Source organism: Pinus tabuliformis, chromosome 5_2 (genome assembly GCF_031772625.1).
Source record: "Pinus tabuliformis cultivar Carrire ecotype Pingquan chromosome 5_2, CPIR1, whole genome shotgun sequence".
NCBI lineage: Eukaryota > Viridiplantae > Streptophyta > Pinopsida > Pinales > Pinaceae > Pinus > Pinus tabuliformis.
In genome coordinates this window covers 262,887,010-262,959,098 of record NC_142306.1, presented here as the reverse complement: position 1 = coordinate 262,959,098, position 72,089 = coordinate 262,887,010, and the positions used below count along the sequence as shown (strand labels likewise).

The 72,089-nt window shown below is 35.3% G+C and overlaps 1 long non-coding RNA gene and 1 pseudogene across 1 annotated transcript; one reads left to right on the top strand and one right to left on the bottom strand.

The window, feature by feature from the left end:
- The first annotated feature begins 11,616 nt into the window (after positions 1 to 11,616).
- On the top strand, positions 11,617 to 11,830 carry LOC149158515 (uncharacterized). The gene is made up of 2 exons (XR_016261684.1): positions 11,617 to 11,662; positions 11,716 to 11,830. It is a non-coding gene; the product is annotated as an uncharacterized LOC149158515 (long non-coding RNA).
- A 7,541-nt stretch (positions 11,831 to 19,371) lies between these two features.
- Positions 19,372 to 47,930, bottom strand: LOC149158514 (protein H2A.7 pseudogene; annotated as a pseudogene).
- Positions 47,931 to 72,089: the final 24,159 nt, after the last annotated feature.

The window sequence follows — 72,089 nt, the reverse complement described above, 5'->3', positions numbered from 1 at the left end:
TCAAAATCAGGCAAAGTTGAAACTAGTTTTTCTATAATTTTCTTCTTCAGCAACTTAAAATTTCGATCTACTGCTTCTGTCTGCTTAAATGCCTGATTAGTCTTTTTGATTGTTTCAATAATTGGTGCACAAATCTGACTAAAACTTCTGATAAATTTTCTATAAAAACTTGCAAGATCATGTATGCTTCTTACCACAAATATTTTTCTTGGAGTTGGGCAATTCCAAATTACTTGGACTTTTTCTGGATCCATTTTAAGACCTTCTTTAGAAACTGCAAACCCCAAATAGATTAACTCTTCTTTCATAAAACTGCATTTATTCAGATTTATTAGCAGTTTCTCTTTCTGCAAAGTTCACATAACCAACTTAAGGTGCTCGAGATATTCCTCATTCCTTCGACTGAAAAATAGAATATCATCAAGGTAAAAAATCACAAACTTTCATGCATATTCCTTCAAGACTTCATTCATAAATATCATCAATGTGTTGGGTGCATTAGTGAGTTCAAAAGGCATCACTAACCACTCATACAACCCACTATTTGTTTTAAATGCAGACTTCCATTCATCTCCTTCTCTAATCCTTATTTGATGAAATCCACTCTTCAGAGCTATTTTAGTAAAATACTTTGACCCACTTAAACAATCCATCAAATCATCCATGTGTGGTAAAGGAAATCTATACCTCATAGTAATCTTGTTTATGGCTCCGAAATTAGTACACATGCATCACCCATCACCTTTCTTTGGACTGAGTAGTGTTGGTAAAGCACATGGACTAAGGTTCTCTCTGATTAATCCCTTATCCATCAGTTCTTGCACTTGTCTCCCAACGTCTACATTTTCTTGAGGATTTAACCTATATGTTGCTTTATTTGGAAAATTTTCTCCAAGTATTAGATCAATGTGGTGACTAATACTTCTGATTGGTGGTAATGCATTTGGTAACTCCTCCACAAGAATATCAGCAACATCATTCAACAGATTTCTAATTTCCTCAGATAAATCTTCTAAGTTTGTGGAAGTCAAAATTACCTTAGATCTTGCTTCGACAACAAAATCTATCTTTTCATCCTTCTTGACTTCTTGCACCAGTTCTTTCCCACTTATCAGCATAACACTATTTGCAGGTGCTTATTTCCCTACTTCATCCTTCAATGGTAGCAGTGTGTGTGTATTTCCATCCTTCTCTAGAGTGTAAGTGTTTCTTCTCCCATCATGCATAGCTTTCTAATCAAACTACCATGGTCTTCCTAGCAATATATGACATACATCCATCGACATTACATCACATAATATCACATCCTTATATGTACCAATACGGATCTCTACCTTACATTGTTCTATCACAATAAGTTGATGTCCTTTTTGTAGCCAGGATACTTTGTAAGGAGTAGGGTGTATTGTTTTCACTAATCCCAACTTGTCCACCATTTCTGTAGAAACAATGTTATCAGTGCTTCCACTGTCAATTATCACTTTACAACATTTTCTTTTGGACTTGCATGTAGTTCTAAATAGATTCTTTCTCTGAGTTGGCTCTCCTGTCTCTTTTTCTACTTTAAGCAATACCCTTTTCAATAAGAAGGATTCTCCTACTTCGGGTGGTTCTTCTTTACTTGCAATTTGAGGATTTTCTTCCTTTGCCTCAACCACATTCACATTCCACTGATTTGCTGCTTTATTATGAGGACAATCCCATGATCCATATCCCCATTCCTCACATGTGTAACACCAAATTTCTCTTCCTCAACCTCTTCCTCTGAGTGCAAATATTCCTTTACCAAAGTCTCTTGTCTGTGGCAATCTACTACTCGAACTTCCTGCTTCACCCTAAAAGTGCTGGAATCTTGATCTGGTAGTTTATCTACCTCTTTCTGGACTTTTTCCTCTATTCCTATGATTTTTCTTCCTCAACATCTTGTCCTCCCCCTTCAAAGCTACTTGATAGGCATCTTCAATTGTCTTCATACTCAACAAACTAATTTCATCCTGTATGTCATATCTCAAGCCATTGGTGTATCTAGCTACCTTTTCTACATCATCCTCTGCATTTCCTGCTCTAATGCTCAGCTTATAAAACTATTTCATGTATTCTTTGACAGTCATTCCTTTTTTCTTCAAATTTTGTAACTGTCTGAAAAGATTTAGCTGATAATATTTTGGCGTGAATTTACCTTTCAATTTACTCACCATTTTATCCCTCTGCTTGATCTTGGGCTTCCCCTTTCTCTCTCTGGATGTTTGTAGTTCATCCCACCAAATAATTGCATGGCCCTTCAATATGGTAACTGTAAATTTCACCTTCTTTTTATCATCAACATCCTCATAGTCGAAATACTTGTCTAATGAATTGATCCACTCCATCAAATCTACTACATTGAGGTTCCTGTCATACAAAGGTATTTCCACCTATGGTCTTCCACTTGCTTTGGCCAACATTTTGAGAACTTTGATATCTTTTCTTTCATTCTCTTCTTCTTCCTTAGAAGATTCCTCTCCAGCACTAACATCTCCTTCCTCAAGTGCTCTCCTTTGAGCAGTTTCCATTTTCTCCATCCTTGTACACAGGTTTCGAATCTCTTCTAGAAAAACTGCATTGGCTACAGGTATTCCCCGACCTATTCCAACTGCTCTTCTAGGTGGCATGTTTTCTGTAGCAGAACTTAATCCTTGAGCTCTGATACCAAATGATGTAAAAAACCGCACCAAAAATAGTTTTTGACTGTAAAACTAATTAATCACATGTTAATCAGATTATAAGCGTGGATTTCGTACTGAAGGTCCCACTTACTTTTCTACTCCCCAAGTGCTTCAATCTTCACCATTGATCTCGTTTACCCAAATCCAATAGATGTCGCGAGATATCTAGCACGATAGATAACAGGTCGACAGAGCGCGAGATAAGTGGTTTGTCCATGCTATGTGTCGCCACCTTAGGTTAATCGCACGTTTTAGAAAAATACCATTTACCATTTTAATACCCCACGATATACCATTTACTGTTTTGGAATACTGCCCATGGTTCCTCATGGAACTTTGAAGGAAATACTTTTATAATGAAAAAGGGTTTAGTGCTTAGTCTACAGACTTGAAATAAATCCCTTAATGCTATTTAACTGATATTTTCAATAACATGCATAAATGGAAGAGTAATACCCGGTTAGGGTCTAGAACACGAATATGCAAATTACAAAGGAATTTATGCACCAGGAACAGTACGTACACACCACACTTAGATCAATTATTTAAGTACATAGGAATTACAGAGTCTTTGCCCTCTTAGCTCGATTACATCAATTTGTCTAACCTCCATTTCTTTTTTCTCTCAAACCCTCTTTCTCTCTCCTTTCTATCATTACATTTTTTTCCTCTTTAATGGATCAAATCCTATTCTAACTGCATTGACAACTCAATCTCTATTTTTATCAGTTCAACAATTAAATCCCTATTCTCAATCTTTGATACACACCTATCCTAACAACTTATCGCTTGTTCTAAAAATAATACAATGTTCTAATTATTACAATAATTGAAATAAAAATAAATTCGAGAGATCCAACCCTCTCTACTAAAAATTGATTTGACCACTTAGGTCAATGAAATTCATTTCATGTTAGCCACAACATGTGAACATACAATCACATTACTGGCTAAGTCTAGATGCTCCTGCATCACAATGTTTGTTGAGCCTTAACGCCTAGGAAAATGTGTGTGTTCCTAGCAATGTGCACATGTTTTTGTGGATGCACATTCCTTAAGACACCCCATTGCCACTTTTAGGGCCATCATTACCATGCGAAAGCCCTTCCTTTAACATCGTCATTTTATCTATTGAATTTCATACTCAATTAGGTTTACAAATGTCCAATTTTCCAAAAAACAATGTACTTCTAATAAGAGATATACAAAAATATGACATAAACCAAAAATTTCTCTAAAATATTAAAAATATTCTAAGATATAAGAAAATGAATATTAAAAAGTTAATAACTTTTCTTATTTACATAATTTTTACACATAAGTATATAAAATAGAATTAATATAAATTATTTAAATTAAAAACATCATATTTATAAATAATAATAATAAAATATGTTTTCTCCTTAAGATCCATTTTATTTTTTCTATTCTTTAATTTGCATCATAAATAAAAATTTAACCATATTAATGTAAATTCCTAAAATCTAGTGAATTCCTAAATTATTCCAATTTATAATTGCAAATTCAACCATATTAATGTTAATTTCTAATAATTTTCAACTAATATCACTATTAAAAATGTCAACTATATCAATAGCAATTCTTAATCCTTTTATCTTATATATTGTTGAAAATGTCAACCATATTTATCTTATTTCTTGATCATATCAATGCCCATCCCTAATTATTTTCAACTTATTATCATTATTAAAAATACTAGCTATGCCACTCTCAATGCTTATTCTTTTCAACTTGTTCCATGTCTAAAATTATAATTTCAACTTGTACTATTGCTAAAATTGTAAATTATATGACTTCCAATTCCCTTTTCTAAAACTTACTTTCAATTTATATAATCTAGATATATAAAACTATATCAATAACTTTATTCTTAATTCCTTATTTTCTCAACTTGTACCAAGGAAAACTTCATCAGTTGCACGTTACAATGTTATAATTAATAAGCTAATGACAACTAAATCATGGAAACGCGAGCAAAAACTTACAATCATAATGACCTCATGAATTATTTCATAAATCATAATAATAAATGAAAGTAAACCTTCATATTAATATTTAAAGAAATTTTTTTCTAGATCTCTCCTCGCATATTTTACAAATTTTTTAATCCAATAATAGCTAATAAAATAAACATTATTTTTTTATCGCTCTGCAGCCTGCACGTGTCCGCTGAGGGTTTTTCTACTGGTCATGGCCACCTTGCCCTGGCTGGGGCTTCCAAGCTAGCTCGTCATGGAGGCACTGACTCCCCCTCAAGGGCCTCCCTCTCCTCCTCCGCCTTCTGTCGCTGAGGCTTTCAAATCCTTGTTAGCCTCTCTGCCCAAGAAGAAGAACATGGAAGCTGCAAAGTTTGTGAAGAAACTAGATGACATCCCTAAGATCACCCTTCCACCAGAAGGACCGATTCAAGTCGCCCTGTCTCTGGTAGATAGTGCCCTTGTTGGCCAGTTCACAGGACTCTGGCCTTCCCTGAAGTCCATAGAGAACTAGGTCACCAAGAACTGGGCACCTTCGATAAAATACAAGGTAACCTCATACTTCCTTAGGAGAGGCTACTTTTTGTTTAAGTTCACCGCAAAAGAGGAAAAAGATCTCATTTTCTGGAATGGCCCTTACTTCATGGGCCCTCAAGGTTTGTATTTGAGTAAATGGATGCCAGACTTCGATCCGGCAGTGAATGTTCCTACAGCGGTCCCGGTGTGGGTGAGACTCCCCAACCTTCCAGTGCACTATTGGAATTGGGATTCTCTGAAGCACATAGGCAATACCCTTGGAAAATTTATAGAGAAGGCTAACAACAAAGATCAGTATGACTCGCCAGAATTTGTGTGGAGGTAGATCTAGAGATCAGACTACCGGAAGCCATCAAAATAATCGTAGGCCCCTGGACTCATGTACATAAACCAGATTATGAGTAGCTATCGTTCAAATACCGGAAGTGCCATGTCTATGGACATTTTGCTAGAGACTGTCCGTCCAACGACGTGGAAGAAAAAGGGAAGAAAGAGGCTTAGAACCAGGAAAAGCCCTCCAAAGCCTCTGACAAGAAGAACGCAAGCGTAAATGCTAAAGCTCCAGAGACGGGTCCTGCTCAGAAACCATCCATTGAAAGTCAAGGGAATAAATTTGAGATTCTTGGATCTGAAATCATGATCTCGCAGGAGGCAGAGATCCCAAAGGAGGTTTCTCCATCTGAAGCCTCCCTCTCCATCAAAATTGCAACAGAGAGATCCAAAGGGAAGATTTCAGAATAGGAGGAGGAAACCCAAGAATCCAAGGAATCAGAGAAAGAAGGAGAAATAGGAGACTCTCAGTCTTCTCCTAGAAGATCCACAAGAGGACGCAACTCTGCAAAGGAAAAAAGAGAACAAGAAACTTACAAGGACAAGCTTCAGGGTAGCCAGCCAACGCTAGAGAAGCTACTGGAAAAATCCCCGAAGATGATGAGGAATCAATCTCAGGGCTCCAAGGGAGCTCACCACAACAAAAATAAATGATGAAGATAGTCTCCCGGAATTGTAGGGGAATGGGCACCACAGCCAAGGAAGAAGCAATGAATAGTTTAATAAGACTAGAAGTCCCGGACATCCTCCTCAACCAGGAGACTAAATTGGAGGACACAAATTTCCTCCAATCAAGTAAAAAATTTTGGAATAAAAGCGCAGCGCATGCAATTTCTGCCCGTGGAGCTTCGGGAGGGCTTTGGTCACTCTAGAATCCTAATAAGTTCTCATTAATCTCTGAGTCCCTGAATACCCATTGGAATTTTTTTTTAAATGCAGCATTTAGAAACTAAGGAAGTTATTTTTCTATTCAATGTGTATGCTCCTAATAATGCAGGTGAGAAAACAAATTGCTGGGAATCCATAAAAATCCTAGCAGATCTAGAGAACCTGGAAAATATAATCATAGCGAGAGATCTCAACCTCACCTTCCTCTCGTCAGAAGAAAGAGGAGGTAGCATCGTTAAGGATCCGGCAAGAGAATGGGCGGAAGAACTCATGCAGGACTGGGACCTACTAGACATCAAGCCGGTTACTAGTAAGTTTACTTGGTCAAATAAGAGAGCTGGTCCGGGACACATAGCGGCAAGACTTGATAGATTTTTTGTTCAAAGTTCCTTCCTGCTTCTTGGGCTAGAGGTTAGAATGTGCATTCTTCATAGCAGTGTATCAGATCACAAGCCCATTAGTCTAGAGCTGCTGACTCCCAAGGATCTGGGGCCTATCCCTTTCAGATTCAGTTCACTATGGACTAAAGAGGCAGACTTCATGCAAAAGGTCAGAGATTGCTGGAAAGATCTAGTCAAGGGTTCCCCTTTTCTTGTTTTGGAAGAAAAACTTAGAAGAGTAAAAGCTATGCTAAAAAATTGGGTTACGACCTTGCTCAATCCTGTTGTTGAAAGAAAAAAATCCAAAGTGCTCTAGAGAAGCAGCATCTCCATCTAGAAGCAGCTAAAATCACCAAAGAAGAGCTGGACAAGGAGTTTCAGCTATAGGATAAATTTCACGAGGCGTGTCTAGCAGAAGAAGAATTTTGGAGGCTCATTTCCAGGAGTCTATGGCTCAAGGTAGGCAATAGAAACTCCTCTTTTTTCCATAAGCAAGCTCAAGCCAGGAAATGCCATAACTCCATCTCTGAAATCAAAGAAGATAACTGCACCTTAAAGGATTTTTCCAGCATCAAAAAGGAAGCTTAAGAACATTTTGAGAAGATGTATAGGGAAGACATGGAGGCTGGCCAAAACTCAAATCTGATGGACGTTGTTCCCAACCTTATCACTTCTATAATGAATCAGGTTCTTGAAGGCAAATAAAAAAAAATGAAGTCAGGGATGCCCTCTTTGCAATGGATCCTGACAAAGCCCCAAGACAAGACAGATTTACACCTATATTTCTCCATACCTATTGGTAGATTATTGAGAAGGAGTTATTTAAAATGATTCAGAAGTCCCAAGAGTGTCAGAAAATTGGAGGTTGCACAAATTCAGCTTTTCTTACCCTCATCCCTAAAGAAAAAGGTGCAAACTCTTTCAATAGATTTCGCCCAATCTCCTTATGTAACATTGGGTACAAAGTGATAACCAAGGTGATAGCAAACAGGTTGAGGAAAATTCTCCCCAAAATCATCCCAGAGAATCCAGGTGGATTTATCCACGACAGACAACTAGTGGATAACTTCGTCCTGGTCCAAGAGGCAATTCATTCCAGTCTTCGACGAAAAGAAAAAGGTATGGTTATTAAACTAGATCTACCAAATGCATTTGATCGTGTAAGACATAGTTTTTGTTTGATGTTCTGCACAAGTTGGGTTTTGGTCAAAATTTTATCAAGTGGATCAGAGCTTGTATATCGGAACCCTGGATTGCTCCCTTGGTGAACAATAGGGCTGTTGAATTCTTCAAAGCTTCTAGAGGGCTGAGGCATGGGTGTCCCCTGTCACCCCTCCTCTTTGTGCTGCAAGCTTCTATCCTCAGCTTTTATTTAGATAAGAAACAACAAGATCAAGATATAGTTAGAATGTGCATAGCAAGAGGGGTAAAGAACATTAATCACACCCTTTTCATGGACGATACCTTGCTACTAGGGGCTACAACTCCTCTTTCAGCAACCAAATTTAAAGAAGTGTTAGAAGACTATTGTAAAGTTTCGGGTAGTGAATTAAATAAGGGCAAATGCCATATCTACTGCTGGAATATCTCTGCTTCATCTGCAAACTCCATTACCAGATGTCTAGGGTTTGCAACCTCTTTATCTTGGACCTCTTTTAAATACCTTAAGTTGCCCATCTTTCATAAGAGGGCCTTCAGCAAAGACTGGTATCCTTAGATAGAAAAATTCAAAGCAAAAATGCAAGCCTGGGGATCCTCCTGGCTCAACATTGCGGGAAAATCAGTGCTCATCAAAGCCGTGCTTAGCAGCCTACCGTTATTCCAATTCTCTTTTCTCTTGGCTCCTGTGGGAATCATTAAGAAAATGGAGGAGCTAATCAGAAAATTTTTCTGGAAAGGAGGCAAGCAAAAGGAGAAGAGCTTTCCTCTAGTCAACTGGAAGATTGTCACTAGACTGCTTCAGGAGGGAGGGATAAATTTCAAAGGCCTCTATGCTCAAAACTTAGCCATGGGAGCCAAATTGATTTGGAAAATCATAGCTCCAAAACCAGGTTGGGTACACTTAGCACTGTGGAGAAAATATTTCAGAGGACAAAGACTTCGATGCCTGGAGCAGCCCAAAACACATCTCAGAACCCCATTCAGTAGGCTTAGCAACAAAACTGGCCCACTGATAAGAAATCACTCCTTTTGGATACTAGGAAATGGAAAATTCATCAATTTGTGGGACAATAGTATAATGAACAGGCCGCTGCTGGCAGATTCAGGCTCCATGACCGAGCTTAAGGGATGGATGGTTGAAGCAAACATCAAAACATTATGGGACTTTTCAAATTAGAGTGGTGACTATTGGACGAGTTGGAAACAACTCCCAGTTCCACCCGCATTGCAAACAGATTTTGCTGCGCTTTTAACAATGATGCATGGGCTGGCTCCATCACATGCACGAAGGAAAGATGTGAGAGGCTGGGGTCTGAAACAGGTTGGCTACACGGTGGCTCAGGGCTACACCAAATACATGGAACGGCCTTACGTACCTCCCAATCCTGCCCCCTGGGTTGGCATTTGGAATTTCCCTTCTATACCAAAATTCGATCACTTCTGCTGGCTGCTATGCCACCAAAAAATTCTAACAGATGACAGGTTACAGAAAAGGGGCATTTTCGGGCCATCAAGATGCACGCTATGCAAGGAAAGTTCAGAATCCACCCTTCATCTCATGCTAGAGTGAAAATACGCAGGTTTTATCTGGCACGAGCTTCTTGGATCATGGAATTTTATGTTCACCTTCCCCCACTCTATCCCAAACCTGTTTGCTAGATGGATGGCCAGATATCCAGGCCCAAATCCAAAAAGCAAAATCATCAAGGCAGCATGGACTGCTCTACCTAAACTCATCAACTGGCAAAGCTGGTTGGAGAGGAATAGAACGAAATTCAGAAACAAGGAACATGACTTCAGACTAGTTGCAAATACAGTGATATGTCAGTTAATTGATTGGATGAGAGACAAAAGTGATGATACAAACCTAAGTCAGCAAGATATTGAGTTTGGAGCAGCTCTCAATGTCAAATTTCAAAAATCGAAAATCTCACCTATATCCATAAAAGATTGGCAAATCAAGAAAAACGAAGAAGAATTTCAATCTTGGATGTCCAAGCAAACACTTCCTTCTCTCTTCTTTGATAGGGCAACCAAGGGAAATCCAAGAATTGCTGGCATAGGAGGGCTCATTATAGACCCAGAAGAAACTTCTATACACAGATTTGCTTGGGGACTGAGCCACTCCTCAAGCATACAAGCTGAAGCGATGGACCTTCTTCAAGGGATCAAACTTCTCAAAGAGCTGGGACACAAGGAGGAAAATGTCTTTGGTGATTCCCAGGTCATCATCAAAGCAGTGGCGACAAACACTAATCCAACAGATCTACGGCTTGCAAGGACAATTACAAGGATCAATGAAATGACAAAGCTCCTATATTTGAAATTCTTTCATGTCCTGAGAGAAAATAACAAAGAAGAAGACATAGAGGCAAACAAGGCAGTCCAGCTAGCTGCTAGAACTATTCTCAAAGATAATGAAACCTCTTGGGATCCAGTCCCCTAAATATCCATGTTTTACTGCATTTTATTGAAACAGTGTGTATGCATTCATAAGCTCGCGAAATTAGCAGCAAAAGTTCATATTATAAAATGTAAAAAAGGAAACTCATAAGCGTATGCACTATGTCCCTCTTGTTGTAGAGATGCTCAAAAACCAGCCTCACTATTTGTAACCGGAATTGTGGCTCCTTGCCAAACATTTAATGAAATCCCATAAACATTTTTGTATATATATATATATATATATATATATATATATATATTTAAAGAAAAAATAAATAAAGGTTGCAACAATAAGTCCAAACTAGTAAATTCCATAACATACATATAAAGATCTTATAGATTTATATTGATTCCATGACATGCATATAATTCTACTATAAATTTATATTTTAACAACTTATCCATTGAGACAATTTGCCATATATTATCATAATCCACATACTCTAATAATTAAAATTGAGACAAACAAAGTATAAGAAGAAAAATGAGTGGCTTTGAGGTGAGACTTGTTCCACTTGGACACTGTCATAGTTCACAACACACTCTATTCCATTCAACCAAACATACCTACATATATAACAATAGAGATTAGTTGGGAGGTATTAGTTGGGAAGTTTGAACAACTCCCTAAAAATAAGATTTAAATCCTAAATAGAACAACATAATTTTAACACAGTACAACAAACAACTAATAATAATATAATCTAGAATAACCTATTTTTCTTCCTTACTCCATGTCTCTCTCTTAATAAAGAAATTCATTGAAAATCATATTTATATCTCCCCCTTAATAGAAAAATTCATCCAAAATCATATTTCGTTTAGTGTGAAATAATGACTTGTCATAAACCTTGTGATATGATTTGTCCTTATAACTATAATTTGTCTTGATTTCTAATAATAAATAACACTCTAACTTATTACTTACCTAAAGACGGTGCGCGGAGCCTGAGGACATGCTGGGGCTGGCTATTTTTCGATTCTACAAAATTATTAGGGTTCATGCCTTTCTATATGGATATTAAAAATTTCTTTTGCCTTAAATTTCCTATGCCCCAACCGTCTATGCCTAGGATTCATGTTCAGAATGCAAAGGATGTTATTGCTGTTGCATAGTGTTTTAAAAATTATACAGGAATGATATGAATGCTGCATAGGGACTTGCTGCTGTGCAGGGATTCTAATGTTAAACCAGAAAGCAATTCTATTAATTGAACAGGTATGCAGTTAGCAGTTTACTGACCTGCAGATAATATGATGACAAATGCGCAGGGCTCTCTTTGTTGACAGTCACATATCCCGCATAATGAGCGAAATCCACTGGCGGCTGCCCAGGAAGATTAACAATTCTATCGGCTTCTGCTTGCGTGAGTCTGCCATTATCCCCCGCACACTGCCAGAACAGCAATGCCAGAGCTAAAATGCATACCCATTGACGGGAAGACGAATAAGAAACGACCAGCGCCATGACTGCACAACACACCATAGTGGACATTGGGTATGCATGCACCCCAGATTCGGAAGAAGGCATTTGATATGCATGTAGATTAGCGCTCTTCGCATGAGAGATACGTGGCTGTGTTGAGGCTTTTTTATAAAACACATGTATCAGTGACCGTTTCATGCATTGATACATCATTGTGATAGGCAATATGATAAAGTTTGCGTCGAGATAGTGTTCGAGTGGGCTTTCAAGACTTTGCTGAATGAGCAATAGCAGGTGGAGATTTGATTAATATTTGTTTTGTTCTATTATATCATATTTGGTGGTTATTTAAAATCAATTGCCTTTTGGATGTTGGTGTGTAATTTATATTTCTTGTGTTGCCTTTTGATGTTGGGATTTAGTTTTATTTTATTATATATTGGTTTGTTAAAATCTTTTTTGAGCCGTAGACTTCGCACTAAAAACAATGTCCATCAAGTAGAAGGATGCGACCATTGTCCCCCAGGGCACTGAGTTCAACACCCTTCATTTTGCACCCCTCTTTATGGTCCATAATTTGTTTCTTCACACTATGGTTTTAATAGACTAGCATTCTCACAAATGGTCACTTTAGATTGTAGAAATTACTTTTAAATGTGATCATTTATAGCGAAGGTTTTATCTTGTGTAGTACAGATCTGATAAATGGCTTCTTCAAATCAAGGTTTTATCTTTAAAAAATATTCAGTGCTCACCGATATCTATTTTCTTGCAACTTAAACACAAGTACACCTTATCAGTTTCGACTGCTTGGATCAGGAATTTTTAAACAGTTCTGAATGCAATTCTCTTTGTTGGGTTCGGATGTTCAATTAATGCAATGTAATTCTGCTTGAAGTTGGTAGCTTCAATATGGTGCTGTATGTATCGTGGTGTTTGAAGGTGCTTGTACATAGAATCACTCTCTAACATCTCAAGCTTGCAATGCTCATCCTGCACTCTTCTAGATGTGGCATTAATTTCTGTGTGGTTAAGGAATCTTATTAGAACATTTATTTAAAAGAATTAGAATTCCACGGATATAGTTTTATCAGTCGATACAGACTTTTCATCGGCCATGGCCAATAAGGGTGCCTAATAAGCATAAGCATAGCGTACAGTTCTGAATGAGCTGAATTTTTGAATGATATATTATTGTTCTTTATTTGTTTTGGGTGTTGCATTGATACGAGGTAAATTCTGCTTAAGTTTGTAGCATCAACTGTGTATGTATGATGAAGTTTGAAGGCGCTTGCATATAATGTTAATCTCTAAATATCTTACCTGTTGATTCTTTTATATTAGTGGCGTCAATATGTGTTTTGGATGTTCCAATGATTCAATGTAATTCTGCTTGAAGTTGGTAGCTTCAATATGGTGGTGTGTGTCATGAGGTTTGAAGGTGTTATGGTACTTATGCTACCTATCCCTTATGCTATGTAGCTGGCTGGCTTTCTAGCTTTCAGGTTATGGGTCTGGATCGAACAGCTACTAGAGAACCAGCAACAGATCCAGTGGGGTCTACAAACCCGCCTTCTTCACTCCTATATTCTTAATCTATACTTATCCTCGCTTTAGCTGATAGACAGTTTCTTTAGATACTTGAGTTCCAGTTCGTGACTACTTAATAATCCTTGAGTTCCAGTTCGTGACTACTTAATAATCGTTCAAGCATTAATGAATCAAACGCGCAGATGTTGTTCAAGATCCAAATACATAACCTGCGAAGGCAACGGTAGCAAAGACACAGGCAGATGCAGGAGAGGCATCACCTTATTGCCATTATTATATGAAGTCTTTGTTTCAGTAGCGGATTCAGTTGAAACTAAGTTGAAGCAAGCATCACCCGCACTAGCAGAAGCAATTTCAGTTATACCCGTTCAAAATCCTCTCGTCAATGATCGCAGGGAATCAGTCTTCTAACTCCACCTATCAGTCTTCTAACTCCACCTCTGTAAGTCTGAGCAGGGCTGGCCATCAGAAATAAACACATATCAGTTTATTCCGAATGAGCAGGGCTGGCCATCAGAAATAAACACATATCCGTTTATTCATAGTTAGTATATTAAAAAACCAAAAGGGTAAGTAAATATTGGTTATTTATGTGAATTCCATTGTTATACTCGTTGAAAATCAAATCAAATAATATTTTACATATAATGTATGTACTATGGTATAATCTATGGACTGGCTGCTTACAAGGTCGGCTGGGCAGCGGGTTTCATTGCCAAACGTACACTTTATTATATTTTATAAAGTTAATTAAAATCATGATAGAGCATAATCGAAGACACGGTTTATTACATGCCTACCAATAACAAGAGCTGAGAAGAATAAACAGCCAGGCACAGCAATAGGTTTTCACGGGCCGATGAAACTACGCTTCGCGTGAGGTGTAACTTTCACGACGAGGCGACATGCAGATAATTCATTGGGCGCATGTTTTTCCAGAGCATAACACCGTGCACATAAACCATTGGCTGCATGCATGGTTAATGTAACATGTCAAATTCGCTTTAACTCGGTCATCACTATGCCCAGGTATCGGCTTCAGCAAAACTAACGAGTTGTCTGTGGCATTGCCATTATCGCCTTCGCTGTAACCATTGTTATTATGGCCTTCGCTATAAGCAACCCAATCTGTAAGCATTGCCATTATCGCCTTCACTGTCAAATACTAGAGTTGTTGCAAAACGAGCTCTATCTGCTCAATGGCGAAGCCGTGGAATTCGAAGTTAACAAGATACCGAAGTACTTGCAAATCCTCGCCATTTAGATTTTGCATGTATTCAAAGTCACTTGCTTTGCAAAATTCAGTTATATTTCTGGAAATCAATGTTTTGAATGAGATATGGAAGAATGTGTTGCAGAGGTTGTTTTTAATAAGATATAGAAGAATGTGTTGCAGAGGTTGTTGAATTGAGCTTAAATTCGGTAATGGTTGTCGCTGCAATAAATTCGTGATGAACAACAGAGGTAAATTGTCTTTATTCGTTTTTAAAAGCTCTAACAGTAAAAAAATTTCTTCACTGCATACCGAGACAGACAAAGTAGAGGTCCCGAGTTCGATTCTCGGAATGCTATTTGTTTCATTCTCTTCCCTTTTTGACTGAATTTGTCAAAAATCCGTCCAACTATGCAACCATTGATTGATCCTTTGAAAGTTTGGAATTCAAGATTGGTTGTAGTCAAATAATTGTGCACATGTCCATTGCTTTCAATAGTCCAAATTTATCAAATAATACTTGGGATAATTCACAGAGATAATTTTGCATGGCTTCCACTATTAAGAGTCAGAATCCTTGACCGGAACCTCGTTGGTGATACTGCACGCTGTAACTGAAGCATATGCACAATTCGTACATTGTATTGAATGGAATACAAAACGTTGAAGCAATCTTCTGGTTTGTGCGCTGTATTGAAGGGAATGCAAAATGTTGAAGTTGAATTATATGGCATATGTTAGTTCGTGCTCACTAAATTATAAGGTTCGTGCACTTATGTTGAATAGTATGCAGTTAAAGCAATGTGTCAAGTAAATTGAGTAGTCAGTAGTTTATGCCTCTGCATTGTATTGGTTTATATATATGCTTTGTTATATGTCTGTCGTTCCATCCCTGGGTGTATCAAGGGCTTGCAATTGACAGGCCGTGTCAGGTGTCTTCTGCATTGGAGACCCCGTCCCTCTGGTGGACGAGTTGCTTTGTTCGCAAATGGCGGAAGGTGTGGGGAGGTCAACCGACACAGGGGAGTGGAGACCGTCGGATGAGAGGGAGGACAGGTGGACGGTGGATGTGCAGGAAGGGACAGGTGGAAGGATGGACGGGGGCACGTTTGTGCCGAGAAAGTTCGCAGGGATGTACGGCGGGGCACGTTGCTGTCCAGAAACTTCAAAATAAATAATACTTAAAATATGTTTTTTAGAAAACGATTGAAAATATTTAATCTGATTATATGCAATTGGGAAGGCACGATAGCACTGTATAGGCACCTTAAGGCATTGAGATCAATATGGGTTTATTCACAAAATTGTTCGTTCTAAATGCTTTTTCCTTCTGGTCTTGTAGATATTCAGCCCAGAAAATCGCACTGAAGACAATTTCAATTTCAGAATATTATCTCCAAGATCTATTAATACCGACTCCATCCGTGCAGTTTCCCAGCAGCCTTCTTATTCTCATGAACGAGCTCGGGAAAAAGATGGGAAGAACATTAGATTTATGGGTGATCAGCAGCTGCCTTCAAATAAGAGGAGATAAATCGCATGCGGTCGGATCAGTTTCAGAATGGGATGATTAATTGGTCGATGAAGGAGTCACAGAAAGAGAAACCTGATAAGGCTGTCAGCAATGGCTCCGGGGAGGAAACGGCCACGATGTCCAAAAGAATCGTATCCGTGCGGACAAGATCTGAGGCATCCCTGGTAATAATCGAATTCTTACTTCTTTTTGTGAATGTATAATTATGTGGGACTAGCACAAAACTGGGATTAAATGAGCCTGGACTATGCACCTACTTTACTTTTACATACACTTGCCAGCACTTTGCTGAACACTGTTTTATTCCCTGATTTTTCTGAGTTTATGTTCCCTAATTTTTTTTAATATGCCCAGTTATGAGCTTGCTGAATCTAGGAGGTGACTCTGCATTTTGGGTTTGTAGTAGATCTATTCCACTTGCAGACAATGATCACTACTTTGGCGAGTTTGTGTTCCCTGAGTTTTTCAATAAGCCAGGTTATGAGCTTCCTAAGTCGCAGAGTTTACTTTGCATTGTGGGTTGGTAGAAGGCCAATCACACTTGCTAGCAAGCACCAGTACTTTCCCAAGTTTATATTTCCTGATTTTTTAATAAGCAAAGTTATTAGGCTGCTGAGTCTCTGAATTCTGTAAATCGTATTATGAAGTCTTAATTAGAATTTTTTCATATATAAATCAGCTTCTGAAACAAAAAATATCATTTGGAATAGAAAGTAGCAGTAACGATATTTCTTCATAAATCGTATTATGAAGTCTTAATTAGAATTTTTTTCCATATATAAATCAGCGTCTGAAACAAAGAATATCATTTGAAATGAAGAATATCATGATCCAAAAAAAGGAAATATGAGTTTCTGATTTGGAAAAGGGCATACCTTGTTTACAGAACGAAAGATTTGGAAAAGGGCATACCTTGTTTACAGAACGAAAGCTCCAGACGCACAATGAGTTTCTGATTTGGAAAAGGGCATACCTTGTTTACAGAACGAAAGCTCCAGACGCACAAAAGAGCAGGTGGAAGACGAAAGAGGGGATGAAGAATACAAGCTCAGCATAGCTTCACAGAGGGGATGAAGAATACAAGCTCAGCATAGAAGCTACAATGAATATAAAGCAAAGCACAGCTGCGCAAACGAAGGAGGAACCTTTGTTAGTTCTGCATCATCCACCTGTAACACATGCAAACACACTTGTAATACACACTTGTAATTACCTGCGATTGCTAATGAACCTTTGTTAGTTCTGCATCATCCACCTGTAACACATGCAAACACACTTGTAATACACACTTGTAATTACCTGCGATTGCTAATGAACTTATGATATGTTACTTGTAACTACCTGCCAATCTCAAACATTTCATGTTTCAAACTAATGTTAACATTAGTTATGTAAGTTAAAAGCATTTTTAAAAAATGAACAGGCTAAAACCAAATTAACATATAGTCTAGCCTCTTCCGCCTCGGGAAGAGGCCAAATAAGAAGAAAAATAAATCCATGTTGAGAAACTTTGGAAAGCAAATCGGTAGTCGTCCGAAAACTTTGGTTATGGCGTGATTAGGCGGACTAATAAACAGCTGAATTAATGTTAACATCAGCACAACCGATTACTATAGTCCCTGGCCATTGCCAGATGGCAGGGACTAATAACACTCTAAAGGTTGTTGAAACATTTTTCTTCACATTACTTTTAGTGTCAAGCATTTGAGCATTGGATTCTTTCTATCTAAGAAGAGTTTTATCTATTTCCATGTGCTTTTTATTTGTCATTTCATGTGGGTTTATTTTCTTAATTGATAAAGATGTATAATAGGATCTATTTTGTTTTCGAGACATTACTTTGGAGCTTACCGATGAAAAAGCTTGAAATGATGACTGGCTTCAATAAGAATGGTTAGTTCCATTCGCATTCGCTTGAAATGATGACTGGCTTCAATAAGAATTGTTATTAGTTCCATTCGAGGCGCTTTGGTTTCCATATTATAGCATTTATTTCTATATTATCCGAAAAATATAGAGAATATTTTGGCCGTGATGTTTACATAACACATTATAAAACTCAGTGTTTGCATGTGAATTTTGTTGAGATTTTTGGAATTGCGTGGAGTGATGTCACAACTAAGATGAGATCCTTCCCCATAAGAAAATATTTCACTAGTGTGAAGAGGAAGGAATGGATAAACATGAACCCCACAAAGCATATCAACAATTCCTTCCTACACTAAGCAAATGGAATCTCAGTGAAGTAGTCAGTATTTGACGCAAATATAAAAAATAACACCTTACAAATTCCACCAACGAAGACGTTTTGAAATCGTATAGTTAGAGTAATTGAAGGAAGAAAAACACGGCGGACGATCTTCCCCCATGATCTAGACGAGCTTTCTAATCTGCTTGTGATATCCTGAATAGCAGGTAGAGAAACGGTTGAGACAAAGGTAAACTACTGAGCAGCTGTGAGACCATTAGTCTATATACAAAGTTGACTGGGCAAACCTAATTCATAAACTCTGGTCTCTTTGTCCACTAGTTTGGTCTGACTCACATATCGTTGTATTTATTGACATTCATGGGCAACGAAAGAGAATATTTATCCCTAACATCACGAAAGTTTGGGCAAATCAATCTACTTGGAGAGAACTTTATGAAAGTTTGGTCAAATCAATCTACTTGGAGAGACGTGATTTTGTAGGACAAATATTCCTCCTATCGAATTTTTATCCTATCAAATTTTTATATAGTCTTGAACATAGTTACCAAGTTCGAATTCGAATACGAATTTGAATTCGATTCGATATATTTGAATTTGATTTGATATACGACAAAAATTCCATAGTATACATGTTACAAATACTTAAATTTATTAATTTTTTTAATAGGAATTATCTATTTAAAATGAAAATTTATCATTTTATAATTTTGTGTAATATAGAAATTATAGTTTTTTATTATTTTAATAGAAAAATTACTAATTTACATTTAATTTACTATTTTATTAAAGGGAAAGTTATCCTTTTTATGTTTCCGTACATTACAATTTCTCATTTTATAAAAATTTTTAATATAGAAATTACTAATTTTTTATTATTTTTTCTTATAAAAATTTGCAAAAGAAAGTTTTTCAAATATAAAATTCGTTTTTTCTAATTAATTTTTCCCTATCAAAGACTCCCTAAAAACGCCATAAAATTATATTTGTGCATTTCAAACTGAAGCCTCGAGCTCACAGGCCCCTGCCTTACCATTATCGGTCTTTTTGGGTAGCAGAACATTGTGAATATTCAACAACACACCACCATTGGCTATGGTCGCCATGCTTAGAAGCTTGCTCAGCTCTTCATCATTTCTCGCTGCCAACAGAATGTGGTGTGGAACAATCCTCATCTTCTTATTATCTCTTGTAGCATTTCCAGACAACTTGAACACCTCAACGGCAAGATATTCAAGAATAGTAGCCAGTGAAACTGGAGCTCCTCCTTCCACACGCTCAACATACTTTCCTGCTTTGAGAAACCTGGCAATACGTCCAATAGGGAAGTGAAGACTGGTCTTCGAGCTCCCGGAACAAATTTCTTACCATCAGTTGATTTCCCTCTCGCTGGAAAAAAAATACTTCATGCACCGTACCGAATTTGATTTGGCCAAATTCTTAATCGTACCGAACCGAATCAGTGAATTTTCAGATTTTTTTAAACAATATGCCCAAATTTGGTAACTATGGTTTTGAATTCAAGATGAATTTATATTAATTTAATTTTTAAATAATTATGTTAATAATCTTATAAAAACATTTCATCATAGATCTAAATGTATAAGTTGAGATTAGAAGTAATGTATATATGACAGGTCGCTTTATAGTATTAGTGGTGGGAGGATGGTAATTTATCTCACTCGCCATATTCCCTACTCAATGTGGGGTGTTTGGAGGACAAAGCATTTAAAATTAATGTTTCATTAGAAAGAGGTACGAGGGTTAACTTTGTTGGGGGCTCTTCAATCAGCCATTTGTAGCGTTGAGAGAGTTGCGAAGTTGAGTTGTGATGTGAAGGGAAATTACGTTTAGTGGCCATGGTCCATGAATATAGCCAACCCAAGCAAAGAGGCAGACAAAGAGGTTGTCAGCGTCAGCCTCCATGGCATAGACCAAGAACTATTAGATTTGGCGATGACCTTAGGCTTTGTATTAAACTAATGGTTGTTGAGATGGAATCAGAAGAAATTGGGAATAGAAGCAATGGTCATTGGGCATTGTGAAATCTTCTTGGAAGGCATTTGAGAGACTAGGAATACATTCTGAGGGTGGCAGAGAACATCATCATTGACTTCGACTTCCACCTTGCCCAGGCAAGGTATTATCCACGTTTCTAGGTTGGAGCACTAGGAATCTAGTTTTCCCCACCTCCCTCGCCTCGTACAACTTCCACTTCTTCAAACAACTTGGGCTCTCCCTCTCTGTGTCCCCTGGACTTGGTTGTTCATGGTGCTTAACCTCCAAGTCCTAAGAAGTCACAACTAATAAGGAGAGGAGAGGACCACATAAAAATCACGATTATTAAACAATGATCGGAAGGAGCGAGCAACTAGCAGTAAGGCAATAGTTGTGGACATGCCAAGGGAAGACACACTGCAAGAGGTTGCAACCACTTACCTTGGAGGAACAAAAGTTGAATGGGAAAGACTAACATGGCTACAGAAAGGCTAGAAGAACCCCTTCAACTAACATCCAGCATGTACATGAGCGTCCTCAAGAACCAAGAAATATTTCCTTAGTTTCCTCAGGTTTCTTTTTTGCATATTAACTCTATTTTTTGTATTAAAATTTTGCTACAAAACTTTGAAGAGGACCATCTAGATTCTCAATCTTGAGCAAATAGCTATTCTAGTTTTAATTTAGACAAATTCTTCTATTTTTAAACATGTTTAATCCAAAAAAAAATCAGTAAACAAATTTACATGATTGTACACTCTATAAATAACCAATAATATAATGCATTATATATATATATAAATTTTATAATTTTAAATTTCCGTTTTCCAAATTATGAAAAAACTATTTATTTTGACATCTTAAAATAATATTCTCCCAAATATAAATATAATAATAATTATTGTATATATATTTTTAATATTATGTACTAATTATTATATATATTTTGAATATTACATAGTACATAATAGTCTCACATTCTTATAATTTTCAATCGTCACCTTTGGCATGTGACTTTTTGGGCCAGATAAATTTTAAATTTTATTTATTAATATTTATATTAAATTTTAAAATTAAATTAAATATTTCTCTTATGTTTTTTATTATCAATATTTTTTTTTTTTAATTTTAAAATTATTATTTAATATTATTTAAGAAATTTATTTTAAAATTTTATATTTAAATTTTTTTATAAATATATAAATAATTAATATTAAAAATATTAGGAAAAAAAATAATTAATTTAAAAAAAAATTACGTTCCAAAATACGTTATTATTTAACAAATTTATTTTAGGGAAAAAATTCCTTACAAATAAATGATAAGTTTTCGTGTCTTATAATTATAAAATGGTTTAATTTATAGAAATAAATATAATAAATTTTTATAAACTTAAAGTATAAGTACACAATTTGAAATATTAAAATAATAATAATATGAAATATAATCTTCATTTTATATTTTAATTTATATTGTTATTTTTTTTAATTTAATTATGTTTTTCTTGTTTGTTGAGGACAAAGTTTGAACCTAAAATTTTAATGAATATAGAACTTTATTATTAGAAGAATCACAATTAAACTACTTTTCTATGTTTTTTTATAGTAAATGTGAATTGGAAAATTATTTTGTTTTTTTTTATAATGAATGTTTTTTGTTTTTTGTTTGTTTTTGTTTGGGTATGGTTTATGGACATTTTCGGTCAGCGGGTGGTGCTACGTCTACGGGAAAAATCTTCAGCCCCTCAGCCTATAACAAGACCTGATCCCAAGAGCTTTCGAGAATTGACCCTGCAACCTCCCAAATGGCGAGGCCCCGACTTGACTAATTGAGCTAACTCTTGGGGCTTTTTTTATAATAAATGTTAACTGATATATTATTTTGTTTTCTATATAATAGATGTTAACCGGTATATTATTTTGTTTTATAATTATTTTAAGTAATTATATATATATATATATATATATATATATATATATATAGATATATATATTCATACGTTAATTTTATTTATATAATTATTTTAAAGTAAATATATCATGATGATTATTAATGTCTATTATTTTTTAGGGGGTAATTCAATCACTGATCTTCATGGTATGAAATCTTTGTAAATTTTGCAGGTTGAGGTTCAATTTCCCCCTATTGTATCATTGAGGTCGTGGGTAGGGGCGTAGATGGGTTCACTTAGAAGTTATAATGGTAATGGTCAGAATCAGTCCCTTGTAATGCGAGTACGAGTCTAACTTAGTTGTCGATTCCTCTAAACAAAATAAAAACGTTCACTAGGACATATGTGATCTACAACTTCAAGAATGCAAGATATTAATTAAAAAAAAATATTTATATCATAAAAAGGAATTAAGAGAAGCATTCCAAGATCACCATAATTTTTATAACTTAAAAGATCAAAATTTTGCTAGTGTGACAAATATTTTGAAAATTAGATTGAATGTGAGTACATGATGGACAATCTAAGAGAATATGTTTTCCAACTTCAACACTCCTAGGATCACGTGGGTGACAAACTCTTTCATCACATGGCATTTTAGGAATTGCCCAATGTCCACTTCCACTATGAAGCTCATGAGAATTAGTTCTTATCTTAGCAATGTTCATTTTATTTTTAATGCTAGTCAATATAGAAAGAAAATTTTGGTTTTCGAGATTACGATTAGTCACTCCATTATATTACTGCAATTTCTTTTTGCCCTCTAACTCTTTATTGCCCCACAATTTTTCCACAAATTTTGAAGTAATAATATTTGTAATATTGTCCGGATTCTGCAAGATGATCTCCTTTATTCCCGAGTGGTTCAAGCATCACTAGGCATCCTTATCCCACCATCACTTGAGCCGAAGGTGGGGGGTTTTCGTTAGATCTAGAAGCAATTGTAGGAAACCTCTTCGCATCCATGTTGCATAACTTCTTCTACATAAGGTACCTAGTCATAGTCATGATTTTAATGGTGGGAAGGCTTGCTTCAATCAAAAGGATAGGGTAGGGAGTATTTCCTTAACCTAAAAGTTGGAGGTTATAAATTATTTTTGGATTTGTTCAATATTCCTCCAAAAATCTCTAGATATACTACAATACCAAATCTTACATCAATATAAAATAAAATGAGTGAAGAAAACCTCAAAGAGGAGTAATTGTTTTTATCTTATAGCCAAATATTTTCTTACTTACAATTGTTTTCAAGCCCATAGTAATATTTTCAACCTTTAGTTATCATTTTCTCAATACTATAATTCCAAGTGAGCTAATGGATGTTAATTCCTAAATATTTGTACGAAGAAACTTCCTCCAAGGAGGATTTTTCATCAAAGAAGGTATCGTAGCTGATTGTTTTGGAATTAATTATCATGACTTTAGTTTTGTTGGTTTTAAAAATCATACCCTCATTGGAGCACAAAACTTAGATGATTTTGAGTTGATTCCTAAAACCATAATGGTTCATTTCCAAAGGAACAATATCTTTAGCATAAAGGAGAAGTGTTGTGACTGTACCAGTGAGTGTGGATCCAACACATCCTTCATCTCCCAAACACTCTTGTATCTTATCAATGTATATGCCAAAATGCGTAGGGGATAAGCGATGCCCTTGCTTGACTCCACTATTACATTTAATTTCTTCTTATCAACACTCAATAGTTCTAAGCTTAGAAATAACATTATCATGCAACCTTGACATAACAACCCTCAACTCGAGAGAAACCATTATCTCTTCTAGCGTCTTCCATAGCTTTATTCCAAAATTGGTGTCAAAAGTTATTCTAAAGTAAAAAAAACAATAGAAGAGATTAATTTTATTATTTTTTCATTCTTTTACAATTATCATAAGATACAAGATGGTCTACAGTTAAATGATATCTTATAAACCCAACATGGCCTTTAGTTCTTTACGATGTCTTTTAAGCCAAAGGTTAATCTTCTTTTCCAAAATAAGCCCATCCAACTTGGCTAAAATGTGGCTAATCATAACGGTTCTATAATTACATGGAATGTTTTTATCTCCACTCTTGAATATAGCCACAATCAGGCTTTGTGTCCAATACTTAATGAAGCCTTGCTTCACAAATTCTCCCATTTTAAAATTTTCATCTTGGTAGCCTTCATTCCTTCAATTTCCCATTAGTGAGCTTCTTAACCCCAAACTCAGTGCCTTCAACTAAAAGATATTATCTTCCATAGGGGTATTGAAAATGGTGTTCATGGCATTAGTGGATTCATAAAGGTTTTTAAGGTAAATATTCAAGTTCTTCAGGGGAATCAAATGATTTTCTTTAGTTTTATGAATTAGAATTTTCCTTCAAAACTTTCCATGATGGAACTTAGAGACTTGTACCGATGATGATAATGATAATGGTTAACATCCACATTTTCTCCTTAAATTGTAATTTAGAATTTTTTTTAATATTAACCTTATTTCATAGAATGATTTTTGTTTTTCTTTATTTCTTCATAATTTAGTTAATATTGGACATCGTTATGCCAACCCCCGTTGAATTGAAGGTAGTTTTGGATGGACTTTGAGGAGATTTGAATAAAAATCTTGTATTCCATGTTTTTTTAATTTGTTCATGATTGTGCTCTCAATGGGGTAAAGGCTTTCTTTTGTGAGGATAAGATAAATGATATTTCTTTTAATTTTGAGATTATAGGCCATAAAATAATTTTGGATATGCTTTATTTATATAAAATAATAGGAGTAGCAATTTGCAAATATTCTCAAACATATAATAAACGTTTCATCCAATAGTTATCATTTTTTCTATACTATGATTTTACTTGATCTTGTAATGAATATTGATTCCAAAATATTTATATGAAAACACTTCCTCCAAATTAACTTTATTATATACAAAAATATAATAAATTAATATTCATATTCATACTTATATTTAAATGTATTGGGAAGAAAAAAAACGCTTAAAAATTCCAACTTACACTTCATTATTTAAAATAATATCATTAAAATAAATTATTATTGTTATTGTTATTATATTAATTAGAATATTTAATTTAATTTGATTTAACAAAATTATTTTTAAAATTTAATATGTAATTATTAAAATAATATAATGATGAAAAACCAAATGATTTTAATGAGCATTCCTACATCATTTTCTGATGCACTTGTATCATTATTTGACTTACAACTTTTAAAGTGATAAAAATATCTAAAAATTCCATTCATTTTCAATTTATACCAAAATCGTAACTATTTAGTAACTTTTATATAATTAGCATGTTTCAATATTAATTTATATAGTATTCAAACATTTCAATTCTATTCAAGTTTTAAGTCAATAAAGTCGACAAATGAGTGAGGGCAATGTTGAAATTAGAAAAATTATCATTCCTTTGAACAGTTTCACAAAGAATGATGTAAGGTGTAAAACTGAAACCAATTTTGGAAACACTAATATATATAATACCCATCATTGCAAACATTGGCAAATGAGGTAGGGCCAGCTTACGATAAGCGACAACTTGACAGATTAGGAAGAAGTGATGGGTCAAAATTAGATAATTCATCGGGAAGGAAGTAAATCATCCATAAACAACTGTTGACATCAGTCAACTAACCTATATAGAGTAGATGATATATTAACTAGCCTAGATCTATCTTAACCTCAGCTCTATCAAAAGAGTGGGATCGAATCTCTTGAGGTGCAAACCACTTTTTTGAGTATAAAACAAGAGGAAAAGTTTTCACCTAGAGATATTTGATCTGAGGTTAAGATGGATCTAGGTTATTTTTATAATATATCTATATATATATATCTATATCTATATATATATATATATATATATATATATATATATATATATATATATATATTTGTATCTATGTGTCTCTTTCTTATTCCCTTTCTCCATCTCAAACCATAAACATACACAGTCTCTCTCCATATATATATATATATATATATATATATATATATATATATATATATATATATATATATATATATCTCCCTCCCTCTCCCTCTCCCTCTCTCTCTCTTCCCCTTCTCTCTCCCTCTCTCTCTCCTCTACCTTTTCCCTCCCGCTCTCCTCTCTTCCTCACTCTCTCTCCATCTCTCCCTTGTCATTCCCTCTCTCGCTCCACCTTTCTCCGTCTATGTCTTTCTTCTTTTCTCCATATCTCTCTCCCCTTCCAACTCCCTCTCTCTCCCCCCTCTCTCTTGAGTCCTGTCTCTCTCCCTCTCTCTCCTACTCTCTCCCACCTCCCTCTTCTTTTTCCCCGTATAACCTTTTGCCTCTCTCTTCCCTCCAAATTTGTCACTACCACCCTCTCTCATTCTCTCTCTCCCCTCCATCTATGTGTCTCCCTCTCTTTCTCTCCCACTTCTCTCCCTATCTCTCTCCTCTCCTCTTCTCTCACTTCCCTCCGCTCCTCTCTCCATCACTCCTTTTCCATCTCTCCCTTGACACTCCCTCAATCTCTCCACCTCTATCTCTCTATGTCTTTTCTCTTTCCTCCCACTCTCTCTCCCTCTAACTCCATATCTCTCTATCCTTCTCTCTCTCCCCTTGTCTCTCTCTCTCACCTCCCTCTCTCCTTCTCCCTCTCCCCTCCCCTCTCTCTCTCTTAAAGTTGATGCCATTGTATTGTGTTCAAGAAAGTATCTAAATAAAAAAACTCAATTGGTTGTAAAATATTGAACCTATATTTTGGATGAATCATGTCAAAGAAAATACAATAATGAAAAGCCTAAAATAATCATGCATTATTTTTCCTCTATTATTGGTAGTCACTTTGCTTGCTCTAATTGTTTGGATCCTTAGTTAATATGGATCTATGTTGGTTCTTAATAATATTATTTATAGTATATAAATTTCACATATTTATATATAAAAGTATTCTCATTTTTAATTTTATTGAAACCTTGATTTAATTTCAATGGGAATAAATTTTGCATCTTTATATGTAGAAGTATTCTCATTTTTAATTTTATTGAAACCTTGATTTAATTTCTATGAGAATATTTTTAGTAGTCTCGATGACAGAGGGTTTAGATATATCTCAAAAGTAATTATATTTTTATCTCTTTTATATTTAGTCAAAAAAGTGTTATAAAATTAAATTAAAATAAAATATTTATAAAATATTTTTATTGTGAAATAAGTTATGATTTTTGGGCATGGTATGGATAAGCTATGGTATTGGTCCATGGTATTGTAACAAATCATATTCACAAGTTAAGAATATCCATGGTAAAGTGAGTGAATATCTATGGTAAAGAATCTTGTCATATTGTTATAAATAATTTAATTGTGAAATAAGTTATGATTTTTTGGAATGTGGTATTGATAAGCCATGGTATTTGTCCATGGTATTGTAACAAATCCTATTCACAAGTTCATAATATTAATAACAAACTAGGGTAAATATCATGTCATATTGTTATAAAATATTTTGATTGTTAAATAAGTTCTTCTTTGACATGTGGTATAAATAAGTCATGTATTGGCCCATGGTATTGTAACAAAGCCTATTCACGAGTTAATAAAAAATAAAAATATAACAAATTGATTTTATTATTTTTATTACTTTAAATTTTTATTATTAATTGAGCCAACATTTAAATTTTTACACCCATCCCCATAATAGGGTTTATATTACTTTTAACTTTTTATTTATTACTTTTAACCTTTTATTTATTACATTTAACTTTTTATTAATCTAGCCAACATTTAAATGTTTACAATCATCCCCATATCACTTTTAATTTTTAATTATCCTTTCATTGAATCGACATTTAAATTTTTTTACATACTTACATTACACCTACACATCTACCTTAAATAACTAATGGTTCCATAATCATGCATACTCATCGTATAAGAAGTAAAATGACTACAAGTCAGCTAAGGTAATCAACTAGTGCATTAATTATTTCTTCTATATGCTCCAATACCAATTGAAATTCATGTTGATAACTAGTCTACTTCAATTGTACAATTGTCTACAGCTTAGATTATGATAGAGAAAACTATAAGCAATTGTTGATGCATGTGGAAAATGGAACCCAAATCTACCAGCAACTTACAAACAATCTTAGACCTTACTATTTTTACAATAATTTTGTAGGTATTAAACATCAAATGCATTTTTAGCAATATATTTAACCTAAGATCCTTTAGTTTTAGGTGAACCAAACTCCTAAATCTAAAAAATAAAATTTGTAGTGATCCAATAAATATTACAAATGAATTTTGTATGTGAAATTTATGGCCCTCAGAAGTTGATGTATCAAATAGGCTCCTCAAATCCCACATTCCTTTTGCTTCTCATTTCTTAGACCCATAGTTTTGGATCTTAGGTATTTTACCTCTTTGCCATTTTACTTCTTAGAGTTTTAGAATTTGTATCAAAAGGTATTTCTACCCTCTTGTGATAAAAAAAAATTGGAATGAGTGTGGTTAGAATCTCCGATATGTCACCAACATTCTAATTAATTTACAAGCTTTTCATATTGCAAGTTTTCACTATTACATTCATTAATAAAGTATAAATTAGTTGTAATTATGTTCTCTTCGCAACATATTTATGTAATTTTACATGATATTATTATACTCATTTTTTTCTCAACATAATTTGGACCTATGGTATCAATGCAATCAATTCTTTGTCATTTCTCCGTGTGTGTCACTAATAAGAGTAAGGCATAAGGAGTTGGAGCTTGAATTAACCAAAATGGTGAAGACTTCCCTTGTTAACACAAGTAGCCTCCCATTGTAGATGGAAATAAAGGAAATAGATTAGTTGATCATAATAATATGTTGCTTGAGTCATAAAGAAATAGAATGACGGATAAATTCACTAGAATCCTTTAACCAATCCTAATGGAAATGGAGGCACCTTGAAAAAGTAGTCATTTTGGAGGTATGAAAAACTTCAAGAATAAGTTAGCTTTGATGTTTCATTGTCCTAAAGGAAACATAACCAAGATGCTTTGGAGAAATGGTTGATTCTACTCAAGGGTTATTACTTGGTAAACTTCTCCAATGGTGAGAAGTCACGTTTATGCTCCTTAAGTCACTTCTCCATGTCAAATATTAAGGAGGAACTTACTATATATAACATCCTAAAGAACAATCTAAATATTTTAGGACAAAACCCACTTAGGTGGCTTTGATTGATGCCTTGAAGGAGGAACTTTACCATGCTATAACTATAATTCCCAATGGATGATGTGGATAGATTTGCACAAAAAGAATGACTTACCTATAAATTCTATATTTTACATTCAGATCTAAATACCAATAATTATGAATTGCACTTAATTCTAAAACACCATAATGTATATAATTCATTAAATACCAAATTAAAACTCATATATGGGACGTACTATTATATATATCTATTTTGTCTTCTTCTTTAACCCTAGAGTGAATGGAGAAAATTAAAATAAGTTTGTATTATACGTAACAATCCACAACATCAAGGAATCTCATAGATGCCTTGGTTGTGGAGAGAGTTGATAGTATCCTTGGTATATTTTAGGAGGCCTTCTAACTTATTTTAGGGTACAAGCAATATCTTAATCTCATTGTTCCTTATAACTCTAGTAATTTTATTGATGACATATTTAATGTAGAGAAAAAAAATCCATAAACTAATCTTAAAAATAGAGATGTTAGAGGGTGAGGATGAATTTTTTTTGGAAAATTGTTTACATTTACTAAAGTTTATAATCATTAATCCTAATGTTTATCTTTCAAGTGGTTCCTAAAAAATATGATGGTTCATGGTTCTAGTAATAAGTGTCTCCTTCGGATGAGGTGAAAGCCAAAGATTCGTTGAACAAGATATAAATGATAAAATTTGTTTATTATAATTTTAAAACATAAATGAGATTCCTCTGGGACGTCTTTTCAATGGTTAATAAATTTTATTATTGAAGAAAAAATAAAGCGTATTCGAAGCCAATTCTACCTAGAGTGGTAACGTCAAAAGGAAGATTAATCATGATGTTAAAAGGAAGATTAATCATGATGTTAATGACATCCTTCATGGATATTTTAATAAATAAGGACGTGAACAAAATGATTTTCAGAAGAAACTCATGTAAAAGATAGGTGGGGAATTGAGAAGGAGTAGGATGGGAATAAGATTCCTTTTAGTATTTTGTTGATATATAAGTTTCATTAATAATATCAGTAAATTTACAGAGAATAGAATCTATAGGTTCTTTGTTGAAGAAACAAGTTATAATAATATTAACAAAATTATATTAAGTAATGTGTTTGATATAGCCAAAAGCTTTATTTGTATTTACCATTGATAAATATATAATAATAAAAATTATTATTATTATTATTATTATAAAAATATTATTATTGTCATTAATTATAATAATTACTAATTTATATTAATTTTTATTTAATATTAAATGTTATTAATTATATTTAATTTAAAATTAAATAATATAAATTAATTATTCAATAATAATATGAATTAATTAATTAATCAATTCTTATAATTAATTAAGTAATAATTAGCAATATTAAATATATAATAATAAACGTAATATTGCCAAAAAAAATTACAAAATAATAATAATAATAATAATAATTAAACAATTATTATTAATATTAATATTATTGTTATTAATTAAAATCATTAAATGATTAATTAATAATTTAATTAAATATTGATTATAATTAATGAATAAGGAGTGGCATGAGGGGTAGGGATTCTCTTTAATACACATGGAATTATTTAGGAGATGTATGCATGGGGTCTGTGCATCAAGGCCAAAAATCAAGTGGAAGTTTACAACTTATATATGGGGCTCCTCCTGGCCATGAAGAAGGAAATAACAAGCATCATAATCTTTGGAGACTCCTATATGATCATTAGGAACCTTAGGAACTCCTCCCTTCCCCATGATAATCATATAAGAAAAAATTTTCTTCATGCTCAAAGCATCTTTTCCTCCTTTGAAACCTTTCAAGCTTGGCATATCCTCTGAAACCTTCACACTGAAGCTCATTTAATGGCCCTTAAAGCCTATCGTTTTTCAAAAGTAAATTTGGAGATAAATAGGGTCTTTAGCCCTTGCCCTATACCATAACCCCTTTATGTCCCCCAACCGAGTCACCCCCTTACCCTCTCCCCCATACATGGTATAACAAGAATGTATTAGTTGCATTTGTAATTTGGCGTCACTCCCCACTTCTTAGTGGCTTGATTATTCTTTGTCCTTCCCTGTGCATCTATGTGATGATACCTCTCCTCTCTCCCCTATCACGCGACCATGTATTTCCCCTCCACGTGATGTCGTTAAACCCAAATCTATAGGTAAGCATGAGACTTCTCACATCGATTTCATTATTCAAGATTCATTGTAGGTGCTCGAGGTTAGTTTCCATGCTAGGATTCTCTCTTTGTGTGCAACATTTACTCCCCATGGCCCAGAAGAGACAACCCATTTGCTTGATCTTCTATCTGCAAATCATGGTTGATCTCTCTCAACAAAGGGCAATAATGAGGTCGTATTGGGATCCTGTCAGATCGGGTTGGTTTCTACAGGGCCACGACTATAAATCTCAAATGAATTCTCTCCCCCCTCTCATCCTGTTTATGATTTCCACCCCTGGTTGGTCGAGGTTCTGCTTGTCGAGTGTTGAGAATTTGGTTGCTTTTCAGGGTTGTGAATTTTTAGTCTCTCTCTGCGACTAGACTTACACCCTCCCTTTTCGAAACTTCTCCAATTTACTTGAGTCAGCTTTGGAAAGATCATCTCAGGAGGGAATTTTCTCGCACACTACTCCTCGGCCCTATCATTTCATTCTGAAGATGAATTCATGTTCTTGGGGTGGCAAATGCCCTCACTCTAGCTAATTGTGAGGGAAGGAGGCATTATGCCATGCCTCAGATCGCTTCAACATTCTCCACCCCCCCCCCCCCCCCCCCTGCTCGACTCTGTCTTTATGCCTAACTATGTGCAAACGAACTGGACGAGATTAAGTGAAACTCTCTGACATAAAGGACCTGGTGAATCATCCAAGTGTGGTGGCTTATGAAAACTCAGAAAACATTGATGTGAAAGTGAAGTAGGTCGAAAAGCTTGATGATGAAGTAGTTGCACTGATAACCATGATCAAAGACATACAATTGTTGTTTTCAAAGACAGGGCCTCCGTAGGAAGAACAAAGCAAATATGAAGTCCATAATTCAGGTATTGATCTAAATTGTCTGGAAAACAATATCGACTAATTACTCATTGCTATGCATGATATCTTCTATATCATTTTGTTGTCTCAATTTTGCTGAATATATACCAGTAGGCTAAATAAGAGTATTGTGTCTATTATAAATTTTTGTAATGGTCAAGAACATTTGGGCCTTGTAAATCATGATGGAAATGACAATGTACAAGCCCAAGGGAAAATTCAAATGTAATTCACCTGTGTAACTTGCTGCGATAGGGCGCGAACTTAATATATCATGTACTCATTGTTGTATAATAATAATAATTTATTTATTTATTTATTTATATTAAATTAAAAATTATTAAACAATTAATTGATAATTTAATTAAACATTAATCATTTAATTAAATATTAATAATAATTAATGAATAATAATTTATTTATATATTTATATTAAAAATGAACATATTAATAAACCATAGGGATTAACACTAAAAACCCAAGGGATTAATATTAAACCCAAGGAATTAATATTATAAACCCTGGGTATATGAACCCTAAGATAAATACTATAAAGCCTAAAATAAACATTGTTGACCATGATTATAAACTGAAGGGATTTATATTAAACCCCAGGATTAATATTATAAAACTGATGAATAATATTATACCCTAGGAATATGAACCCTTAAATTAATAAACCCAACACATTGATATTATAAACTCGATGATTAATATTATTCCCTAGGAATATGAACCCTTAAATTAATAAACCCAACAAATTGATATTATAAACCGAAGGGATTAACTCTAAAATCCCAAGGTGTTATAAACCCAAGGAAATAATATTAAACACAAGGTTTTAATATTATAGAACCAAGGTATATAAACCCTAAGATAAATATTATAAACCTAAGGGATTAATACTAAAAACTAAAGGGATTATAAACCCAAGAGAATAATATTAAACCCAAGGGATAAATATTATAAACCCAAGGTATATAAACCCTTAGATAAATATTATAAACCCTAGAATAAAAATGCTTAACCATGGTTGATTTTCATATTGACATAATCTTTGTCACAATGCGATGTTGGACTATGGTTGACCATGATTGATTTTCATATTGAGATAGCCTTTGTCACAATGCGATAGTGGACAACCATTGACCAAGTTTGACCATGGTAGATTCTCATATTGAGAAAATATTTGTCACAATGCGATAGACCATTGTTGAGCATGGATGAACATGGTTGTCACAATGTGAGGTTAAACCAAGAGACAATCTTTGTCACAATGTGACCATGGTTGACCATGATTGACTATGGTTCACCATGGTTGACTATTATATAGAGACAATCTTTGTCATAGTGTAATGTTGGAACATGGTTGACCATGGTTACAATTTCATATTAAGACAATCCTTGTCATAATGCGATATTTGACCATGGTTGACCATGATTGATTTTAATGTTGAGACAATCTTTGTTAGAATGTGACGTTGGACCATGGTTGATTTTCATATTGAGACAATATTTGTCACAATGCAACATTTGACCATGGTTGACCATGATTGATTTCATGTTGAGACAATCTTTGTCACAATGTGGCATTGGAGCATGGTTGACCATGAATGACCATGGTTCACGATGGTTGATGATGGTAAATTTTCATATTGAGACAATATTTATCAGAATGTGACATTGGACCATGGTTGACGATGACTATAAACTTAAGGAATTTATATTAAACCTCGGGATTAACATTAAAAACCTAATAAATAATATTATACGCTAGGAATATGAATATTTAGATTAATAAACCCAAGGAATTGATATTATAAACCCAAGGGAATGTGGCTGACCATGGTTGACCACGTGCAACCATGTCATAATGTGACATTGGACATTGTTTGTGCATGGTTGACCATGATTATAAACCCAATAGATTATATTCTAAAACGCCAAGGTATTACAAACCCAAGGAAATCATATTAAACCCAAGGGATTAATATTATAAACCTAAGATATATAAACCCTAAGATAAATATTATAAACCCAAAGGAATAATAAACCAAAGTGATTAATACTAAAAACCCAAGGGAATAATATTGAACCCAAGGGATAAATATTATAAACCTAAGGTCTATAAACCCTATGATAAATATTATAAACCCTAAAATAAACATGGTTAACCATTCTTGACCATGGTTCATTTTCATATTGACATAATTTTTGTCACAATGCAATGTTGGACTATGGTTGACCATGATTGATTTTCATATTGAGACAACCTTTGTCACAATGCGACCTTGGACAATAGTTAACCATGGTTGATTTTCATATTGAGATAATATTTGTCACAATGTGAGGTTGGACCATGGTTGCGCATGGTGGACCATGATTATAAGCCCAATGGATTTATATTAAACCATGGGATTAATATTATAAACCTTATGAATAATATTATACCCTAGGAATATGAACCCTTAGATTGATAAACCCAAGGGAATAAGCCACGCAGAGGTCAGCCGGGCTGATGTTGGGAGTGGGAAAAGTGCTGGAGAATTATTTCTCTTTGTGGGTAAGAAAGTTTGGCACCCTGTTGTACAGAAAAATTGTTGAATAATAAAATCATCCCTTGTTGCACCGTTTTCCCACATTGGATTTTTCCGAGGACTGTTGTCCAAAATATCTATGTCAATGTGTTAATACTTGTGCATATGTTTGTTTCTATATTATGGTGTAATATTTGTAGTAGTATATATTTTAAAGTTTATTGAGGTAGTTTCATAAATAACTTATTGTGGAATAAGTAGGAAAAATAAATCAGTTGCTGCAGTGATAGAATTTTCACATGGTATCAGAGGAAGTAATCTGAGACAAAGGAAAATCAGTTATGGGTCGAGACCATGATGAAGAGGCATCCACGTTAGGGGACTCACATAGATTTTCAGAATATTTCACAAGAGAAAGAAATTTTGATTTTTCTATGTTGGCTTCCAGACTAGAAGAAGAAGTGGCACGTATGACTAGTACTGCATCATCAGAAGTATGGTATATAGACAGTGGAGCATCGTTGCATATGATGGGAATTAGTGAGTGTTTCTCAGAATATCAAGAAGAGAAGATGAACTTTCATATCACCACGGGGAACAAGGCAAAGTGTACTCCAGTAGGGAATGGTACCATAGCTTTTCAAACAAAATCAGGAGAACGGTCCTGTGCTACAAATATACTACATGTACCATGATTGGGGATGAACTTACTTTCTGTATCGCAACTAGAAGGCAAGGGATATGGCATCTACTTCATCAAGGAGAAGGTATACATCAAACACCCAAGCTGGAAAAAGAATGTGTAGATCAGGATCAAAAGTAATTGGTTGTATAGATTGCAACTAGAATCACCAATGGAACTAATAGGCAGTCATGGAGACAAGGACTTGAAAAAACTATTGCATAGAAGAATGGGTCACGTGCACCATGGAGCTCTGGGAATTCTCAAGGGCACTGTAGTAGGAGTTCCAGATCTGAGTACGGAATGAGATGATGTATGCAGGGGATGTGTTCTAGGAAAGTATGCCAAGGTAGGATTTCCTAGGAGAAAACACAGGGCCAAGAGTGTATTAAGATTGATACACTCTGATATCTGTGGACTTATGTTCGTCAGAGCTCTTAGTGGTGCCAATTATTTCCTTACCTTCATTGATGACCACTCAAGGAAAACTTGGATTTATTTCTGAAAACCAAGGATGAGGTTTTATGTCGATTCAAGGCATTCAAAGCTCTAGTGAAGAACTTGATTGGGAAGAAAATAAAAGTTTTGCACTCAGATAATAGTGGATAATATTTCGATAAGGACTTCACTAATTTTTGCACTAAGGAGGGCATCAGAAGAGAGTGGACAACTCCATATCATCCGGAGTAGAATGGGGTAGTAGAAAGAAAGAACATGACTATTGTAGAAGCAGTTGGGGCCATGATGTATGATCAGGATCTGCCAAAATTCTTGTGGGCAGAAACATGCAACACAACAGTCTATGTTCAGAACAGGACTCTTCATCAGGCAATGGGCAAGATTACTCCAAAGAAAGTCTTCACAGGGAGGACACTTGAAGTTAGTCATTTCAGGATATTCAAGAGTCTCCCATATTGCCACATACTTGAAGAAAAGGGGAAGAAGTTGGATCAGACTGCGGAAAATGGATATCTGGTAGGATATAGAGAGAACGTTAAGGCACACAGAATCTATCTTCGACGGAGTAGGAAGGTAGTAGTACGACGAGATGTAAAGTTCATGGAGGAAAGGGCTTTTAGAAGATCTTGCGAGATGCCTTCCGAGGAGCAGTTGAAAGAGGATTCATTGGTTAAGCCTCTTCAACCAACAGAAGTAAAGAATTCTTCCTCAGGACAAGAAGATTCTTAGGATGAGGAGGAGGAGCGAACATAAGCACCTGCTGGCAGAGGAATAACTAGCAGGAAACTTCATTAGATTCTACAATATGCATAGGAATTCACTGGTGTGCCAAGAAACAATAAGAGGGAATGAAAATAGCCAAATAGATATCAAGCATTAATAGCTCAGGATGGAGAGCCTGCCAATTTCAAGGAGGCAGCTCAACATCAGGTTTGGCTAGATGGGATGGTAGAGGAATACAACTCCATAATAGTAAATGATGTCTGGGAGGTTGGGCCAAGAGCTCAAGATAGATCAATGGTAGGTTCGAGATGGATCTACAAGATGAAATATGTTACAAACAATGTTGACAAATACAAGGCCAGGTTTGTGGCTAAGGGGTATGCTAAAAAAGAATGGATTGACTATGAGGAGACCTTAACCTCAGTATCCAAGTATGCACCTATTAGGACCGTGATATCTCTTACAACCCAGATGGGGAATCCATCAGATTGATCTCAAAATGAAATTTCTGAATGGGGTAATAGAAGAGTAGGTATACATTGAACAAACAGAGGGCTTTGAAACTCATGACAAGAAGTCTCATGTATGAAGATTAACGAAATCCTTGTATGGGCTGAAACAGGCACTGAGAGCATAGTATGGTCGAATAGATGGCTACTTGCAGAAGATGGCTCGGTTTGTCAAGAGTGACTTAGATCTGAATCTCTACTATCCGGTTGTAGAGAATGAGTCATTAATCTTAGTGTTGTATGTGGATGATCTCTTTCTAATAGGATCATCCAGACTCATTAGGGACTACAAGAAGAATCTAGCCACAAAATTTGATATGAAGGATTTGGGACGAATTCACTACTTCCTAGGGTTGGAAGTTTGGCAGCAGAAGGGAGAAATATTCCTTGGGAAAGGGAGGTATGCTACTGAAATCCTAAAAAGATTCAGGATGGAGTGCTGTAGACCTATGGCTATGCCAATGAGCATCAATTGGAAGAATATTGATGCATCAAAAAACAAGGATGTCGATCCCACCCTATATAGGCAGCTCATAAGGTCTGTGATGTATTTGGTCAATACTAGGCTAGACATTTGCTACTTTGTCAACACCCTCAGTCATTTCATGGTGGAATCGAAGAGGGCACACTAAGTAGCAGCCAAAGATGTTCTCAGGTATTTACAGGGAACAGTTGATTATGGAATCTTGTACACCAAGAGTAAGGATATCATATTGAGTGGATTTACTGATGCAGATTAGGAAGGAAGTTCAATGGATCGGAAAATTACCTCTGGGTATTGTTTCAACATTGGATCAAGAATAACCTCCTAGTTCAGTAGGAAAAAAAAGTTCATGGCTCTGAGCACATTTGAGGCAAAATACATGGCAGAAAGCACAACTTCATGTGAGGCCATATGGCTTAGAAAACTGTTTGTGAACCTATTCAGAAGGAATATGGAGGCAACCAGGATTATGTGTGATAATCAGAGTTGTATCAAGCTCTCTAAGAATCCAATGTTTCATGATAAGTCGAAGCATATTTATATCTGATGTAACATTGTCAGGGACTGCGTCTAATGTGGAGTTGTACAGTTGAGCTACACTCCTACAAGAGAACAGGTGGAGACATCCTCACGAAGGCCCTTGCAAGGACTAAATTTGACTACTTCAAGGAAAAGATGGGGATGGTAAAGAACCCGTTTTAGTAGCAGAAATGGGAGTGATAACTACAAGGATGCAGAGGAAGTTGTAGTGTGGATGCAGTGTTGGGAGAAAGGACTTGAAGCAGCACAGATGCAGAGGGAGTTGTCATATAAATGCAGCAGTGGCAGTAGCAAAGCCATGGGTAGCAGTACAGGATATAACAATAAAGAGGATGTTGGGCAAGGAGGCTTAGAATTAGCACAGGGACCAATGCTGGATGATCAAGGTGATACTTAGTGAGGAGAATTACTAGAGCAAAATCCTCAATAATAGGGAGTGTTAATTTGGGGTAGCATCAGATGTGCTCTAGCCACAAAAATTGGTGGAGAGGCTAAGGTGCATGACATCTCCAATACCATGAAAGGGTTTGGGTAGATTCTAAACAGTTTGGAAGATATTAAAATAATCAATATTTTTAATGGAGTCCCTATGTCTAAACTTAGGGTAAATAAAATATTAATGTGTATTAATATAAAACTGTGTTAGAATGGTCCAAAATTCATGGATCAAGTCAAATATAATCTTATCCATTGATTAGTGACTTAATCTCAGTCGTTGAATTGCCAATGAGAAAAGTATAAGAGGAGGCTTAAGGGTCACTTGGAGAACATATTGAGGGAATATATTCAGTTGAATTTCTAGTGCGGGGTTAGCTGAGAAATTGAATCAGTGGTCTGGTGATGTTAAATTGGCAACTAGGGCCAAACTCCATGTGGGTCGGCTTATTTATGGCAGCTGATATTTTTATTGGATCCCTCTCGTTGAGAGGTGTAGGATTGATCCAAAGATCATCTGATTCCGATAAGTATTTATGGAGATATGAATTTATTTTGTTTATGTAATTATTATCAAGCCAACTAGCACTTATGTAGGCTCTAGAAGCCCAACCGACGTGTCTATTCAACCTCTACATTTTTAGTATAAACAAAAAAGTGTTTGATGTCATTTAGAACACACATCCACTCTTAAGGTGATCTCCTTCTCTCCACGTCTTTGGGTTTTGGTGAAGGAGAGACACTAAAAAGTGTACGTTGGTCTTGTATGGTGCCCTAGCCATAGAGCCGCAGTTAAAGCTCTAGCTATAGTACGATGATCCTAGCAGCAAAGATAGAAGCCCTTAGTAGTTAAAATTGGAGGCTCTAATACGCTGTCCAAGAGGCCTTTATACGTTGTCAAGGAGGATTCCTTATACGCTGCTTGTAGAAGCCTAAACACGGTCCTATCACGCAGTCAATTGAGACCTGTACATGCAACTAAGGAGACATGTTCATGCAAGCACAAAACTCTCACATGGACGAGCAGGTTCGTATTAGGTGTAGTCATGTTCAGATTTCAGTAGTAGGATGAGGACGCAACAGTAGTCTATGTATTGGGTCGAGGCATGAAGCCACAGCCAAGGTATGAAGCCGCAGAGATATTGGGTCAAGGCATGAAGCCACAGCCAAGGTATGAAGCTGTAGAGAGCCGCAGTCACTCTAAATGTTGTTGTAAAGACTCAGGGCAAAGATCCTTACACGCAGTTCATACACAGTCAACGTATCTGCTACCCTAATCCATTGTAATAGCCGTAGTCATAACAACAGTTAGATAGAGCCGCAGGCATAGAAGAGAAACCACCGTAGATGGAAGAGCCGCAGTCAAGCAATGGAAGAGGTGCAGTCAAGACCTCGCATGTATGGGAGCAAATCTGCACTGCAGGAAGCATGACGCTGATCTCAGGTGAGTAGAGGTTCTTTGTGTCAAGTTGTAGGTTCAGTATTTCGTAAGAATACAATCTCAGTTAAGCATATATGATAAGGGTCTTGGTGAAGTAATGAGGATGAAAATCAAACCCTTGCAACCTGCACTACAGAAACATCACTTCGGACCTATCTTCTAAACAGCCTAAGCACATGTACATAAATGTATATGGGTACTCTCTCAACAGCATGTTATCTAGGCAGCCACTAACACTATCTCAGCTAAATGGAGATCACGTTAAGTGATTATCTCAGTCTTACACATATATATATGACTGTCTTGACATAATGATGAAATATGTGATACTTGGTATACCTGTAACCTGAAGGAAATATCTTCGGATGAATAAATCAGAGAAGGCTAATGATGATCTCAGTATATCTATGAGCAGCGTCTATGATCTGGGCAATAACGTTGTATGATCTAGGCACATATATATAATGTAGTCTTAGGCAGCAACATGATATACTGTAGATGGGCTGTGCAACGAATACATGAAGCATGGGCAGCAGCATGATGGGCAACACTATGAAATCATGTGCATGGGCAGCCCAATGATACATTAGCAGGGGCAGCAGCATGATAATGATGCACATTAGTCTAAGAAAGATCATGGACCTAGACAGCAACATGGGGCAATATGCAGTAGTGCAACTAGAGGACGAGATGCAGCGCGATGATAGGTATCAGTTGAAGCAGAATGTCTTCAACAGATCTCGTCGTTATAGGAGATGATCTATGCTTAGATCTAGACAAGTCAAAGTGTTGACTTCTGTTGTAATTGTACTATCTCTCTCTCTCTCTTTCTCTACTGAACTTTGAAGATAAAAGAAGATTTGATCAAAGGGTTTCCCCACAGATTGTGGGGTTTGTCCCTGGCTCGTGCCACATCTTGTGTCCTCTTGTCTTGGCTTGTCTTCTACGATTGATATTTATGTTCTATCTGCAGTTTATCTTAATGCTGATGTGATTGCTAACTGTGAAACTTTAAATAAATTGCTCTAGCATAGAACATACCTAATCTTAACATGGTATCATAGCTAAGGTGAAGACAATGCCCAAGAAAGAGTGAAAGAGTAATCACCGAAGACAGTTGGGACAAGACAGAAGGATCAATGGGTTCCTCATAATTCACCTAGGGTCAAGTCAAAGCAGAGAATGTTATCAGAATGGTGCAATGGAAGATTCTGATGGTCCATCTTAAGATCACTTCATTGGGAAGTTCGGATCTAAGGGTGGAAGGAAAGGCGGATGCCTTGTTGAAATAAGTTCAGTCGTTATGCGAAGGAGTGTCCGAATGGCAGAGACACATCTCTTGATGAAGATAAAAATCATTCCTGGGACATCTTCCATGATCAAAAGAATGACTGGTAATGCAGGTCATCAAGGAAATGATCGACTCTTCCACAAAAGCAAGGAACCCCAAAATCTCTTTTATGTGCCTGATCGAACCTGATGTCCATCTCGAAAATGGAAGTCAAAGGTTACAGGGTGGCACTTATCGATGGAAATGTACGTAGATCTTTTAAAGATACTTTTGAGTTTAGGGTTGTATCAAGTTATAGGAAGTCCACTGGGGACCATGTCCATTGACTCAGCACCGAAGGTCTATGAGTCAGATGGTGACTAGGATGCCTGAATTCAAAAGAAGCATGAAGGTACATGTCTAAAATGTACCGAAGGAAAATATTATAAGGGGACCATCCCCCTCATGCATCTGGTTCACAGGTTTGGAACAACCCGAGGAGTTTGAGAATCATGATCAAGGAATCTCATGTATACAGGTGGAAGAAAGCCCTCTATGGCTTGAAGAAAAACACCTCGGGCATAGTATGAGAGGATTGATAGCTGTCCAATGCAGCTGAGATTCACTAGGATTGAAATCGATCCAAACCATTACTCGAAGGTTGTGGATGATGAACCTCTCGTACCGGCACCCATGTCTGATAGGTGCAGACTCTCTCATTTATAGGAGACAAAGGGAGTTGAACTATGAATGCAAGAAGATAAGCTGCAAGCTTGTGACTGCCTCGAGGATCCTAACTTTCAGAAGTTATATGGTAATGATGTCAGACCAGATTTGGGAAATGCCTCTGAGTTTCATAAACTCATTCGCATTGATGTTCTTGGAGAACCTCTGTTTGGACATCTGTGTTGTAGTTAGCATGGTGAGCTCATATTTGGTTGAGCCTCACTAGATTGGTGCGAAGAATCTTCTAAGATATCTTCAGGGCACAATCTCTCATGAATTGAGATACACTACGGGAAATATGAAACCACATGATTATTCAAATGATGAGTGGGCAGGCAGTATGGAGGATCACTAGAGCACCTCTCAGTGCTGTCTGCCTCGATATCCTGGAAGAGCAGAGGAAGCAGAAGTCGATGACTCTGAGCACCATCAAGGCAGAATACATTGCTGATAGTATGGCCTTCTGTGAGGCAGTCTGGTTGCTGAAGCTCTTCAGTGAGCTGTTTGTACACTTGATGAATACCATTGTGATTCTCTGTGACAACTAGAGATGGGATTCGATTATTGAGGAATCCCGTATTTGACAATGCTCCAGCAGATAGATGTCAAATACTACCTTATCTGGGATATGGTAAGTCGATGATCAAGGAGGCTCCAACGCACTAAGATGATGTACAGGACAAAGCCCTGAGGAAAGATCAAATTTGTGATTTTCCCGAACGACTTGGAGTCATCGAGAGACCTTTGTAAAAGGGTCCTGCATGTTGCATACATTGAGCTCTGGGAGCTCTGGGGGGCTTGCAGTTCTATTGGAGCAACATACGACCATAGGGTGACTCACCCTCACCTGGTGGTGCGTACTGGAACAAGATGATTCGCTCTCTTGTGGGACATGATGATACAGTCTCTTGTGTAGCAGGATGATTAGTTCTCCTGTGAGGCCTGGATTGATGTGTTCTCCATGGCGATTGTAGCAGGATTGATGTGTTCTCCTGTGAGGACAGGATTGATTAAGTTCTCCTGTCGAGGCATCCTACCCATGCAGTCTGGGACTAATGGGAAGTACCTCTCATCTGATCAATGAGTAGGGAAATGAAGCTAGGGACCATAGTAGTACCGATGGATGCATCATTGTATCTACCATACTCCCTATGCTAGGATGACCTCCATTGATCTGGGATCAATGATACTGGTCTGGGACCAGTTGTAGGAGTTGTACATACTATGATGCTGACTTTGGGTCGGCTGAGACTGGTCTGGGACCAGTGGTACATACTCCGAGACTGACTTCGTGTCAGTGCAGTACTAGTCTTGGACCAGTGAGAGTCGTACATACTATGATGCTAACTTTGGGTCAGTTGAGACTGGTCTGGGACCAGTGGTACGCACTCTGAGACTAACTTCGGGTTAGTGGAGAATGATATGACTCATTCTTGATCAATTCTTCTTCTTCATAGTTCAGCAAAGCTGAGCAGAGAAGAGCTAGCAGAGCCAGCAGAGCAGAGCTACTAGAGCCAGTAGAGCTGAGCAGAGCAGACCTACCAGAGCCAGCAGTGTTGAGCAGAGCAGAGCTACCAGAGCCAGCAGAGCTAAGCAGAGCAGAGCTAGCAGAGCCAGTAGAGCTGAGAAGAGAAGAGCTAGCAGAGCCAGCAAAGCTGAGCAGAGCAGAGCTAGCAGAGCCAGTAGAGCTGAGCAGAGCAGAGCTACCAGAGCTAGTAGAGTTGAGCAGAGCAGAGCTACCAGAGCCAACAGAGAAAACCTACCAGAGCCAACAGAGCTGAGCAGAGCAGAGCTACCAGAGCCAACAGGGTTGAGCAGAGCAGAGCTAGCAGAGCCAGCAAAGCTGAGCAGAGCAGAGCTACTAGAGCCAGCAGAGCTGAGTAGAGCAGAGCTACCAGAGCCAGCAGAGTAGAGCAGAGCCAGCAGAGCTGAGCAGAGTTGGGCAGAATAGTGCAGGGCACTGATGGCAGAGATAGTACAGTCAGACTTATGGATCAATGAACGAAGTTGTCCCTAGTTGAGAGGAAGTGTTAAATTGGTAACTAGGGCCAAACTCCATGTGGGTCGACTTATTTATGGTAGCTGATATTTTTATTGGATCCCTCTCTTCGAGAGGTGTAGGATTGATCCAAAGATCATCCGATCCCGATAAGTATTTATGGAGATATGAATTTATTTTGTTTATGTAATTATTATCAAGCCGACCAGCACTTGTGTAGGCTCTAGAAGCCCAACCGATGTGTCTATTCAACCTCTACATTTTTAGTATAAATAAGAGAGGGTTTGATGTCATTTAGAACACACATACACTCTTAAGGTGATCTCCTCCTCTCCACATCTTTGGGTTTTGGTGAAGGAGAGACACTAAAAAGTGTATGTCGGTCTTGTATGGTGCCCTAGCCATAGAGCCGCAGATAAAGCCCTAGATACAGTATGATGATCCTAGCAGCAAAGATAGAAGCCCTTAGCAGTTAAAATTGGAGGCTCTAATACGCTGTCCAAGAGGCCTTTATACATTGTCAAGGAGGATTCCTTATACGCTGCCTGTAGAAGCCTAAACGCGGTCCTATCACACAGTCAATTGAGACCTGTACATGCAACTAAGGAGACATGTTCACGCAAGCACAGAACTCTCACATGGAGTAGCAGGTTCGTATTAGGTGCAGTCATGTTCAGATTTCGGTAGTAGGATGATGACGTAACAGTAGTCTATGTATTGGGTCGATGCATGAAGCCACAGCCAAGGTATGAAGCCGCAAAGGTATTAGGTCAAGGCATGAAGCCACAGCCAAGGTATGAAGCTGCAGAGAGCCGCAGTCACTCTAAATGTTGTTGTAAAGACTCAGGACAAAGATCCTTACACGCAGTTCATACACAGTCAACGTATCTGCTACCCTAATCCATTGTAATAGCCGCAATCATATGCACAGTTAGATAGAGCCGCAGGCATAGAAGAGAAACCACCGTAGATGGAAGAGCCGCAGTCAAGCAATGGAAGAGGTGCAGTCAAGACCTCGCATGTATGGGAGAAAATCTGCACTGCAGGAAGAATGATGTTGATCTCAGGTGAGTAGAGGTTCTTGGTGTCAAGTTGTAGGTTCAGTATTTTGTAAGAATACAATCTCGGTTAAGCATATATGATAAGGGTCTTCGTGAAGTAATGAGGATGAAAATCAAACCCTTGCAACCCGCACTACAGAAACATCACTTCAGACCTATCTTCTAAACAACCTAAGCACATGTACATAAATGTATATGGGTACTCTCTCAACAGCATGTTATCTAGGCAGCCACTAACACTATCTCAGCTAAATGGAGATCACGTTAAGTGATTATCTCAGTCTTACACATATATATATGATTGTCTTGACATAAGGATGAAATATGTGATACTTGGCATACCTGTAACCTGAAGGAAATATCTTCGGATGAATAAATCAGAGAAGGCTAATGATGATCTCAGTATATCTATGAGCAGCATCTATGATCTGGGCAATAACGTTCTATGATCTGGGCACATATATATAATGCAGTCTTAGGTAACAACATGATATACTGTAGATGGGTTGTGCATCGAATACATGAAGCATGGGCAGTAGCATGATAGGCAGCACTATGAAATCATGTGCATGGGCAGCAGCATGATAATGATGCACATTAGTCTGAGAAAGATCATGGACCTGGAGAGCAGCATGGGGCAATATGCAGTAGTGCAACTAGAGGACGAGATGTAGCGTGATGATAGGTATCAGTTGAAACAGAATGTCTTCAACTGATCTCGTCGTTATAGGAGATGATCTATGCTTAGATCTAGACAAGTCAAAGTGTTGACTTTTGTTGTAATTGTACTATCTCTCTCTCTCTCTTTCTCTACTGAACTTTGAAGATAAAAGAAGATTTGATCAAAGGGTTTCCCCACACATTGTGGGGTTTGTCCCTGGCTCGTGCCACATCTTGTGTCCTCTTGTATTGGCTTGTCTTCTTCTATCTGCAGTTTATCTTAATGCTGATGTGATTGCTAACTGTGAAAATTTAAATAAATTGCTCTAGCATAGAACATACCTAATCTTAACAGGTGAGCAGTCAAGGGGCAGTAAGTATGAAGGAGAGAGGCATCATCAGCCAGTGGAGATTGGTGTTGAGGCAAGAGAGGCAGATGTAGAGACAGCAGAATACTGCGCAGTCACTTGCTAGGCCTACATGAGTGAAGCAGAGAGGCCCAGGGCTAACGTAGAGGGTTTGAGAACCACCCAGAGGTCAGCCGGGCTAACTTGGGATTGGAAGAAGTGATAGAGAATTATTTCTCTCTGTGGATAAGCTAGTTTGGCACCCTATTGTACAAAAAAAATTTTGAATAATAAATTCCTCCCTTGCTGCACCAGTTTTTCCACATTGGTTTTTTCTGGGGATTGTTGTCCAATATATCCATGTCTATGTGTTAATACTTGTGCATATGTTTGTTTCTGTATTACGCTGTGATATGTGTAGTAGTATTTATTTTAATGTTTATTGAAGTAATTTCATAAATAAATTATTGTGGAATAAGTAAGAAAAATAAATCAGTTGTGCAGTGATAGAATTTTCACATGTTGGCCAACTTCCAGCACCGTCAATAGAAGGATATGTATCACCTATACAAAAAGGAAATTTGTGAAGTTTGTAATCCCAGCCTGAAGTCTCCTATAGGATGCACCAAGTCAGAGGTCGGGAGTTCGGTTGGGAATGTTGGACCTTAGGTGGAATCTTGTCTGACCCAAGGTCCATAGGGGGAGCCATTAATAGGACTTGTCAGTTGGGAGTCTAATCTCAGTTGACTCAACTTCCAGATTTAACCGAGATCTTTTTCTTCCGTGATGTATTTAGAATTAGATTTTGTAAGAGCATAAATGAACATATATGCATGCTTAAGAAAATGGAAACATAATGACGATCAAAAAATCATAAACAAGAGACATTGATAAGGGAGTTCATCTAGTGTGGACCACCTCTCTGGGCCCAATGTCAAGATGGTGTTGGCTGCTTCATTTAGTACTAGAAATGGTGAATATGTACATGTTCTATGCTTTCTTTCATATAAGGACATGTGCCCTCTACATGAGTGGCAAAGTCTCTCCACAAGACGTTCTGCTATAAGAACTATCACTCATAATAGACTTCCTATTAGCATGACATAATCTTACACATGGTGACAATGAGTATCCCACCATCATGGCATCAGAGGGATTTCAACCAAAACACCCATGGTGAAAATGAGTATCCTCCCATCATGGAAGCAAAGGGATCTCAATCAAAACATACATAAAAATCCATGATGAATACATCTCACATGAAATAGACACAAAGATTTACATCATAGATCAAGCAGGAATTGAAACAACAAAGTATATCTCATAAAAAAAGATCAAAGAAGTACATGACAAGAACACTTCATATACCTCAACTCTGATGTTTGTTGAAGAATAGTATCCTCAGTTGTTGGATCTGAATGCACCATCGAAATCGTGGCATCGAATGGCATAGAATCGAATGTCCATGCTTTGAAATCTAACACCATCGCTTCAATATAGAAAATGACTTAAACATATAAGGTTCAGCTGCAAAAACTGATTGCACCACCGAATTTTTGCCGTCGAGAAGTGAAAAATCGATTATCCATTTGTCAAATTTTCACGCAGGAAAAAATTGGGCATGTAGGAATATTTTATATTCCCCCATGATTCTCCAAAGATTCCCTCCTCTAGGTTGATTGGGGATCTACAACACAAATAAGAAAATGATCTCCCCATTGAGATCCTTGCGAAATTCTGAGAAGAATAGTATAAAGTTGCTTGCATTATGGATTTGGGAAATTTTAGCCTCGAAGGAATCTGAAAGATTCCCTCAAGATTCTCAAAGATTCTCCTCCACTTTGAATCTAGAAATCTACTTCTCAAAAGGAAAATTCAACTTCGCCATTGCATTCCCTGCAAAAATCTGAGAAAAATGACTGGAAACTTGATTACATTCTAACACTGAGAAAAATTACCTCCCATGGAATCTTCAGCATCAAGAGAATATTCCCACGTCTTGAAAAGCATTTCAAGGTTTCGCCTCCTGGAACTGTGTCATGGTTCCACTTGGGCATGGTTTCATTCCATGGAACTTCGTTCTCAGCCTCTCCCTTCTGTTGGCTCTCTCTCCTTGTTCCGTTCTGCCCCGTTCAATTGGAAACGAAGGTTTATGTATTAGTTTCTAGGCGAAGCTATAAAAGTTGAGACCTGTGGCCCAATGGCAGTGGAAATCTCTAGCCTGGCAGAGATTGGGGTTTGAATCCTGTGCCTCTCAAAATTTATAAATTTATTTTATATTTCAGCAAATAATTGTTTTGAATGCATTTAACTTTGGAACGTGGTCAACTTTGGTGCGTGGTCATTAACATATGGTGGATGGACCATATAAATTATATATGCTCTACCCATATAATTTTTGTTTGTATTTGTAATATGGAATAAACCATAACCATATTAATCACCATAAAAATTTCGTTTGGTTTTGTTAGATTTTGTTTAAATCAAATATGGTTTTATAACAAATTTCTATATTTTGAATATTTTTATAACAAATTTGTATTTGTATTTAATATAAACCATATTTGTTATATGATTATTCAAATTTGGTTATTAATTTTTGTTTTTATATGGAATTTTTAATATTGTGATTTTTTTTTTCTTTTGTGGTGGGCTTGGAGTAAATGGTAGCATGCCACATGTTGACAGTTTAGTGGCTATTTGGTAACCACATAAACTTAGTGGGTCTTGCCTCCTGACTGGGATGCCATTTGGCATGTTGTGGGCCCCAATTTTTCCTTGTCTCATCAAACTTTAAAGAACTATATTTCTCTCATACGAACTTAGATTCGAGTGTTGTTCACACCATCAGAATCAGGGCGATAAGCATTTCGATCTGGTGCTAGTTTGAGGGCAATCTGACGTCTTTTATTTTTGACCATTTCTAAGCCCTATTGGACTTCTGCATGTGTCTAGAGCCACCTGGATCAATCCTCCCCATTGAGTAGCTTTTGGTCCTCCAAAAGCATGAAAATAATCTGCAAATTCTTTGTACCTTGTCTACACTACAAGTGTCCCGACAGGTCACCCTTCCTTCTCCTTCACCTTTGTCCTTTGTAGCCATAAGCGATGAGCCGACACCTACACCCTCTGCAAACCTGTAGTAATTTTTTTTTCAAATTACATGCTTCATTTATAAGACCAACTAATGACCCACGCATCCCATACTTTCCACGAGTTTATAACACATACTTGGTGGTCAAGTTTTGCATCAAAATTGAAATAATACCCCAGCCATCAAACACACAATGCCAAGATATCATTGTTTCTTAACAAGTGATGGAAAACTCATCATCAATTTTACATTTTAAATTGCAACAAATGATTTACAAAAGCACGGCCATAACAAGCTAACATATCTAGAAACCATTTTTCACTTATCAATGTGAATGGGTCATCCCCCTATGGTGGTTTTGCTTGTCGAACGACTTTTTCAACTGGTTCATGCACCAATGGTTTATCTTTAAGGTGTTTCTCTAGATGGAGCCTCCAACACATGGCTCTTTAATGGCCACCTTTGGCGCAATGACTGCAATAAGTTTTCTTCCTCTAGATCTACTTAACCTGCTTCTTTCTCTATTGTGGAGAAGGTATTTCAGGACTCATCCTATTTCGTGCTTCCATTCTCTTCCAACACTCAGAAAGCACATGGTTATGAAAACCACAAAAACGCATGTTTTTCGATTTCATGTTTTACGTTCATCATTAACAAAACTATTGTAATCGAAATGACCTATAGAATACTGAAACTTGTTATACCTCTCTCAATTGTCTCTGGTGAAATTATGGTGATGAGAGATTGCCTTATCTTTTTCTATTCCCTGCGCACTATCATGGGATGATGGTGATGAGTTCCCATCATTCTCTTTCCTCGGTGCTTTCAACAACATCATGGTGGCATATGACATCTTTGAGCTCTCTCCTTCTATGTATCCCAGTATTGTGAATCAAGGTCTCTGCACAACCTCCAATGGTTGAGTAATGCCTTTTCCATTAACACCAAGTCCTCCTCCTTTGTACCCCATCTTCGTAAGGAGATTCATGCCAATTCCTAGAATCAACATCTCTACATTTCCAATAGAAATAGTGTCATGTGAAGATGAAACTAAAGAAAAATCGCAATTGTTTAACTGAATTGTCGATTTGGAAATAGGTGATGAGGGCTTCTTTAAGCCTTCATTGCACTTGAACTCCTCCAACACCTCTGTCGTGTCTTGTAGCTGAAGTTGCAGTCTCTGTTTCTCCTCTTTCTTTTCTTGTAGAAGCATCTTCAATTTAGCATTATCTCCTTGAAGACTCTGGTTGTTGTGATTCTGTTCTTCCGGGGCCTCTTCCACAACTCGCAACTGAAGCTGCAATCGATGCTTTTCATATGTCCCTTATTGTAGAGCTTCATACATTATGTCCATCTTTTGGGACACTCTAATCATGGTCTCATACATCTCTTTGTCATCCTCCATTGTTGCGCATTCCATTGTTCATGCTTGCAATTCACATCTATGTGAAGACCGCTCTGATACCAAACTTGATCCGAGTTGACTCAACTTCCAAATTTAACCAAGAACTTTTGCTTCCATGATGTAGTTATAATTGCATTTTATAACAACATAAATGAACATATATGCGTTCTTAAGAAAATGGAAACATAATGACGATCAACAAATCATAAAAAAGAGACATTGATAACGAAGTATGTCCACTGTGGACTACGTTTCCGGGCCGATGTCAAGATGGTGTTGGCCGCTTCATTCAGTGCTAGAAATGGTGAAGATGTACATGGACTATGTTTTTTGTCATACAAGTACATGTTCCCTCTACATGATTGGCAAAGTCGATCCACAATATGTTGTGCTATAGGAACTATAATTCACAATAGACCTCCTATCAGCATGACATAATCTTACACATGGTGATAATGACAATCCTAGCATCATGGAGTCAAAGGGATCTCAACCAAAACACCCATGGTAACAATGAGTATCCCGCCATCATGGCAATAAAGGGATCTCAATCAAAACATACAGAACAATCCATGATGAATACATCTCACATGAAATAGTCACAAAGTTTTTGCATCATACATCAAGCAAGAATTGAAAAAACATAGTACATCTCACAACAAATGATCAAAGAAGTACATCAAAACAACACTTCATATACCTCAACTCTGATGCTATTTCAAGAATAGAATACTTAACTGCTTGATCTAAATGCACCATCTAAATCATGGCGTCGAATGGCATAGAATCGACTGTCCATGCTTTGAAAGCTGACACCATCGCTCCAATATGGAAAATGGCCCGAAAAAGAAGGCTCAGTGGCAAAAAATAACTACACCATTGAATTTTTATCATCGAGAGGTGTATAATCAACTATCCATTTGTCGAATTCTGACGCCGGAAAAATTTGGGCCTGTAGGAATCTTTTAGATTTCCCCGTGATTATCCAAAGATTCCCTCCTCTGGGTTCACTAGAGATTTGTAACTCAAATCAGAAAAATTATCTCGCTATTGAGATCCTTGTGAAATTCTAAGAATAATGAATATAAAGCTGGTTGCATTTTGGATTTAGGAAATTTCAGCCTCCAAGGAATTTGGAATATTCTCTCAAGATTCTTGAAGATTTTCCTCCATTGGGAATCTGCAAATCCACTACTCAAAAGATGAATCTGACCTTGCCATTGCATTCCATGCAAAAATATAAGAAAAATGACTCTAGACTTGATTATATTCTTACATTGAGAAAAATTACCTCCTAAGAAATCTTCAGAATCAAGAGAATATTCCCCTTCTCGAAAAGCATGTCAAGGCTCTGCCTCCTGAAACTGTGTCATGGTTCCACCTGGTTGTGGTTCCGCTACACGGAACTTTGTTCTCGACCTCCCATTCCGTTGACTCTCTCTCTGTTCTATTCTGCCTCGTGCAATTGGAAACAAAGGTTTATGTATTAGTTCGTTGGCAGAAATATCGAAGTTGATTGTTGTGGCCCATTGTTGGCAGAGATCTCTAGCCCAATGGAGCTTGGGGTTCGATTTGTGCACCTCTCGAAATTGGTAAATTGGTTTTATATTTCGACAAATAATTGTTTTAAATGCATTTAACTTTGGAACGTGGTCAACTTTGGTGCGTGGTTGTTAACATATGGTGGATGAACCATATTAATTATATATGCTCTACCCATACGACTTTTTTTTTTATTTGTAATTTGGAACAAACCATAACCATATTAATCACCATAACAATGTCATTGCGTTTTATTTTATATTTCGACAAATAATTGTTCTAAATTCATTTAACTTTGGAACGTGGTCAACTTTGGTGCATGGTCATTAACATATGGTGGATGAACCATATCAATTATATATGCTCTACCCATACGACTTTTGTTTGTATTTGTAATATGGAATAAACCATAACCATATTAATCACCATAAAAATGTCATTGAGTTTTGTTAGATTTTGTTTAAGTCAAACATGGTTTTATAACAAATTTCCATATTTTGATTATTTTTATAACAATTTTTTATTTGTATTTAATATAAACCATAGTTGTTATATGGTTATTAATTTTTGTTTTTATATGGAATTTTTAATATTTAGTTTTTTTTTTTGTCTTTTTGTGTAGGGTTTGGAGTAAATGCTAGCATCTCACATATCAAAAGTTTAGTGACCATTTGGTCACCAAATAAACTTAGTGGGTCTGGCATGCTGACTGGGATGCCATGTGGCATGGTGTCGGCCCCACTTTTTCCCCGTCTCATTAAACTTTAAAGAACTCGATCTTTCTCATACGAACTCGGATTCAAGTGTTATTTACATCATTGGAATCAAGGCGATGAGCACTTCGATCTGGTGTTGTTTTGAGAGAAATATGACCACTTTGAATTTTGACCATTTCTGAGCCTTCTTGGACTTCTACATGTGTCTGGAGCCACCTAGATGAGAGTCACATTGAATTGCCAAGTAAGGGTTCAGATAGTTATGGCCCAAAGTGTATACATCCAAAAGGGAGGTCGAGCATCAGGGGTTTGGCTTTTTGTTAAATTTTATTGTCTTGTAGAGTTGTGGATCAGGTCGACCTCCAATTATTCATATGAGTGTGCCTATCCATGTGGACAAGAAGAAAAATTTGTTTGACAAGGAAGAGGGCAAAATTATTTTGATTTAATGGATAATTTGATGATTTTAAGTGTAGAAATAAGAAGTTACAAGGATGAGAATGAAAGGCTTGTCAAAGAACAAGAGAGACAAGTGGAAAATGATACAGTAAGATTATAGGGACTCTTAGACTTATAGAGGAAAAAGTCGCATGAGTTGGAAGTTATCCATAGAGGAAGGAATAGTTCCACAAAATGAGAATAAAAGACTAATGAAGTAAATGAATGTAAATCCATGAAAATGTATAGGTTGTCAAGTGAGGTCACTATAAGAGGGCAAACCACTGGAGACAACAACCTAGTGACAATCATAGATGCCATAATTATCATCATCATTATGAAAAGGGAAAAGGAAAGGAGTGCATACCAGAAGAATTTAAGAAATACAAGCCTCCTATATTTGATAGTGAAGCAAATAGAGTAGAAGATGTTGAAGCATGGCTTCCCTAGATGAAAAATTTCTTCAGGGTTCATGACTACTCTAAGAATATGAAGGAAAATGTTTAGAGATTCATTAGTGGAATTCCTCAGTCCTTCAAAGATAAAATTGAATTCAATTAGCCACAAACATTAGAAGATGCAATCGAAAAATTCAAGCATTGTTACGAGTAGTGAAAATGTAGACTAGAATCCAAGGCTGAGTGGAAGGAAAGAAATGGTCTAAGATACAAAGGAAAAGACAATAAGAAGGAGTGGAGGTAGCAATATATGAACAAAAGGGAAGGCCCGACTTTGGAAAATTAGAACCAACCACATCATGAATTTAATTTTTGAGAATAAAGGTCAAATTAACCAGTCCACGAGAGAAGAGATCAACATTTTTGGTAGCAGACCACATAAATGATGGACTTGTAGGGGAAATTACCCGAGGAAGGAATTCCCATATCATAAAAAATGATGGATCAAATATGTAAAACACATGGGAGGCCAAAATAATCTAAGAAGTAGCCCAAAACGTACTGAAGATCTACGTAGCATTGGGCAGGAGACAGGCCGACTATCAAGCATCCATAATTGACATAGAAGGTAAGACATGAAACTGAACTATCTCTATTTTAATTAATCCAAGATCTAATTATAAGTATGTCAGCCCATAAATTGTGGAGCAATGCTAAATGGCCAAGAAATCACATGAGGAATCATGGCAGGTCCAATTCGTCACAAGAGCGAAGAAAAGAGTATATCATTGGGTGAGAGTGTGCCCATTAAATCTGAATAACATGACAACTATTACCAATTTGAATGTATTACCACTGGGATTGTACTATGAGTTTCTAGGAATGGACTGGTTGTATATGGATCACACCAACGTAGATTGCTTTGAGAAATACATTAAATTCTTAGATGAGTCCAGGGAGAGAATAATATTGAAGGGGAAATTAAAACCAACATATGTGAGGTTAATGACAGTGATGCAATCTAAAAGAAGTCACAAGAAGGGGTGCATCTTATTTACTATCCCAGTTAACAACACCATTGAAGCTAACAACAATGCTAAAGATAATGACCAATACATTCTAATGAAGCATCCCATTTTAAAGTAATTCCAATATGTATTTCTTGAAGATATTCAAGGGTTTCCTCCTAGCAAAGAAGTGGTCATTTCCACTAAATTAATGCTAGGAGCAGTTCCAACATCTAAGGTTTCATATAGAATGAGAATTTTGGAGGTAAATGAGCTAAAGCTACAACTCAAAAAGATGATGGACGAAGTCTATGTAAGGCCAAGTGTGTCTCCATAGGGACCACTGATATTATTTGTGAAAAAGAAAACTGGCACACTCAGGTTCTGCATCGGTTACAAATATTTCAATAAAGTAAACATTAAGAATAGATACCCCCCTTACCACAAATTGAAGATTTATTTAATCGACTAAGGGGAGTAATAGTCTTATCCAAGATTTATTTAGTATCTGGATACCATCAAGTGTGCATTAAAGATGGAGACATCCATAAGACAACATTTCAAACTAGGTATGACATTATGACTTTGTGGTAGTACCATTTGGGCTTACAAATGCACCTGCAAGTGCTTAATGAAAAAAGTGCTGTGCCCTTACTTGGATAAATTCATAGTAGTTTTTGTGGATGAAATATTGGTCTATTCAAAGACCAAAGAAGATCATAAGGAACACTTAGCTGCAGTTCTACAACTGCTAAGAAAACACAAACTTTATCAAAATGTTAGTAAATGTTACTTCTTCTAGTCACAGATCCATTACTTGTGATGCAATGTCTCAAAGGAGGGAGTAGTTGTTAACCCAGAGAAGATCAAGGCCATAATGGAGTTTCCAATACCAAAGAATGTGGTCAATAATAAATCCTTTATGGTACTGGTAGGGTGACTATAGGAGATTCATCACAAACTTCTCCTCCTAGATTGGTTATCCAATCATTGCATTGAAAAATAAGGGGAAGAAGTTTGAATGGAAAAGTAAATGTGTTGTAAGTTTTGATCAACTGAAGCAACTACTCACCAATGCACCAGTACTAAGAATAACCAACCTAGACAAATATTTTGTGGTTTGCATAGATGCTTGCAAACATGGACTCGATGTAGTCTTAATGCAGGAAGGCCAAGTAGTTTACATGAATCTCGAAAGTTAAACAAGCATGGGAAGAATTGTGTAACCCATGAATTAGAGTTGGTTTCCATCATCGATGCATTGAAGATGTGGAGGCACTACCTCCTTAGCAGAAGATTCACTCTAATGACTGATCATGGAGAGTTTAATTATTTATTTGATTAACCAAAACTAAATGTGAGATACGCTAGATGGTTGGCCACAATCAGTGACCTTGATTATGATATTAAGTATATTAAGGGCAAGGATAATTGAGTGGCGTATGCACTCAGTAGAAGGGTGCAACCGGGCCATATATTATCCATAAGTTCTTATGGGACCGATCTCAAGGAAATGGTTGAATTTGGCTAGGCAACAAGATGAAAAATATAAAAAACTAAAAGAAAATCTACATACATAGCCCAAGGGTGAAAAGGAGAAGGAAAATTACCTCTCAAAGGGTGAGCTAATTCGATTCAAATTTGGTTAGTGTCTAAAAATATTGTTGAATACTTGGATGATTAAGTGCTTGAGTGAGTGACTAGCATGAAACAAATGAAACAACATTATCTTTCTTTAAGTTATCTTTTGTGATATTGTTATTATTAATATGATAATTTGTGTTACTAAATGAAGAGACATTAATGTCCTTGATATATTATTTCTTCTTAGTTCTAATGTGAAATGTCACATTTCCAATTTATTAGTTAGTATGTATACAAAAAATATGGTTGAATAAACATTATCAAATATTCTAGAAAGATTAATAGAGACGTAATGCAATATTCAATCATAGGTATTTATAGAAACTATTCAAGTTATCTTATCATGAGGTTTTCTATTGTAAAGTGTGGAATAATTCCATTAAATGAGGGAAATTTCACTATAATGCATGAAAATTAATTGGCAAGATTTAAATCCACAACTTTATCATATTCCAATTTGTAAAGAGTTCAATTTTCCTTCAAAATGAAATGTGTTTATAGAAGAAAGGATCCAACACTTTACAAAATAGATAGTTGACTTTTATAACTCATTAGTAGATATGGTGCTTTCATCATATGTTGAGTGTAGATTTTCTTTTTCATATGATGAAACCTAGACCGAGAAAGTTGATTTCTAGTGTGGAAACAATTAATGATGAAATGTACATGAAAATATTTTACAAATTATTATTATTCGATCAACAAATAGTTATTAATGCATGTTTCGAAATTTCCTTAATAAAACATATATGCCACTTTTAAACAATAATTTCATATTATGATTAAGTCTTTTATTCGAAAAAACAAATCCATAAAGGTGAATATTTTTAATAGAAAAAGGGTAAAGACCTGTGATTAGCTTTTCTGTACCCAACATTTCAGACTTCAATGTGAGTCTATCTTCAAGGGATTGCAATACACAATGATGAGTTAGGTTTTTGGATTAATTTATTAGGGTTGGATTATGATATGTAAACAAATTAATGGGGGTATTTTATTATTTTTAATTTTTTTATTAATTAATAGTTTCTAATTTTTGTTAATTATTAGTTTTTAATTTTCGTGATAGATGTTTCAAGGTGTTACTTAGTTTAAGGCCATCATCTCTATTCATGGTGTTTGATATTTTTTAAATCTCTATATCTTCTTTGACTCTTCTTTTTAAATAATGATTTTCTCTTTGGATAAGTTTAGCATTCTACATGTTGATGTAATGAGAAGATGAGCAAGCATGTTCTGCTAGCATAGATTTTGATGTCTTGTTCCTTAATATGTCTTTCGCATTCTCTTTTAGTCTGATGTCAATCGATCTTCCTGATTATCCTATGTATTCTTTTCCACACAAATAGGGAATGATGTATAAACCTTTATCCTGGTTAGGGCACAATTGGTCTTTGATAGAATATGTTATTATTCTGATAGATTTTCGGGCGATGAAGGAAACCATGATGTTATTTTTATTTTTATTTTTCAATTTTATCAGTGGATCCTTTTATAAAAGGAAGGGTGATTTTTGGAAGATTAAAAGGAGTTTTTGATTTCTTTTTATAAAGGGCTCGGTGGATGGTTTTTTTAATGGTGCTTTTGTTATATCTATTGCTTTCAAAGACTTTACATAGGTGCTCAAGTTCATGATTTAAAATATCAGGATACGAAATTCTAGATGCTCTTGTAGCTAGGGTTTTGATGACCCCATATTTTTTTACATGGTGATGAGATGAAGCATGTAGATATCTATTAGCATGGGTGATTTTCCTGAAGACTTGGTACCCTATTTTACCATTTTTCTTGGTGAGAAGGATATCAAGGAATGGTAATTGGTTATCTTTTTCAAATTCAATTGTGCATTTGATGTGATTAGAGAGGCTATTGATGTGAGCAAGGAATTTGTCAAGTTTTTCTCTTCCATGGCACCATTTTGTGAATATGTCATCTGCATATCTTTTCCATTCTTCTGGAGTGTAAGGAAATGATATAAGCGCTCTTTTCTTGAAATGTGCCATATAAATGTTTTCTATTATTGGGGATAATGGTGATCCCATAGCCACGCCATGTTTTTTCTCATAGATTTTTCCTTTAAAAGTGAAGTATGATGATTTGAGATATATCTTTAGTAATTCCATAGTTTGATTGTCAGTAATGGTGCTAATAACCTAGATAGCTTCATCCAAAGGGAGATTTTCATCATTTATCTTTACTTTTTTATGCATTGAACAAAGGATGCAAAGTCTTTAATATAAAAGGTGGTGTTTCTAGATAATGGATGAAGTTTTTTGGCAAGGAAATGAGAAAGAAGGTAGGTAGGTGCTCCTATGGTATTTACTATGGGCCTTAAAGGGATCCCAACTTTATGAATTTTAGAACCACAATAAATTCTAGGGAATTGAGCCGGATGGTGTAATTTTTCCTTTTGTTGAGGCATCCAAAGATGATTCTTTTATTTTGGAGGTGAATTCACAAAGAATTTTCTTGGTTTGGTATTTTTCCACCATTCTGTAGCATCCACTATTATTTAAATGATCATACATATTTTCATCATAATTATGTCTATTCATTATTACAGTCGTACTTCCCTTATTTTCCTTTACGATTACAATGCCTTTGTTTCGCTTCAGGTTTTTTAAAGTAATCATTTCCTCCTTAAATATATTTCTGGAAGGAGGTTTGGATGTTCTAAGAGTTCTGGCTACATCTTGTGTAAATTCTTCAGCTGTGAAAGAATCGATGTCTTTGATGGCTACTTCAACATTTCTAATAATTTCTTCAATCGGTATTATGTTTGGTGTTATGGAAAATTTTAAGTCTTTATGGAGGAGAGATACTTATGCAATGTCCAAGGTGAGGTTAGAAAGATTTATGACAGTGGGAGGTCATTGATTGTATTCTAGAGCACTATTTTTCATATGGTTGTGATCAAGAGCAATGTTTGAGTCATTTCTTGAGGGTAGAGCGCTTGTATAGAGTGATGCTTCATTGTCTGGATCATTTTTCAAGGGTTGAGTGGATGTATAGTGCGTTGGCTCTCTAGAATGATTGTTGTGGGCATTTTATGGATTATTTCTGGGGGATTGAGCTCTTGTATGATGTGATGTCTCTCCAAAACGATTGTTGTAGCTTTTTACCTTGTTAAATTCGAGAGTTACATTGGGGTTTGTGTTTATAGGTATGTTTCTAATGTTTTGTAAGTTAATTAATTAATTTTTGTTTTTAATTAAGTTATGCTACATCCATTGATCTGCTTTTATGAAGGTTAACTCATTTAGAGATTGCCATAGATTGAATCGAAGAGTAGATTCCAGTTTGAGGTGAAATTTTAACAGAGATTTTGAAGTTGATTAAACTGAATCTTGAATTTTTACTTCCTATTTTATTAGGGTTTCACTGAGTTTATTGAAGTTGGGTTTGTTGCTGCCAATATTGAGAGGATGGTTTATTTTTGCAAACCTAGAAATTATATTTTTATCTCTCCAATTTTAAAAAAAAGTCTTATTTTATATACTTTCTTTTTTCCTCATTGTTTTTAAATCCCTCTTCTTAGTTGTAGAAATAAGTCACTAATGATTGATGTAGGAGCATATTTAACCTAAATTAATCTGCATGGACCGAATTTAATAAATATAGAGGATGACATTAGAGTGCTTTTATAGTGTCATGACTCCATCGTGTTGTTATACTGTTGTAACTCCATCATTTCTATTATAGTGGTACAGCTCCACCATTTTTGTTACAATGTTGTGATTCTGCCATTGCTGCTACAGTGTTGCAACTCCATCAATGTTGTTACAGTGTTGTGACTCTACCATTGATTTTATAGTGTTGTGAATCCATCATTGTGGTTACAATGCTATGAAGTTTCCATTGTTATTGCAATGTTATGACTCTTCCTTATTGTTATAATGCTATGCGATAAAATGCATCTCATGCCAAAACATGCAAGTATGGCATATGATGCCCTATAAATAAAATGACTTTAATTGGTCACTCATTAACCACTTCCACCCTCAACACCATCATTTTCATCCTTGAAGTTTATCTTTCTCCTCTTCCTAGAAAATGTAGCTCAAGTTTTTTAATTTTTTTGGTGAGATTCATCTCTTTGGGGATTGCACAAAGAAACATCATTCTCATCTCATTTTTCCCACAATTAATTATCATAGTTATATATTATTGCTTTATAATTCAAGCCAATAAAACTCATTGTAGTTGATACAATCTAACAAGGGTATTTCCCTCCTTCCCAACCCAAACCTCTTTTCTATACCACCCTACAATAATTACAAGAGTCAAACCATGGAATTTAAGGGAAAATTGCCTAAAATCAATTCCATTCAACATACTTAAAAAGTTCATCAATTCTTATTCCCATTGTGAATGTCTCAAGTAATGATGAAAATTCACTACTCAGTGGAGCATAATCTACTCAAAGGGGAAACATCTATATTTGCATCCAATTGAATTCCATCTTGATATGATGGCGAGAGGGGTGCATGGGGGCTATGTGGAGAAGTCATCAAGGACGAAATAATTGTAGTGACAAGGAGGGGTAATATTGGATGGTTTATGGATGCAATATTATGGGTGGATGGAATGGAAAAGGTGGTGGAGGTAATATGGATCCTAGAAAGTATAAAAATATGACAATATTAAGGTACAAATTATGGGAGAATATGTGTGTGTGTGTGTGTGTGTGTGTGTGTGTGTGTGTGTGCGCGCGTAATAGGGTACAAATAGTGATGTACAAATATGGGAGAATTAGGGCTTGTCGAGTCTTAATACCGAGGAACATGAGTGTCTTCCAAGGAATGTGCAATTCCTATGGGTGCACATTCTTGATGGCCCCATTGGCACTTTAGGGCCATCATTACCATGTGAGGGACCTTCTTTTAACACCATATTTCTGCCTATTGAATTTCATAGCTAATCAGTTTTACAACTATCAAATTGTCCAAAAAAACATTTTACTTCTGGTAAGAGATCTACAAAAATATAACACAAACCAAACACTATTTCCAAATATTGAAAATGGTATAATATATAAGAAAATTAACGTAAAAAAATTAATAACTTATATAATTTCCTTATTTGCATAATTATTACACATAAATATATAATATATAATTTATTTTAACAAAATTATATTTACAATTTAGTTTAATCATTAAACATCTAAATACCAAGTAATAAGTTTAAAACAAGAAAATATGTTTTCTCTTCCTTAACATCTTTTATTTTATTTTATTTTAATTTGTATCAAAATAAAAAATAATCCTATTGTTTTTCAACTAATATCACTACTAAAAATATTAACCACATCAATATTAATTCTTAATCTTTTTAGCTTATATGTTAATGAAAATATCAACCATATCTATCACATTTCTTCACCCGATCGCTATCCATCCTTAATTCTTTTCAACTTAATATCATTATTAAAAATACTAGCCATGTCACTCCTAATACTTATTCTTTTCAATTTATACCATGATTAAAATATGAATTAATCAGTGTAAATTCTAAAATCATTATCAATTTTTTTTTAATACTCACTTTTAATTTATATAATATGCACATGCAAAACTATATCAATAATCATTCTTAATTCTTTACCTTTCAACTATCTACGACTGCCCGCACACATGAGAATGCTATTTAATAAGCTAATTTCAACTTAAATCAGAGCAATGTTTTTAAAAAATTAAAAACCTAATAATCTCGTGAATTCTTTAATATAAACTAATAACAATGGATGAAAATGAACCTTCTTAACAATGTTTATTAATATATATATATATTTATTTATTTATTAATATATAAAAAAAAAAAAAAATTAATTGCAATACTGCATGCAAATTAATAGAATCCATAGTATACATATAATATTATTATAGAATTATATTTTCACAATTTATACATCCACATAATTTACTATACATGTGCATAATCCACATACCTTAGTTTATCTAGATAATTTGCTATATACGTACATGATCCATATATTTAATGACAAACATTTTGATATTTCTAATAAATTTAAAAGAAGGTTTTGGATGTTTTTTTTTTTCATTAATTTTAAATTAAATTAAATTAAATTTCGTATATAATTACTTAAATTCATTTATATCCATCACATTTTTAAAAAAATCCATCACATTTCTAAAAATAATATTTTGAATACATTGATATCTAACATGTACACAATGATATTATTACGTTTAACATAACACATTATAAAACTCAGTGTTTACGTGTGAATTTTGTTGATATTTTCCCAATTGCGTAGAGTGATGTTATCGTTAAAGAGGTCCTTTCTCAGAAGAAAATGTTTCATGAGTGTGAACAGGAAGGGATGGATAAACATGAACCCCGTAATCCCTCCATACAGTAATCTAATGGAATCCCAGTAAAGTCAGTCAGTATTTGCCGAAAATATCAAAATAAAACCTTGGAAATTCCACCAACGAAAATGTCATGGAATTGTAGAATTACAGTGATCGAAAAACACGGTGACGGTCGTCCCCGCGCAAAACAGAGAAACTGTTAAGCAGCAGTGAGACGAATAGTCAATAGACAAAGTTGACTGGGCAAAGCTAATTCATAGACTCTGGTTTCTTTGTCTCTTTGTTTACTGGTGTGGTCTGAGTCACATATAGTTGTATTTATTGACATTAATGGAAAATGGAAAGGAAATATTTATCAAAGCAATATTGGAGTTAACCAATGGTGTTTCTTATCCGCTACCTACTTTGGCATTTACATTGATAAGCTAGAAGACTGCTTGGAAGTTGCAGGAGGTGATGGCCCCATGATCATTAGTATAGTTGATGATAACATTCTTCTAGCCAGAAGCCATTACAATCTCTACAAGAAGCTTACAATTCTCCAAGATTATTGCTCCAAGATGAGTATGATTGTTAAAACCAATGGGACTAAGGTCATGATAATTAAATCCTAAAGGATTACCTATGATAATTTCATTTATGATAATAACTATTTGGAGAAAGTTTCTTTGTACAAGTATCCAACAATCATAATCAACTCAACTTGAATTATAGCATTGAAAAAGGAATTATTTGGGGTTGAAAATCTTATTATGGGCTTTCAACAGTCATAATCAACTCAACTTGAATTATAGCATTGAAAAGGAATTATTGTGGGGTTGAAAAGCTTATTATAGGCTTGAAAACAATTGTAAGTCAATAGATCATTGGCTATGGAGTAAAAAATAAAAATGCTCTTCGGGACTCTGGTCACCCTTGTTCTTTTATATGGATGTGAGGTTTGGTGTTGTAGTATATCTAGAGATTCGTGGAGGAAGATTGAGTTGATCCAGAAGAAATTTCTAACAGAGAACCTCAAGATTAAAGGAAATATTCCCTATCCTATCCTCTTAATTGAAGCTATCATTTCCCCCATTGAAAGCATGACTATGATTAGGTATCTCATGTATAAGAATAAGCTATACAATATGAAATTTGAGAGTTTTCTCAAAATTGCTTCTAACACTAACCAAAATCCCCACCTTCGACTCAAGCTAGGCTGACATAAGGATGCACAATATTGGTTAGACTATTGCGTGTTAAAGGAGAAGATAATCTTGGAGAGAAAAGTATTATTAAAAGTTGTGGAATGATAAGTAGTTGGGAAAGAGGACACTGAGATATCGTAAGAAGGCAATCAACCCCAATCTTAATAACCATAGCTATCCTTTTGATTTGACTAGTGCTAAGAAGAAAATGAATATTACAAAGATAAGAACTAATTTCCATGAACTTCAAAGTGAAATTAGGCATTGCTCAATTCCCAAAACACCCGGGACGAAATAGTCTGTCATCTTTGCGATACTAAGAATATTGAATATGAAAAGCACTCTCGCTTAGATTTATTTTCTCTTATTCACATGCATTCTAATTTTAAAAATCTTTCCCATACTACCAACCTTCATGACTTGTTAAGTAATCAAAACTATGACAATCTAGGTACACTTCTTTCCCTTCTTTTTGATCATAGAAATAAAATATTAAAGAATTTCAATTAATCCATTACTTTGTAAAGGCCCTATACACAATATTGGTCTTAGTGGATGTTAATCATCATCATCATCATTTTGTTTAATTATTTGAATTTTTTTTAATATTTTAAATTGTTTTTTCTTAAATTTAAATTTAATAATAAATATTATATATATTTTTAATATTACATAGTACATAATAGTATTTTCATTGAAAGATGCTATGAAGGAGATGTTCTCAAGGAACATTACATTAAAAAAATTAAAGATATATGTTAGTTAATTGATGAAGAATAAAAAATAATATTGAATATGTCTACTCAATTAAAATTTTTAACAAAAAGCACATATATATAATAATCTTAAATTTTTTAACGAAGAAACATATATACAATAATGTTATATATCACAAAAGGAAATTAAGCTTGAACACAATTCACTAAAACAAAATAACATAACTTTTATTTAGTGAAGGAGTATCAAGGTCGAAAAATTCAATTAAAGTTTTTCCATTCCTCAAAAAAATCTTAAACTATAGAGTCTGTAATTAATAGTAATGAACTAAGAATCTTTGTATATAAATTTGTCTCCCTTAACATTGGGACAACAAACTCACCCAATTATAAAAATTACTAACACCCCATTTCTCATTTCGGTTTTGTTTTAGATCCCTGATCGAGCATTACACATAAAATATTATATTAGGTTTTGTTTGTAATGTAAAAAATCATATAAAAATAATTGTCAAAACATGACAGTGATTAAACATGGTGAATTCTTATTAGGTGTAAAATGTTGTCTAAAATTGGAATACTTACCAAACTAAAACGTTGCAAGGTAAATGTTATCAAAGTATGAAAATAATTAGTCATAGTTAAAAATGTTTTGATGTGAGTTAATTTTTCTCAATCTAAAAAAATAATAAGTATTTGTGGTATATAAACCATCATAGATCCATCTTAATTCTAGATCTGCCAAGCTCCTAGAAGGATCAAATATCTTAATAAGTAAACCTCTTTTTTAGCGTAAAACCTAAGGAAAGGATTACACCTCAAAAGATTCAATCTCTCCCAGCACTTGATAGATTTTGAGTTAAGATGGATCTTTGTTGGTCTATCTTTTGAATTGTTATCTTCTAAGCCATCATGCTCAATCAATAAGATATTTCAAGTTATAATTTTGTAAAACTTAAACACACAAAAAATTTGTTCATTTTGGAACACCAAGGGGATTCCAACTAAAGCACAATCACAAACACAAATAAAATTAAAAAAATATCCACGCGTTAGATTAAATTCAGCTTTGTGTACAAGTTATTTTGGAAAATCATAATTAAGGAAATTAAAAATCAAAACTCTAAATTGGACTCACTCCATAGCGCCATCTAAATCCACACTCATCTGAGTTATTGTTGGTGTTCTAAGCTTATTTGTTTTATAGTTTTTTCAATTTTGAATGCATGTATTTGTCTCCATTTATAATTATGGTTTAAGAATTTACTAGACTCTTCAATTCTTATTTGATTCTTATTGGTTAAACTTACACAAGTATCCATGCATTTTACAATTTATTAGTATCAAAGCATCTAAGGTTACATGTGATATTAGAGAAAGAATTTGGTGTGGATTTACTGATTTATGGAGTACCATGTAGGTTCAGTAGTTGCTTTGTGGGCTGCACAAACCTTAGTGAATATAGTTTCAAGCTATGTAGGTACTTCAATAAACTTCTTCTACCATTTTCCAAAACAAAGTTTCTCGGCTATGAGTGAATTTGGCCTTCAGAAACCATTAAACAATTCTTACATAAACAAAAAAATTTACAATTAACCTTGCACAATAGAAATAACAAGAGGAATAATTGTGATGCAGCATATTCCCTGCCTCTACCACTGATTAATTGATCAAGGGAGTGTTTTTTTGTGTATTTTCATTTTTCATTTGCAATACCTATTCTTTCGTTTCTCCAAATAGCTAGTCAATTTCTCGTATATACTTTATTAAATGCTTATTCAAGATTGTTTTTGACACTTTCATTTTCTCATTATTGTCACCTTCGCACAACTCATTTTGCACAATTAGTAACCCTTTTTTCATTCATAATTATTATCTGTTTAGCTAAATTAAATGAAAATGAAACTATTTATTGCTAAAGGATAACAATGCATAACATATGCCTTTGTTTGCACAATGAGCGTTACAAAAAAGTTCAACAACTAAGAAACTCGAAAATGTGAATTGGAAATTCGAAAAGGTGAATCGTTAATGTGGGATTCACATTTCATTTTTATTATTCCACAATTGTTGTATGCCATTATTACCATTTCTACAAATTCATAACAAAAACGACCTTGCGACATCTTATTTCAGCTCCGCATAGCTAGTCATTTTGTCATTTAAGATATTGACCTTCCACTGCATGCATTTCCACATTCAACCAACTAAATTAAAATCAATATCAAAATGCATTAAAATTATAAGGATGCTCTGCATTTTACTTATTGCGCACAAATTATGCACATCCATTTGTTCTCTACATAACCTCCACACACGAATAACCATCTCCAGATAGCTCCTTCCATAGATAATAATTAAAAAGTATATTATGCAAAAGAGGCTTTCAATCTTTCATTGTACAGTTGTCCTTGCCTCTACCATTATTTAATTGATTCTCCTTGCATAAAGCTTTTTAGCCTACATTCGCATTAAAGAGATTTATAGTCAGTAGTTTAGTATTAAAAATGAATAATTTATGCTTATCTTATTGATAATATTCTAATTTTAAATAACTAGGCATACGTACAAAAGGGAAAATGAGTTATATTGTGCGAAGGAAGCTTTCAATGTGTGGATCACCTCACTTAGCACAAAAGGAATTTTATTTTCAATATTTTATTTAGTATTAAATAAGACATATTTGCTCAATAACATTTTCTATGCTTAGATTTTATTTAATTGATTAAATATTTTAGTATTAAAAATGCATACTTTACACTTATATTATTTCGAGTCTAGAAAGCTTTGCCAGTACAAGTAGTCGTGTTGTCATTAAAGATCTCAAGCTTCCATTATATGCACTTCTGCATTCAACCAATGGAATTAAAACCAATATCAAAATTCATTACCATTAAAAGGCTCCTCTGGATTTTCCTCATTCCGCACAAACTTCACACATGCATTTGTTCTCTGCATAACCTCCACACATGAATAACCATCTCCTCACAACTCCTTCCATAGATAATAATTAAAAAGTCCATTGTGCAGAAAAATCTTTCAAGCTTTCGTTGTACATTTATCCTTGCCTCTATCGCTATTAACTGATTCTCTTTGCATAAATATTTTCAGCCTACATTCACATTAAATGCTTTTATTGCTAATAGTTTAGTATTAAAAATGAATACTTTATGCTTATATTATTGATAATATTTTGATTATAAATAATTAGGCATATGCGCGGAAGTGTAGATGAGTTCTATTGTGCGGAGGAAACTTTCAATGTGTGGATCATCTCAGTTAGCACAAAAGGTATTTTATTGTTAATATTTTATTTAGTATTAAATATGGGATATTTTCTCAATAACATTGTCTATGATTAGATTATTATTTAATTGATTATATATTTTAGTATTAAAAATGCAAGTTTTACGCTTATCTTATTAATAATATTTTAATTTCTGCCGAAGTGCAAAGGAAGTTCATTATGCAGAGGAAACATTCAATGTACGATAAATAATGTGTATATGCTTGTCTCTATAGCTAATTAAGAGCGGTTTACATTTCACCCACATTTATTTCTTAGTTCATGGGTAGACTATACCAGAGAAAGTAGCTATTTTAGTAAACCTTTTACATATACGAAGTTATTTATAATATTTTAATTGTAAATATCTCAAATATTTCGGATATATGTTTGTTCAAGCTCTTGTGTGGAAGTGATCTTTGTGCGGATCTATGTACTTTATACTAAATACTAATATTATTGCTCATATTTTAGTTATAAGTACTCTTATTTAAGTGATTGTGTACAAAACTGCATTAATATTGAATGTGGGTGTGATTGTGAGTGCATATTTCACCCACATTTCTATGTCAGACCATATTTGTTCTTCCTTGCTTCCTCCGCATAACGATGTCTATAAATCTTCATCTATACACATTATGTATTTATTCTTATGTTCATATCTCTAAATATGTTTCAAATAAGGCATTTGTGTGGAACTGCATAGGAAGTCCACTATGAAGAAGAAGCTTCTAATGTGTGGATAGTTGCACTTGGCACTAAAGGTTTTTATTGCTATTTTTTTAGTATTAAACAATGCATATTTCATGTTCACAATAAGACTAAAGCAACTGCTAGAATTATTGTTGGAATATATTATATTCCTTGGAAGGTACTAATGTTTTTGTATTATGTCGAAAGTTGTCCACAATCTTATGTAAAAGAGTAATACATTATATCACATATTTATTATGGCATACTATACTCTTGTATCCATTTTTTATACAAAGAGGTGTTATTTTCAAGAATTATATTATCCCACATTTATTATGTTAGAGTAATTCCTCCACATCTCTAGGTATATAATAGGGTCAAGAGAGCCTCTTAAGATATATACCATGCTTTGATACCATCCCATCTTATCTTGTGCTCACAACATACTTCTATTTGGATCGTGTTACTTGTAGTTGCTGTCTTTGTAAGGTTGTAGGCGATTTCTAGAGATAATACAAGACAACCTTCCCATGTACGTAGCCCAATTAGGTGAACCATGTATATCTGTTGTATTCCATTTCCTTGTTCTCTTTCTATTATTATTTATATGTTCATATATTGTTGGTTTCTTAGATAGATAGCTAGTTTACTAGATCTAATATTATAACAAGGTATTAGAGCCATGGCTACTATGATCTAACATCTTCTTTCAATTTAACCATAAATGTGTATCTTCATTTTTTGTTATCTCGACACTCGTTATTTTTTGTAGATTTTATTTCTATCTAGTCGACATTAAGCTTCTCTTTAGATCTGGGCATGAGTCTAGATATTTGAGTTTTTTTCTCATAACCCTCACTTTGTTATGTACTTTTTTTTATCCAAATGGATCCTAGAATACCCTTTATGTCTTTAAAGTCGTTAAAAGACCAAAACAATCGCATAAGGAGAACCTTCAAAAACGCATAAAAACACTATTGGGAGGAAAAAAGGACAACAAAACAAGGAAAACAAGCATATTGGAGGCTTCAATAGTGAATGCATAGTAGTTGTTAGATCTGGCCGATCAATGGTCCAGATCTGATTGGAGGCTATTGGAGGCAATCACATATATGTTGCAATAGCGATCGGTGGGTTCAATGAGGATTGTTGATCAAGAGCGCAGATCAACGGCCCATGTTGCACTGCCAAATCGCATCGACGGATTTCAACAGAAGTGCTTACCACGAGCCAGGGGCCCATGTGACATGCGACTGCGACAAGTTGCATCGGAGCCATACAGAGGGGCGAACATATATGTATATGTATATATATATATATATATATATATATATATATATATATATATATATATATATATATATATATATATATATATATATATACTCGACAGCTAGACTCGATAGAATTACAAGCGATATTCTATAATATTTGAAATCCGTCATAATCCATTTTTGCAGTATTTTCACAGTTTTAATGTATTTCTAAAATACAAAGGGAAACCTTGGAACAAGGCTGAAGCGACTTGCAATAGCGATTGAAGATAGACCCAATAGGAGTATAGACTAGATTTGAGGACTTTTGAAGTCCAATACACAATGTTTTTGGCAGATTTTCATAGTTTCGAGTACATTTCTCTATGTTAACAAAAAGCGGTTAGCTCAGGGATTTCAAAGGCCCGATGCACTGATCCGTTGCAGAATAGGTGGCCACCTCCCCTTAAGGCATTATGCAATGATTATTTAACGCTAGAAGAGGGATTCGAGTGGACGAAGGCCAGGAGACAAAAAGCTGAGAAGCACAGATGAATAGGCATAGCAGATTGGCTTTAAAGCCATAGACAGAGAGAAAATGGAGGCATTCAGTATTGAAGGCAGTGCCGAGACAAAGCAAAGACAGAGACAGAGAGAGATTGAGAGAGTTTGTGTGCTCATAGAGGCTTGAGAGGTTCAAGCAAACTCTTTTTGTTGTATTTGTTGTGTTCTGAGTCTCAAATTGAGCTCATACTATTGTAAAACTTTGTTTGAAGACATAATAGAGAGGTCACCATTGAAGGTTGGACCAGGACATGTAGCCCAGGAGTTTTCGGTGAACTCCTTATTAAACTTGCAATGTTTATGTGTGTTTTCTATTATGCTTCTTTACTGCTTCATTTTCTGTGTATTTCGCAATCTTATCGATCCATTGCACAAAATAACATACGCATATCCATGCATATGAGTCTGTAATACCTTAAACATTGTCTTAGATCTCATTATCAGATTAAGTGATATCAGATCTTTAGGTTTGCTAAGGTTAGACAAGATTGTGCTGGATTGTTGAATGCTAACTAGGTCAAAGCTCCAATCACGAGAAGGAGAATTGATTGAGACTAACCCATAAATAGGAAGAGTCTATCCTAGGAGGGAAATGGCATAAGAAATTCCGTCAGAATTAGACTCTCATTTCATGGACAGTTTCATGACCATGAGAGCAATGGTAGAAGAGATGTATCGATAATTTGAGAAAGGTCAAGGTGAAGATACTTCAACCACCAAATAGGACAAGGGAACCGAGGAACCTCTTCTAGATGGCCAGTCTGAAGGCAAAGGGAAAGGAAAGGAGCCTTCTCTATCCACACCTTCTTATAGCCCTAAAAATAAAAATAAGAAAACATCTCCAATTAAGTTAGATGTAAAATTTTATTTTGCAATATATGATGGAGAATTAAATGTAGAAAAGCTAGATAAGTGGATTAGACAAATCGATGTGTATTGCAGGGTGTAGAACATTGATTCAAACAGGAGTAAAATTCAGCTGGCTAGCCTATGCCTTGGAGGAACTACCTTAGTGTGGTGGAAAGGCAGGACCCAAGCTAATTTGAAGAAGCATGGTAAAATTATTTCTACCTCGAGTGAATTTGTTTCTACCATTAAAAAACAATTCTATCCACTAGCTTATATGCAGCAAGCTATGATGAGTTGGCAAACTCTTTGCCAATTAAAAGGGAAAATTTTGCAAAGCTACACCCAGGAATTTAGAAAAAGAGCTTTAATTCTAGGCATTTCTTTAGACTCACCTGAAGCTTTGCTGAAGTATATAGGTGGTCTACACAGCTATTTGAGGCACACCATTCTCATGTTTAACCCTACTAGCATAGATGAGGTATCTGTTCAGGCTACACATCTAGAGGCTAGAGGCAA